Here is a 72,089-nt window from a genome sequence, read left to right on the forward strand (position 1 = left end):
TCAAAATGAACTCTTACTTTTCAGAATAAGCGCATGTCCATATGAAAATATTGTATGATAATATATTATTGGCCATTATGAGATTCTACAATGTGAAAAAGTACATTAGGATCAAATTAAACTTCCTCTAACAATTCAAAATTAGCACATGTCAATATGGAATTATTGCATTAAAATGGGTCTATGGTCTAACATGAGATTTTGAAATATGAAAAGTACAATAACATCAATATTACATTTCAGAATAAGCACATATGTGTCTATGGATGGTCCAATATGAGATTCTGAAATATGTCAAAGTGCAGTCAGATGACCGTGAACTCCTTCCTGGACATGAAGTCCCAGTTTGAACAGTGCGGGGCTCCAGTGGGAGTGATGCTGGGCGCTCTTACCGTCCACGGCCATACTCGGTCTCAGCGTGTATCTCTCCGTGGTGTCAGCAGGACTCTCCCATGCTTCTGTGAGAAATAAGACGAACCGGGAAGAGGTGCGCGTCTCTCCGTCCTCTCGGAGCCGCTATGGGAGCATGGAGCCGGCTGCGGACTGCGGCCGTGCACCGGGAAGAGACAAGACAAAAACCTACATCACTCTCTCACGCACATTTGTTGTGCGGGACGTCGCGGGACCAGTCGGATTTAACAGCGGCTCCGCACCTGACCGCCGGGAGACAAAAGGTCATTACGCACCGAGCAGCTGCTCCTGGAGCCAGACTGGATCCTCCCGCTCTCTCTCTATATCTCTCTCCCGCTCTCTCTCTCTCTCTCCCTCGCCCTCTCTCTCGCATGCACACAACACACACGCCCCATTTTATTATGATGGCAACCATAGGCTACAAACGAGGCTGTCATTGTTTGGGATCTCAATTTAATACAAATAGCCCAGAGAAGTTGTGATGTGATATTTCCCAATATGATGGTTTTGATGGGGTTACACACGAGCGACAAATACACACATTGTCCTGTTCGAAGTGGTGAATATAGGTGGGATGAGATTTTTATTGTGTTTCATTAATTTTGTTGTTCAGATTTTTTTTTTAATGTATTTATATATTTCGAATCTGCACCATCAAAAATGGTGATGATCATTATTTTTTACAATCACCATGAGTTGATTTGGCCAGAGCCGCAGAGAGAATACAAATGAAGCTTTCCAAGAAGGTTATATACTGGGCATAACCTAGTATGATATACATATACTGGGTGTCAGTGTATCTGTCCCTCCAGTCCACATTTTCCTACTTTCAAAAAACAAACCCGAGTATTTGTGCTTGTGAAATGAACCTGGCTGTAATTGTTATAGTTTTGTTCTATATCACTGTTGGTCGTGAAATGCTAGATTTTCTTTTTTTTAATTTACCACTTTCTTTATAGAGATTCTTTGAGGTTGCAGTTGATCAGGGCACAAGCCTCCCAGATTAAACAAAGGGAAACTTCAATTCAGCAGAAATCCTCGAAAGCACGTTTGTTCTTTGGGTGCAGTAAATATTCCCCCCCCTGGGAATGAGCTCCCTTTATTGTAGCCTATTGTGGGAGCTGTGAAAACTGCACAGTGTGTGCCTTGTCTTTTTATTTTTGCATCTCTATAACTTGCAGACACAAACCATCGTCTTGTATTCGACCCTTCTCCTCTTTAATAACAAGATAAATCAAAAGCAGGCCCCGTGCATGTCAGACTAACATAAACAAAACCTGCACACACAACTAAAAAAGTATAAGTTGTAAGGATTCATCAGCGATATGCAACTTCCCCTGTTTACTCATGATGATACTTTCTGTTATTATTTTGCACTTGCCCCTCCAATTCTCTGAATACTCTTATGAGTAAAATATTATGATAAGTCAGAATACCCGAAAATATGGAAGTAAGATCTGTGATGTAAAGTACGGGGATGAACTATAGCACTTCCATTAAGACAAACAAATACGACTAAATCACACACGCAGCAGAGGCAGAGATATGCTTTTAGTTTCCTCTATAAATCAAGCTTCAAATCACTGTATACAATTCCTGCAGTGCAAGTAAAGAAAAGTTTTCCTGCCTGTAAAAGTTATTGTTATCGCCTAATTTTTCTCACCGGACACATTCAGTTTATAACACAAACTTTCTGGCGATAGGATAAAAGTCTCAAGCCCAACCTGAATTATGCCTGAGGGTATCATGAAGGTGACACTTTATAAAGTTGCCAGAACTACAGAGGCTATTATATTGGTGCTTTTTTAGGTTTGTATAATCTGTGGATTGGCCCTTTTAAGGTGATGTGCTTTATCAAAACACTGATTTGTGAGCATGTGTGGGATAACACCTGAGCAAACATGTGATCTTTGCTCACACCCAGAAAAGGTCCTCTGGAATATTACAGAATCTTGCATAAAATCCTAAAAAACAGTCGTCCCTCGATAGACACCCTCAGCCTCTATTTGCCCATCAGACGGTCGAGCTTTACTTCAAAGCCGAGAATGTGAGAGCAGGTTGCGAACGGGTCGTCGTCAATCTGCTGTTACAACATGCCTGGCTAATTGTTTCTGATTTTATTCAGACTGCTCAGCGCCCAAGCCTCTTTTTTCTTTTCCTCGTAGAACGCTGCAGAGCTATGTCCCTAGAAGACTCCGAGACGGTCCATCAGACTGTGCTGGAAGATGTGGGCCCTCCCTGAAGCTCGTGCAGACACTGGATCATCAAAGCCTGAAAGACCATGAACAAAGGACTCTCTGGTCCATCAGGGCTTCACCAGGACACACGCTGGCAAGAGCTAAAAGCACACACTCACTCGCCCAGACACACACACACCCATTCAGATTCATACTTGATGTTGCACTCATTGTTATTCCCACGGACGCAGTCACGCACACATGGAGAGCTTAATTTAGAAAGGTGCCAGCGAATTCTTTCTGCAAGAATAAAACGGAGTAGTCGAGGCGCCTAGCTTTAATTCAGAGGACGGTCAGTGCCGTGAATAATGAACAGATCCTGCAGAGATCAAGAAGCAAGATTTGCTGATACCAGCTCGCCGGGAGTCAGGTGGCAGAAACACAGCAGCAACAACATGAGCTGCTGTTGGGAAAAGATATGTTTGTCCTGTGTTTTGTGGCAGAGCAGCAGCAGCAGGAACGTGAGGGACCAGGAGAATGAAAATGTTATTGTCTGTAGTTGTTCATTCCTCACGCTGCAGCCAAGAGTTTCCACCGGGAGTTAAGTTGAAGCATATTTTCTGGGTGTTGAGGAATGTTGTTCTCTCCGAGCAGCATCTGCATTACATCATGCGACAAACAGATTATGCTATTAAACTTTTATTGTCTGTGTTAAACCATTACACAAGGCCTGTCCTGCTCACGCCAGGAGACTTTGTTGTATTGCGACAGTGCAAGACATATGCATGGTGCAAATACAGCTGCAATAAAAAACGTGCGTTTGTGCTGCAAATTGCACACATACTCCAGCTGTAATGAAAACAGATGTATTGGAGAAAAACAAGTATGTTTGTCCTGCAAACAGCCAGATTGTGGCTGATAACATGAAGTGAAAGGAACATCTTGAGCCGGTGCTAGAGATCTCCTCAAAAAAAGAAAGAAAGAAAGATAGAGAAGCTGAGAACACTTCCTCAAGAGACATAGAGAGGCCATTGATTTACTGGAGTGTGGCATCCTTGCCAAAGCTGGCGTCACGGTGAATGGCTGTCCCTTGAGTTGGCAGAGCCCACATACAAGCGCCAAAGGTGCCAAATAGACTAGAGGAATGGAGAGAGAAGAACAGCCCAGGAGAGAGAAGACCAACCTTTGGTGCAACTGAATGTTTTAGAGACAGAAAAGATTCAAAGCGGTTGGATTTCAATAGAACATAAGAGTTCTCCTCCGCCTGCACTTAATCTGATCTGAAAGGGAGGGCTCTTTCAGGTGGAAGTGAAAGCAATCTAATGAATTCCAACAGGAAGCTATTTACTCCAGCGAGATGAGTGCAGATGACAGAGGAGAATCCACTTTATGGTGTTAAGTTTGGGGCCTGAGCTGTTTTCCTAATCAGAGACCTGGGGGAGTTTTCTGGGATTCTAAGTGCATATTGTATAGAGGGGCCATCCTTTGAAAGATGTCCCCCCCGCTCCGAGTGAATTCAGACAGGGGAGCAAAGGATGACAGAACCTATTTGAGAGATATATTCCCTTTGCCTGATCATCACCCCCTGTCTCCTGTTCTGCACCCTGTATGTGTGTGCGTGTGTGTGTGTGTGTGTGTGTGTGTGTGTGTGTGTGTGTGTGTGTGTGTGTGTGTGTGTGTGTGTGTGTGTGTGTGTGTGTGTGTGTGTGTGTGTGTGTGTGAGTGTGTGCGCGCACATACCATATGAAGAGAGGTTAGGGTGGGAAGTGATTCTCATTCCACTCACTCTCTGATGGTGACCTCACTCTTATGCAAATAACCACAGTGTAACAGACAGTGTGAGTTTGACCTACACAACCCCCTGTCTCTCTCACACGCGTGTGCACGCACACACACACAAACACACAAACACACAAACACATCGCTCTCCGTCATCATCATCAAATCACGAAGGCTACTCACCATGTACTGTGTTCCTTTTGTTCCTCACATGCTGTAGCTCTCTGTCTGTCATCAAATCTCTTTCAGTTTTGGATGTTCGACATGATCACACTTTGCAGTAGGTGATGAAACAGACAAAGCACTTATTGTTTTTTCTAAGTGGACACTGACACCAACTTGATAATAAAATGGCGACCTCAGCGAGTGAAAAAAGAAAAGAACAGCAATATTATCAAGAATCATCCCTTCTTATATGATAGGTTGTTTTCTTTGAAAGTTCCACTCACTCTAGTGGTCAGTCTGAGATGGTTCCTAGTGTACATGATTACAATATTATGGGAGAATTATCTGGGACTTTTTCTTGGAACTATGGAAGCAATAAAAGATGAATAATGCGTATTACTGTTAAAAAATGTTGGCATCAAAAGTAACTCAAAACTCATTTCAATACATTCCAGAAATTCCTATACACATATATTACAATCAAAGTACACAACCTGAGTAATTTCACAAACAGCTTCTATGCCATTGTAAAATCTGTACTTAGGTAAAGAATTGATTATGTTTCACTGGAATCAATCTGTTTCAATAATTTCTGCTGTTACCCACAGCCTTCATAGTCCAAGGAAATAATAAACTCTCTATTTTACTGTATTATGAATTGTCCTCTTCACAACGTGTTCAAATCTTCAACAAATTAAAATGTCTCTGAATGCAGAGAACTAAATATTTGACAATTATGCAAAAATACGTGGTACTCTGGCTGAGTTAAGACAACACAAAGACAGAATCTGGCATGAAACGACACATATAGAGGACACTGATATTTGTGTCATCTTTATATATTTAAAAAAAACCTCTTGGTGTTGGGTTCTCAGGGATGTTTCGGATGGGAAGGAATCCACATTTATTCAAGGGCCATAATTTTGAGGAAGACAGGATGCTTGGTCTATCTCTCTAAATGTTGAAACTCAGGGATTTGTATCTCTCTCCTCTCCTCAAAATAACCCATCAGCTAAATACCAGCCTCAGTCAAACAACAGGTCATATAACAGCTTCAGTCAATAACCTCATTTATCTCCTCAGCCGTCTGGGAAACAAATCAACTCGGGCATCGTGAGCTGTCAGAAGTTTAATGTGAGAAATATGAAAACCTCTCACCAAAACCATTGTGCATGTCATTCACTTGCCTTCCTTTCGTCTCCATCATTGAATCAAATTGGAAGCTCATACAGATGTATTGTGGCGGCAGGTTGCTGCTGTGACGTTAAGTGAATAATAAGGCACATGCTATTAGCAGTGTTACTGTATGAGCTTCTGTTAAGTCTCTGTCATACAAGTCTCCTCCCAAGGTGACCCCACTCTTGAAGGAGAGGAGGGTAAGAGGTCCTTTTCTTTACATGGCAATTAGTCTAACGAAGCATTTCCAATAGGATTGACCCGCAAATGCACATGTGTCACGTTTGTCACTGCATTAGTATTCACGACACAAAATCCATCGTCTTTTTCTCCTTCTGTACGCGGGCTCAGATCCTCGGCTTGGGCTAATTACTGGAATGCCCATATTCAAAGCTTTGTTGTCACACTAAGCTCAGTGGATCAATGAAATTCCATTTGAGCATCTGTTGCCCGAAAACGGCTCTGGCTGGCCTCCTCTGAAGGAAGGCCCTAATAACAATTTACTGTTGTCCTTTCACAAGGACACTTTGCTTTGTTTCCGAATGATACACACTCGGTAATTTGTGCGAAATAAATCATTAATCCTCCCCTGACTTTCACATACGAATGAAGTCAGGCTTTGTGCGTGCAGGCTGCTTTCAACTCAGAGACGCTGATGGAGTTTAACATGAGTGTGTAATAGTGAAAAATTATGTCCATGTCCTATTTTGTGTCGTCCCCTCCCCCCCATTTCTTTCTTCACCCACATTGTACTGTTGAAATATAATGAGCTAGAATTAACTGGCATTGCAGCTCAGGCAGTGAGAATTATGTGTCTGCATGTGTGTGTGTGTGTGTGTGTGTGTGTGTGTGCGTGTAGGTGTGTGTGTAGGTGTGTGTTTGTGTGCGATGCCTGAAAGCGTATCAATAAACCTGTCATCTCAACAAATCTCCTCCTGTGCATCTTTCTGGCAAACCTCTCAGTCTGTGGACCATAAATGGGGCGTAATGTTATTTGCTGGGATATTTCATCTTGTACTTCTTGGTGTCTTCCTATATATTTCTGCAGCATCCATAAAGCCGCAGCTACATTCTACGTATTAGATGTCTCTTAGGACAGATAGACCAGTGGTCCACCCCTCCACCCCGTGTCATATGCACTGCTTAAACAGATTAATTTCAGTCATGCATCCGTACAAACTAGCACGCACACTAATGCATAAACATGTAGAAACATGCAGATTACAGAATGCTTCCATGGAAATACACACAACACGGTATAACACAAAATACTTCTGCTTTTTTTAAATGCATTTCAAGTCACCGGGTACACATTCATTTTGTATTTTTTTATTAGCTTTTTTTGTGACTCTCCCTCATCAAAAATGCAATTACATCCAAATGAGGCGATTAGTCTTTGTTAAAAAACAAACTGAGCTATTCCATTTTTTATTTCAGCTTTGCTCACGTTGACAAATTGCACTAATGGGTTATTCCAAACTGAGAAAGTTATTGTTTTTTTGTGTTCAGCATAATACAAATCTGCAAATGAATTGTCAAACACAACAGTCACAATTTCTCTTAAGATCACAAGCATTTACTTTGAAAAATAAAAACACGTAATTTCAGTTCAAATCAAATGTAACTGACACACTCTATAAATTAGTCAACGCTCAATGACACAGTCGCTTAGAACTCTGTGTCACGATCCAAGTTTTCTATAAAACATGCAGATAAACTATTTTCTCACTTGCTCATTTCATAAAACTTTTATTTTATTTATAAATCCAGAGAAGCTGAATGCATCACAGTGAAATACTTGTGTAAAATACATGTGTCCCTCTCGAACAACAGTTGTTCCACAATCCTCAGTGAGTTTGGGTTATTTCGGAGGGACAGGAGGCTGTCGTCCTACTTAGGCTATACTCATTGTTATTTCAATGATTCGGTGTTTCATTTTCATCGTGTAAAACTGCAACTATTGAAGAAACGTTTGAAGCTGAATCAACTTCAACCGCATGGCAACTTTTCATGTTGAATTAACAAACATTTCTGTCTGTGAACACAGGGAATTACAATATAAAATGATCACAAAAGAAAAAATTTCTGTCAGGTAAATATGAATTATATTTAGCAACAAAAAGAAAACCAGAGTCCAGAGATTAACAACCAAACAAGAAATTAACACACGTTTCATGGAAAAACAACAAACAGACAAATCAGTTCAAATGATTCAGTGTCTCCCCAGGATGAGCGCTCCATCTAAAAACAGAACCATAGAGGATCTCTGCTAATGTTTCTATTCCTCTTCAGTTCAGCTTCTCCTCCACTAGTGAAACATCTTCCCAAACAAACTCACAGAAGATCAGTGATGAGGAAGTAAAGTGAGAAGCTGTGACTCTGCTGGACTCAGCTCCAGAACCAGGCCTCATGTCTTCATGTTCACAGCGTGAGATCCAGAGTTTGTCTGGAGACAGAGCTGCAGGTGAAGCTGCTGCAGGAACAGATGCTCTGCGACAGACTCCTCTGCAGAGGGAGGCACCATCATGAGCTTTACTCTCCATATTTAAAGGTAGAAGGGTGGGCTCAGTCCAGAGCAGGACATAATCTCATCGGCTGAACAGGGTGTGGTTTAGTTTGGGGCTGAAACTTTTATTTTGAAAGAAGAAATTTTTACATTAGTTATCAGAAGGAGATCCTGTATCAACTGTCCTGTTTAGTATCTTTTGTTAGTTCATGTTAGCGTGTTTGAATTAATACCCCTTTGTGTATAATTGAGCCAATCACCTAGTTTAGTATAAATATCGTAGATTCAGTTCAGTGATTTTATGGGCCCAGAACTTTATAGCATGTTTCTTTTTTCCCTGTAGGTTGATTTTCCTATTTTTCAGGGTAAATTAAAATGGTATTTTCAGAATTCCCATGTGACTCCTTCCAACTCTGTCCCACACAAACCTGATATCTCCCACTGTCACAGTCACCATTAGCATTTTGTTATGCACTTCATACTGTATATGTGTGGTGGAGGTTGCAAATACCTGCTGAATGTGTTTATTCTAATGGAAACACACTGTCATTGTTCAAATACAGGCTGCTTCTTTATGTAGAATTCCTATTTTGGCAATTTGAATGTAACATTGTGGTTACCACTGGGGCATTAAAAATGAATAGAGGGCTACATGTGTGCTTCAACCAGGCATTGAGCGATTTTAACATTGTTAGTATTGGGCAGTATTATTAATAATTGAATTATAATAAAGAGACTGAGCGAATCATTCATCTATGGGTCAGTATTGTGATTTATTTTTTTACTGCCTGTGCTTTATTGCAAACATATTTAGTGTGAATTCAAGCTGCACATTGTACATGACCGTATAAATCCGCATAGAAATAATTGAAAGAAATTAAAAGCAATGCAATAACTGGGTGAAATCAAGGCTCGAGTAGCACTTCATGTTGAAATTGGCTCTCGGCTATGGGCGCCATATATCTTCTGATGTGTCTGACAGTCCATTTTCATCATAACATCTTCTCCCAGGAGAGAAATGATGTCTGCCCTCCAGGCAATGTAAATGAAGAGAAATGTGAGGGTCTGGGCTGAGGCTCAGATTATGGGTGGGTGAAGTTAAACGTGACTGAAGCTAATTGATGTATGGCCTCTCTTCGTCTCACAGGATGGAGCCCAGAAATGTCATGTTAGAGTGTAATTAACTCCATTGCCGCCTCCAGTCTCATGTTTGAATACAGACTCTCCTAAGTGAATATCTTTCACCCATAATGTAAGATAAGTTATCGCTGCGACACATTAACACATGTCTGTCAAGGCTGGACTGCAATCACTTAAAATATATGCCTCACATGTTAACATCCTCTTTAAGAAATGAAGTCAATTTCAGCTCTACTAATCTATTAATTCACAGTTATTTTCAGGGAGCCACAGTATATTAAGGCAAACTTGGTCTTACTGTGGAGCAGATGAGGATCCTTTCAAATAGGAGCCCTGATAAATCCCTGAGATTATGAATGGGAAGGTTTTTAATTCAGATAATATGCATGTCAGCTATGTCATATATATTCCATGGCTGGGGTCACGGGTCTACTTTTGATGCGGAGTCAAGGGAATAAATGAGGTTACATCATAAAATATACAAAAGGCATATTTTGCTGATTAGTTAATTGAATTACCGGTCTAATTATAAATAGGCCTTTGAAGTTTGCATTAATGCCTCCTACAAAACACTCATTATGCTTTAAATGCAAAGTAAAATCCTGAATAAATTTCACAAAACAAAGCATAAAAACGCACAAAATATTCGGTTAAAAGTTCTTTCAGTTCTTTCTGGGAGAGTTATACAATGTCATGTCTAGATGTTACTTCATGCTACAGGATTTACCCACTGGAAAAGTTGCATTAGGAAGAGTTCTCTACAAACCATTAAGTTTAAACTTTAAAATTCAGAGCAAAGGCCTCTTTTTGTTGGGTATTTGGTGCCCTCCTGTGGCTTCTGTGAACAAAGCGACATCACCGTGAGATCAAATAGATTCAAATATATATAATTCCCACCACAGTTAGGGGGGAGGTGGAAATTAAAACATTTATATGATTCATAGAAACAACTTCATGAGCTTAAAACATTCCATTAGAGACTCTTTTTTTTTATAAACAGCACCAAGACTCACCTGTGGGGGCGCTGATCTTTCCAGAAAGCTGTTCGCTGGTACCGGAAGTGCGACTGTTGTTTATCCGGCAGTGAGCCTCCTCGCCGTTACAGAAACGATGGCGAGTTCTGGTCCTAAACAGGCGCCCAAAATGTCGAACAAGGCATCGGCGGGAGGCGCCGGGGCCGCGGGGGCCAACGGTGCGGCCCCGGCCGTACCCCTCGCCTCTCCGCTCATGGGGAAAAAGAAGAAGCCATTCCTGGGGATGCCCGCTCCGCTCGGCTACGTCCCCGGTCTGGGCAGAGGGTGAGCTAACTCAGCTACCTAGCATGCTAACAGCTCTCTAGCTAACAAGCTAAGTTCGTTCTATTGAATGAAGGCTGTGGTTCAGCGAACTTTCCTGGTGGTATCACGCGTATACAGACACACATTAAGCATAAATAATAAAATAGTCGTGGTAACAACAGCAGCACATCAGCTTAATGAACTTATAATTAATGTTCAAAATACAAAGTAGCTACTTACAATAACTAAGGTATTAGCTCGGCATTATCTGTGACTGCATTGATTGAATAAATTAATTTATCAAAACGTCAGATAAAGGAAACAAATATTATTGGACGACCGTACAATTGTTTTTATGGTTTTTATTTATTAAAGGTTATTGGAGCCTGTTGTCGATGCAGTGTTCATAACTTCATTCATTACTTTCTCAAATCGACTCTGTTTTCTGATCAGCTCTCTGACAATAGTGACTGTTGTTTACTTGCTGGTAAACTCAATTTAACCTAGAGGCCAGCAAACTTGGTTCAATTAGTCAAATAGCAAAAATTGTAAGTTCACATTTGTCACATACAACGTTTTCAAAACGTTTATTGAATTTCTTATGCCACATTTTTATTTCTGTCATTTCTCCTCAGTGCAACTGGTTTCACCACCCGATCAGATATTGGTCCTGCTCGTGATGCCAATGATCCAGTGGATGATCGGCATGCACCCCCCGGGAAAAGGACGGTTGGGGACCAAATGAAAAAGAACGAGGAGGATGAAGAAGATCTCAATGATACCAACTATGATGAGGTGCCTGTGACTTGATTGTGTCTGGCTGTTACTTGATGTTTTTCTGATGTAAAATTGTGTATGAAGTTTAAAAACTCATAGCAGACCAGACCATTAATCTGTATGTCACAAGGATTCTATGATATTTTCTGCCATCCCCATAACATTAGGCTTTTTGTTTTTCTTGTAGTTCAATGGATATGCAGGTAGCTTGTTTTCCAGTGGACCCTATGAGAAGGACGACGAAGAAGCAGATGCTATATATGCTGCACTAGACAAGAGGATGGATGAAAGACGCAAAGAAAGAAGGTAGCAATACATTTCTCACACCTGGGTTTTTGGTTAAACTTTACTCCAGATTTCACACGGTGTCTTCATCTTGGACATCCTTTGCAATTTATAATGTATGTGAGGCTTGTTTTTAAAGTTTTCTTCTCTCTTTTTTAGGGAACTGAGAGAAAAGGAAGAAATTGAGAAATATCGTATGGAGCGACCCAAGATACAGCAGCAGTTCTCAGATCTAAAGGTACAAAGGTGCACATGTGCCAGACTGCTGCCTTTTCCAACCCAAATCACCCAGTTTTTTCTCGGCTGTCCTCATCCTACACCTGTCTCTCCACATCTTAGTGACTCTGTCGCTGTCAAGCAAAAAATATATTTTCCTATTTTAAACTGTAAGAATAGTTACAACATCATAATTTGTAACCTTGTCCACCAAGACCTTTTGAGATGATCCAGCTGGTGTCATTAGGGCTACATTAAATCAAGCTGTTAGAGCTTTTTCACAAGATATAAAGCGATACACGGCACTATATTTGTTACACCGATGCCACATCACTGACTTTCCATTTATAAATCTCTTTATGGAATGTCATCCTTAATTATTTTCTCTCTTATCACAGAGAAAGTTGGCCGAGGTGTCAGAAGAAGAGTGGCTGAGCATCCCTGAGGTGGGAGATGCAAGGAACAAGCGACAGAGGAATCCCCGCTATGAGAAACTCACCCCTGTCCCCGACAGCTTCTTCTCCAAACACCTGCAGACCGGAGACAAGCACACCAGTGTTGACCCTCTGCAAGGGGTCAGTATACACACAAAGACAATTTGCTTTACTGTGGATATCTACATTAAGACAGATACACATCAGTGAGCACTGTGTAGTTTCATCTTGTACCAGCAGGAGTCATGATATCTCACTGCAAAGAAACAAATTACTTCAACTGTGCAATCTCAGTGGACATTTACTTTGTAACCGGATGGAATCACCAGCTTGTGCCAATCTGATTGGTTAGATTGACCATTTATGCAAATATAACCAATTACCACACACAAATGGAAAAATGGCATGTTAACAACTGATTAAATTGTTTTCATTCTGATCTTACATTATTACTATGAATATACTGCACTGTATGTGTCATTCTGCAGCATTGGAAAGCTATTGCTTCGACTTTTTTGTGTCTATCAGTCACATGATCCAGGCCTATTTTTCACTACCCTTTTTCAAGATTAAATGCTCTTCTCTTTGACGATTATTTATTTTCTTCCCTAGCTGGCAGGTCTGAACACCCCTTACCCTGGAAGCATGACCCCCGGTCTGATGACGCCAGGGACAGGAGAGCTGGACATGAGGAAAATTGGTCAGGCCAGGAACACACTCATGGATATGAGGCTCAGTCAGGTAACTGATGGAACATCCTCAGTCAACTTCACTTTTACCTTGTTCTACAACTCTCACTGTACTTGATATCCCAATGCACAGTATTTATTCATTCTATCTCCAGTAATTACATGTTATCTGTCTTCAGGTCTCTGACTCAGTGAGTGGACAGACAGTGGTGGATCCTAAGGGTTACCTGACAGATCTCAACTCAATGATCCCCACACATGGAGGAGACATTAGGTAGAAACACTGAAGGAACACCAAGATCCTTATGTGTCTAAAGTAAAATGTTGTTGGTCTAATGATTTATTTTTGCCTCCTTATGAACAGTGACATCAAGAAGGCTCGTCTGCTGCTGAAATCAGTGAGGGAGACCAATCCCCATCACCCACCTGCCTGGATTGCCTCTGCCAGGCTGGAGGAGGTGACTGGCAAACTACAGGTGGCGAGGAACCTGATCATGAAAGGCACCGAGATGTGTCCTAAGGTAAGGACCGACAGAATTTGTAAATATGTTAAGCTCATTCATCTATGTCTATAAACTTTAATGCATGTAATACAATTTTTATGTTTCTTTAATACTTGTACAAAGAAAGTTATTACTGTTTACTTTTTATGGCTTTCTATCCTTGTTTCTGATGTTCAACCTATGTAAGTTTTCATAGAAGCACATGCATGTAATTTTTTCATTGTAAATTGAAATTGTGCTTATTCTACTTTTCTTGTACGAAATAGATAAAGTTCATTATCATCAGTGTTATTATTATTTAATTTTGCATCGCCAGCTATTTTATGTAATGACACTGTAATGCTGCTTGGCTGATGGGTTATTTATTTCTCGCCCTCCTGATGCTATAAATATTTTTCTCTGCTCACCAGAGTGAGGATGTGTGGCTGGAGGCAGCCCGGCTCCAGCCTGGGGACACGGCTAAAGCCGTGGTAGCCCAGGCCGTCCGTCACATGCCGCAGTCCGTCCGCATCTACATCAGAGCTGCAGAGCTGGAGACAGATGTCAGGGCCAAGAAGCGAGTCCTCAGGAAGGGTAAGGCAGTCATACAATGTTATAAAAGATCTAAATGACCATAGGAATGCTTTTAAATCATTCTCCACTGGGTGTAAAAGAAATTGAAAGTTTTAAAACGAACTGTTGCTGTCATGTTGCTATGACGAGAGGCTTGTGTGTGTTCCCAGCAGCGCTCTGTATTCATTTATATTTGATGGTTTCCTTGCCAAAAGGAAGTCACTACTGTCTGCAGGGCAAAATTTCACAACCAGTCTCAATCTGTCCATTGTGTCACAAGAGGCAACCACACAGATCTACTCACTCCCTCCAGTCATACGATTGCATAAAATGTTTTATTAGGGTTACATTTGGCAGCTGTGGTTCTGGCTTTTCATCAAGGCCAAGCACCCGATTAGAGCCACGGTGTCAGTGACCTCATGCACACACATACGCACACTAATATTTCCCAGCAGCATACCGCAGTGACAGAGATGGATCTTCCTCTGTGGAAGAGGTCTCTCCGCCTCTACATGTTCAGTTGCCTCTGCGTTTTTCCCCAGACACGATTGAACTTTGTATTGCAGGATTTGCTGTTGTATAATGTTTGTTTTTATTATGTTCTTTGCCCTGGTTCTACATTCACTCCAGCGAGTAGTGTCTCTATTTCTTTTTTGCCACTGCACACAATGTGTTGCTAGTGTAAATAAAGGCCTGTTTATTCTGTAAAAAAAAAAAGTAATGTTCTTTTAAACCGTATGGCATGGTCTGAGGATTTGAATATTTTCGAGTTAGTTTTTTTCCTTGAGCAACACACAGTCCTGCTCACTGGTTGTAAATCTCTTGGAACAAAAGACTCAATGAAATGATTGAACTCTTATGTAACTCTTACTCATGCAGCCCTGGAGAACGTGTCCAAGTCAGTTCGACTGTGGAAGACGGCTGTTGAGCTGGAGGAGCCAGAGGATGCCAGGATCATGCTCAGCCGAGCGGTTGAGTGTTGCCCTACGAGTGTGGAGGTACAGTTAACACATGTAGATTTCTATCCACCAACACGATACATCGCATGAATCCACATCAATACAATGCAACAAACTAAGCTTTGCACCTACCTCTATATTAAATTATTGTTGCCTGTCCTTCTCTAGCTATGGCTGGCACTGGCCCGGTTAGAGACGTACGAGAACGCCCGTCGTGTCCTGAACAAAGCTCGAGAGAACATTCCCACTGATCGCCACATCTGGATCACCGCTGCTAAGTTGGAGGAGGCCAATGGCAACGTTCAGATGGTAGAGAAGATCATCGACAGAGCCATCACCTCTCTGCACGCCAACGGTGTAGAGATCAACAGAGAGCAGTGGATAACGGTGGGTTGCTGTGGCTTCGTTATTTCTTTGACATCACTGGGAGTGAAAAAGACACGGCAGCAATTACTGCAGCTGTTTAAAGACCAATAAGGAATTGCACTTGTAAAGATCAGCTCAAAGTGTGAGGAGCAGAATCTCTTGTTGAACAGCGGAGTCATGCGATACAGTTATAGACCAACTGTTGTGGTCCGATTTTTGAATAGAAAATCTTATATAGTAAATTACCCTTGTAATAATAGAAATTGTCTAAAATATGTTTTATATGTTTTTACTCTGTCTTTGTGCACCACTAAAAAAGGAATGGAGCTTTGATTAAGTCATAATGCTCAGTCTACTGTCACTTCAAAATTGAAAGAAACAGTAAACAAATGGTAACAAAGTTGTTGGTGTTTTTCTGCCATAACAAAAACATCAGTAATGTGCACGAACACTGGAGTAAATCCAGCCTGTTGTTTCTTTTCTGTCTACACCGTTGGATTTGTTCACCCGTGTCTCTACCATTAGAGCATAATAAACCTGTAAATTATAAGGTGAACAAATGAATGTTTTCACTTTTTAAATGTTGAGTGAGTAGAGACTGCGTTATGGGTTTGACCGCATGCCAGTATACTTTGGCAAAGCTACCTTCTGCCTTTTCATCTGGGTGCAAAAGAATAGAAGCCAGCTCTGTGTCTTGACATTTTTAGTGCCGCTCACGCTTGTTTTGCAATCACAGAATAACTTTCTCACACTTGCTCTTTTCCTGACTATCTTGTCTGGAGCTGTGTGTTGCACTCATTGAAACCCCGACGACAGATGGACTTATTTCTTATCAATCAGAAATCCAGGTTCATTTCCAGGTTTCTGGTTCCAGCTCAATCATTCCTCTCAAATTGGTGTCACTAACTTATGCTTTAACTTTTTGCATTGTCCTCCTGTTTACATCCAGATTCGCTTCCCTCCTCAATGTTTCCTCTTTTCTTGCAGGATGCAGAGGAGTGTGACAAAGCATCCAGTGTGGCTACCTGCCAGGCTGTGATAAGGGCCGTCATCGGGATTGGTATTGAAGAGGAGGACCGCAAACACACCTGGATGGAGGATTCGGACAGTGTGAGTAATGCGATATGTTTTGTTTTTTTTACACATGCCACGCTTAGACCCCAACTCCTTGAGAGAAACCTCACATACTTATTTACCTGCAGAGTTTTATAGATGCTTATCTGTTATGTTTCAGTGTGTGTCCCATGGAGCGCTGGAGTGTGCCAGGGCCATCTACGCCCACTCTCTGCAGGTGTTCCCCAGTAAAAAAAGTGTCTGGCTCAGAGCTGCCTACTTTGAGAAGAACCACGGCACCAGGTGACCAGCTCTTCTTTTTTAAATGTGTTTCCTATTAACTATATATAACATCTGCTTTTTTCTCCTTTACTCTGCTTCATCAATTTGCTCTGTGCTCCTCTCACCCATTACTCTATCATTGCATCTTTCAGAGAGTCTTTGGAGGCTCTGCTCCAGAGAGCTGTGGCTCACTGTCCCAAGGCCGAGGTGCTGTGGCTGATGGGTGCCAAGTCCAAGTGGCTGGCTGAGGATGTGCCTGCAGCCAGAAGTATCCTAGCTCTGGCCTTCCAGGTGATGATGCAGTCAATACAATATTTTGACCTGTTCATGTAGTGTCCACGTGACCATGTGTTTTATCTATAGCTGCTTTCAGGCATGCACTGAACTACAGAGATTCTCCGTAGTTTCTCCAGAGGAGTTGTATGTGTGACTACAAATTAATTCCTAGGTTTCTGCAGAGTTCCTTCAGACTCAGTCGGAGAAAGTTGATCCTGCAGACGATTTTTTTGCATTTATGGACGTGTCTGAGCAGAGAACCTCCAGCTGCATTTTTCTTGTGTGAAAGTTGAACAGCGGAGAAAGTCCGGACCCAATTCTCCGGAAATCCTCAGCAGGACATGTCTGAACTGGATTATGTGTGACCCTTTCTTCTGTTTCTCTGTCTCACCAATTTGTTTGACCTCTGACCCAAATAATTTTTTTAGGCTAACCCTAACAGTGAAGAGATCTGGCTGGCTGCTGTCAAACTGGAGTCTGAGAATAATGAGTATGAAAGAGCCCGTCGACTGCTGGCCAAGGCCCGCAGCAGCGCCCCAACAGCCAGGGTGAGTGAGAAGACAAAAATAACGTTTTCCCCTGTTTCAAACTCTCACCAGGTTTATCTGAAGAAACTCCACTTCTCTGCTTGAAAAAAAGTAGAAAAAGTTATATTATAAAATATACTGAAGAGAGAAAAATAAGGAATGTGCATATTGTTTTGTTGTCGAGATTGAAGCCATAAGGACACCATGTTCTTGGGCTATTAATTTGTACAGAGAAATACTGTCCTTTCATGACCCCCTGTATCAGGACATTGAGTTTGTTTTTCTAAGTAATGCTGGTACTGGTGGCTTGATTATCAGATTTGATTTCTCTCAGCTTTACAGCCTTTGTTTAAATGTCAGTCACTAGTGCATTGAAATAGAGAGTTTCTACAAACATGCTGTTTTCTCAAGTTCAGGCTTGCCAGGATCCTTTATCTCAAAAGAGTTGTTCAAAACAAACTACCACTCTGTCTATCAGGTGACCTCTCCACCACTCTTTTAATGATCTGTAATGTATTCATTGACAGATATAAGTGTGTAAACCTGCTTTAACGTAGGCTGATTGTCCGGTCAGATAAGACAAATACATGGTGTCGATGAAGCAGTATTGAGATTTTGCCTGGGAAAGTTTGTATAGTAAGTTTGCATTCGCATGATGGTAGTGTATTTACAAAAGACATTTATTTACAGATACAGATAATTTTATACAATACTATTATAAGTATATTTCAAGTAGTAGTTCACAGGGTCCGATACGCTGTCTAAACATTTTGTGTATATTTGTAATCTCTTCAGGTATTTATGAAATCAGTGAAGTTGGAGTGGGTGCTGGGAAACATAGAAGCTGCCCAGGAGCTGTGCACTGAGGCCCTGAAGCACTACGAGGACTTCCCCAAACTTTGGATGATGAGAGGCCAGATCGAGGAGCAGGGTGAAAACATGGACAAGGCCAGAGAAGCATACAACCAAGGGGTGAGGATAGGGATCTAAAGAATGCATTCAAATTTTAACATCGATTTATGTGAATGTCCGTATTTGTCTCACAAATAATCATAAGAGTGAACTGCATTAAGCAAAAGAAGTACGGTCGGGCCAGGCGCCTCGCACAAGCTCCACTGGCTGAGTCAGAGTGCCTCCAGCCCAGCTACTCCAGGGATACAGTAGATGGGCAGACCGGGAAATTTCATTATGTGGGGGGGAACAATCTGGGAAATTTAAACTCCAGGTGAACAGCAGGGAAATCAAAAGTAGCGGATTCCTATTTGATCATTTAGATAGATAGATAGATAGATGGATACTTTATTAATCCCGTGGGAAATTCAGATCATATATAGGTTTTCTGGCCCATATAATAGAACAGACTTTTTTTAACCTACTCGTTCCTGACAGAGAACCACGTAGTTAACTACTCCCCAACACAAAAAAGAACCTAAAAACCACAATTTACTACCTAACATCTCTATCTCTTATTGATCTGTATACATTAAATGGAAATAACTGTTAATTTAAGCATAATAGCACAGGTCATGATCAGATGGTATATTACTATGTTTTTTTTCCACTTCGGATAGCTCTCTTATTTCACCATATGTATTTGTACAGGAATTCTGACTCGCACATGTTTTTGATGAAAATTGGCGTTTCTCTAATAAATGGCATATGTCTCGTTTGTTGCTTCAGTTGAAGAAGTGTCCCCACTCGACGTCCCTGTGGTTGTTGCTGTCTCATCTTGAAGAGCGAGTGGGACAGCTGACCAGAGCCAGAGCGATCCTGGAGAAGGCACGACTCAAGAACCCCCAGAGCCCCGAGCTATGGTGAGAAAACACACAACAAACTCAGTGTGAATAAGCCACTTGAATGCAAAGGCAGGAAGCACTTAAGTTTGAAATGTGTCTCCTGTGTAGTATATTAGTGAATTAATTATAATAATGTGAATGTTTAAAGTGATTATTATGAAATGGGCAATTAAAAATTCAAGGGGCTTCCCTCTCTTTACTCATTTTGTGTTTTGGGCTTTTTTATGGCATTTTTATTTCACTGCACGGAGGAGAAAGAGCTTGCACCAACACCCACAGACAGATTGTATTCATTTCTGTAGAAGTAGAAACTTGAATCAGAGAATATGAGACAACATGGGCTCGTACCACATTTATTGAGATGCAGCACAGAAACACAAACTGAGATTCATGTCATATTAAAAACTAAAAATACCTCGAACTCTGACAGCTCTGTGTCTAAAATGATGTGTTCATGATCATATTAACCAGGCTGGACTCGGTTCGACTGGAGTTCAGGGCCGGACTGAAGAACATCTCCAACACACTCATGGCCAAAGCCCTGCAGGAGTGCCCCAATTCAGGTGAGAGCATATGGATGCTGTTGTGTGAAGTCTCAGGACATTTGTTTGATTTTGTTCTAAAATCATTGTCAAAAAAACCATACTAGAGAACAAAAACAACAATTATGAAAATACTTTTGGTATTTCTTTTTTTCCTGTCTATTATCTTTAATTCTCCATTTCCTCCCACTCCCTGTTGCTTCATACAAAGGTATCCTGTGGGCTGAGGCTGTGTTTCTGGAGGCCAGGCCCCAAAGGAAAACTAAGAGTGTGGACGCTTTGAAGAAGTGTGAACACGATCCCCACGTGTTGCTCGCTGTAGCCAAGTATGACCGCGTCTTCTCCCTTGTTTCATTCTCAATAATAAGCCCTGCTGTCTTTGCTGGTTTACATTCCATTTAGCTTTTAACATTTCTGCATGACAATGTTTTGGTTCAACTGATCTTGTGTGTACGTTTCAGGTTGTTTTGGAGTGAACGTAAGATCACCAAAGCCAGAGAGTGGTTCCTCAGGACGGTGAAGATTGACCCAGACCTCGGAGATGCTTGGGGTCTCTTCTACAAGTTTGAGCAGCAACATGGAACCGAGGTGAGAGTCTAACTATTGACGGTCTTTCTCCGGGGGAGAGTCTCTGTGAGACTTCGGGGTAAAAATTGCAGTTAAACATCAGCAAGATTGGAATCCCTGAATCCTATAAAGATCTAAAATCAGTCAGTGCAAATTTACAACTTAAAACTGTGCATCCTTAAGATACAAAACATGCTTTTGCCAAAAACTATGTCCAACCCCACTGTTGTTTGTTCCATCAGGAACAACAGGAAGAGGTGCGGAAGCGCTGTGAGAACACGGAGCCCCGCCACGGAGAGCTATGGTGTGCCGAGTCCAAACACGTCCTGAACTGGCAGAAGAAGACGGGAGAGATCTTAGAGCTGGTGGCCAGCAAGATCAAGAATACATTCTGAGACTAAGGGAGGACATTTGGACTCTATACAGGTTGAGGACTCTGGCAGTCACGAGTCTAGCAGGGAACCGCAATGGACAAGCTCAACCTGTCCGTCTCCAGAACATACAAAGTACTGAGATCGACCCCCTTTACATGTTTTGTTGTTGGTCTGCTTTTTCTGATGATCGGCGTCAAAATCCAAATGTCAGCATCTGTGGTTTGTTGAAGACTGTGAAAGATTAAAAATAAACTTGCAGAAATGAAAATGAATAATTTCAGTACCCTGTTTTAGACAAATGTACGAACACACACAGTTTATTTCCTCCTTCAACAGTTTATTTTGGCATGTAGGAATCAAATGATCTGTAGTTGCCCTGTAAAAAATGTGTTTGGTTAAAACATCTAAACACCACATTTTAGAGGATTTTTTTATTTTCACTCCTCGCTGTGTGGGTGTGTTGGAAGTGTAGGTTTGGCTCTGTCTGTTCAACAAGTTGTGAGTGTATACAAACTGTCAGGGGCTAATAACTGATCTCTCATGTTGTAGTGATCTGCTATTTTTTAATACACTGCTTGCTTGAAATGAGTTTGAAAAAAATACTTTCCAGGATTCCAATAAACAAAGTTTGTTGCACCAGTCGCTGTTGAGCTTTGTTGTTAAACACTCTGTTATGACTTGATGGGCATCACTTGTTTCTAAATGTGGTTTATTGCTGAGAGTTTGACCTGCACTCATCCTCCATGCTCCGTCGTTATAAGAGACTCTGGGGATTTCATCCAGTTAAACCACCCACTGTGAAAATGTGGGCTTTTAAGTATTAAATATCTTTCAGAGAAGTGTTCCACCGCATCCACTGCCGCTCCTCCTCGGTCTTGCATCTCCCTGCAACGAAATCGAAAGAGTGGAGAACAAAGTGATTGATTGCAGAAGTTTTCCTCGACTTGATCGGACTGGAGTTTGGTGAAATCCTAAACCCAGCGTCAGCGATCCATGACGGGGGAAGGAAACTGGAGTGTGCCGTTGTTAATGTTGGAGAAACCCACTGGGCACTTTATTGGAAGTCTATCCGCCACCGTGTTAACCTATCCACCGGAGGAAGCGTGAGAAAGTCCTGGGGTGGAGGGGTTTCGGGTGCGATGATCCCCGCCGGATCAGGGGCTGATTCCTCGGGTCTCCGTGGCGCTGACTGAGATGCGTTTGCTCGTGTGAGGATCCTGCAGCAGGACATGATAAATGGTGAGTGGGAACTTTTAAAAACATGTGGTGGCTGACGGGGAACTTGACAGATGTTGGTCTGCGGACACGGCGACTGTCAGCGTGATCTCCAAACATCTGGAGAGGGACAGATGCTGGTGCGCATCCGAGCAGGGGCCGAATGAACAATTACCCATCATCCTTTATTCCTTCCTGTAATGATTTGTAGTGGTTTCTTTCATAATAACACACACCTCTGTGTTTTGCAGTGTCTGACCGGATCTTCCCTCCGCAGTGTCCTGGCGCTTCTGTTGTTGGCCAATTGTCATTGTGGTAAACGCAGATGTAACTATAAAGAAATCCTGGACTCCTACAGAGTTGTCATCTTCGTTGAGCTGCAGAGTCTGGTAGGAGAATGTCTGCTTTTAAACAGATGTACATCTAATCATCAAACTCCATTAACCAGCATGCTCTTTGTGAGTGTATTCATGTGTGTGTGTGTGGGGGGGGGGGGGGGGGGGGGGGGATGTGTGAACACCTCTGTGATGAGAGGCTGCCCTCCAGTGTCTGCTGCAGTTTTCTCTGAACAGACTCTACTTCTACTGTCTCATATTTTGAATGACAGACAATTTTTTTAATCTATGTTGATAAATCCACATTTGGTTTCTCTTGTAGAATTTGACAGGCTCAACTCACACCTCCAGAGACAGGGACCCCTGTCCCCAAGCAAAGGTAAACAGAATGTACACTTTCAGCACCATGGACAGTGGAATGTCAACAGCATGTCACATAATCCGTCTCGTTGGCTGCTAAACATCGAGAATAAAAAAATGCAAAAAGGAAGAGGGAATTATGAGCTATAACCGCAATTTCCCCACGGCAGGCACGTCGCATCCTGGTTTCAATATATGGTATGACACAGCAGGTCCGGTGTCACAGGAGCGGCGAGCAGCGGTCTGATCTGGAGAAGCCAGTGGAGAGCATGGAGCAGCTCGTCGTCCACAACTGCAGCCCTGATTATCTGGTGAGGAGACTCAACATAACTTGTAATTTTAAGTTTTACCACAATCAACAGAGGAAGCAAAGAAAGAGATGTGCCACTCACCACCGCATCAAGATAGTTACAGGTTCTTTTATTCTTCAGCTTCAATCCAAGGTTGGTTTTGGAGAAATGGTTTAGAGAGAATCTATATTCTATATATATATTCTCAATAATGCACATATGATCATTTTAGAAGATAGGACAAGATGGTGGATGTCCCTTGTATGTTTGAAGATCTTCTATTTATTTAATTTAAGTTTGACCAACTTACTTCTTTTTTTCACTGCTGAACAATTATCTATTCTGGTTATACTCTTTCAGGGGCGGAGAACCTCTTGTTCCACTGTCAAGAAAATACGAGGAAAGAAGAGAAAGAGGAACAAAGTGATCCAAGTTATCAAGGCGTTGATCACTTGCTGGCAGAAACTTCAGAGTGTCTACAAGCTCTCAAAGTAGCAAGTGTTGTCTCGGCCTGATTCCTGTGAACCTGCAGCTTTCTCATGAAGACATCAGGTGGATTTCCACTATAGGTTCTCCACATCTAACTGTGGACATGACGTGACTTCTCCTCTAACACAATGTCATGAATGTTCACTGTTGTCAAGTTCTCACTGTTTTGTGTAGTAAAACTATTCCAGACTTTGCATTTCCTTGTTTTTTTCCGGAATAGTTTTACAGAAAGCACAGATAAAGCTAAACTAAATATCCACAATGCATTAAGATCATTTCTGAACTCTCTTCCTGTTGTAGCCACTATCATGTTTGTGATTGTATTCATATGCATGAAATGTGCCTCTGTCACTATATAATAAAAATGTTAATTCTTAAGTTCTTCTTCTTTATTATTATTGTTGTTGTTGTTGACACTATTATTACTCTCCCTATTTGTCAAACAGTAAAAGCAGCAATACAGTATGTACAACTATCATACAGCTTAGTTTTAAATAGAGGAAAAAAGAAAGTAAATAATTAGGCCTAAATATTTAATAGAAATATACTATACATTATAGTTTTATTGTTAAGTGTTTTTCACAGACACACTGAAATAAAATAAAAATAAGACATTCGGTAGATGTAACATTTATATAATTAATCCAACAGTAGTAGGTTAAATAAATTGAGATGCTTTATTGATCCAGAGGTAAATGTATGCCTCCAGCGTCACACAAAACAGTCTAACACAAAAGCATAATAATGATTGACAAATAATAAATAAATCTTGCCACCAGAACTACTAAGCTGTCACTGTAAAGAAGTATGTGCTTATGGAGATATTCAATAGAAATATCTTCAGTATAAGGGGATTGAAAGACTATTGAAGTCAAATATAAATACAGATTTAAAGATAAATTATAGATTTATATTATATTAATTAATAACTTTCAGGAAATTTTGGGAAGAATTTGAGCATGTTAAAGCCCTGAAAAAGTCAATTAATTTGCCTTAATAATAATAATATCCTTACAATTTCAATAGGGCCTCACTGTCTGTCGTTGCCTGTCAGTGCTCGGGCCCTAATAACCGAAGCTGTAAAAAGTTGTGCATCAGACTAACACAGTTATGGTACAGCACATGTAAGTGTTTTTCAAAAAGGGGAAAACAGTGCAAGACTAAATCTTAAAATACAAAATGTAAATACATAAAATCAACTAAAGATAGACACGGACAGTAATGGTGATAATCTATAACTTGAAGAGTGATAATTAAAATAAAATAGAGAAGCGGAACCTTTCGACTACAGCGCAGTTTCCGCCCGGAAACTTATTATATGCTGCACAGCCTCGACTAAACGATCTCACAACGATGCGAAACATCAACAAGTCTTCATCCAAGGTAAAAATAGATTCCTCTATCACTTCTTAAACAGATTTACGGTTTAAATAAGGTTCGATTAAATGTTTCTGTTTCCTGTTTAGTTTTTCAGCGACACACTGAGTCCTTCCATCTCCTCTGGACATGAGACGCTGTCATTTCTCAGCTGAAAGAGGTTAGTTGTTGTTCAGCCCGGTTCGGTTTCACTAGCAGCTCGAAGTGAAGAGGTCCTGGACACGACAGAGAGAGAGAGACATGGCCAGTGGCGACAGCAGCAGCAGCATGGACATGGATCCAGATGTTGCCCTGAGGCGGTTTGAGGAGGGGGCCACCCTGGTGCTGCTGGGGGTCCCACAGGGCACAGAGCTGGGCATCGACTGCAAGAGCTGGCAGGTGGGCCCTCGCTTCCGGGGGGTGAAGATGATCCCCCCGGGCATGCACTTCCTCCACTACAGCTCTGTGAACGCACCGAGCTGCGGGAGTGAAATCGGCCCCAAGAAGGGCCTCTTCCTGTCCCTCAAACCCAGAGAGATCCTGCTGGCGAACTGGGACCCCCAGGAGGAAGACCTGGACTTCTCCGCCTCCAAGGACGAGGAGCAGGTGAGCCGCACCCGGGCCACCTTGCAGGAGCTGGACCCCCACCTGGGCCCCTATCCGTACGAGGTGATCAGGAAGTGGGTGTCCCTCACCGACCGCCTGAGCGAGGAGCTGACCAAAAAGCTGCAGCCCTTGTCCGGTAGAATCTGCGCCTTCAGCGACGTGGTCCCAGAGGTTGAGTTCAAACACACCAAGGACCGGGCCGAGCAGCCGAGGAACGACACGGCCTGTCAGAGCATGAAGGAGGGACTGGACAGGCTCCCCCGGATGAAGCCGAGGGAGGGGACGGAGCTGCGCTTCTCCGAAATCCCCCAGAAGACCTACCCGCCTGGGGCCACGCCAGCAGAGATCACCCGGTGCAGCCTGGACCTGAGCTATGCCCTGGAGACTGTGCTGGAGAAGAACTACGAGCTGCAGCCTCTCCACCTCCTCGGTATTTGTCTAAAGCCTCAACATCAAGTCAGTAAAAGAACCCACACTTTGATTTGTCTTTACTAACTTTCCCTCTCTCTCTCAGGTGAGCTGCAGTTCGCCTTCGTGTGCTTCATTCTCGGCAACGTGTACGAGGGCTTCGAGCACTGGAAGCGTCTGCTGAATCTGCTGTGTCGCTCCGAGGACTCCATGCGGAAGAGGAAGGATCTCTACCTGGGACTCATCGCCGTGCTCTACCACCAGCTCGGAGAGATCCCGCCCGACTTCTTCGTCGACATTGTGTCACACAGCAACTTCCTCACCTCCACACTGCAGGTACGTGTTCCACACTCAGAACAGCAGAGATGGAGGGGCGGAAATAATTCAAAGTTAATTCGAATGAAGAAAAAGACTGAGACGCTCGTCTGGAAAATCCTTTATCGTCACATTTTAACATGTTGAAACAAATAAAATACATATGATCACCAGCACATAAACGATCTAGATAATTAATCATTATACATTTATTATTTACACGTGTTTACTGTGACGTAACTTTTAAAATTGCCAACTGACTATTGTAGCTTCAAACTCACTGATGTGTCAAATAATTAGAGTATTTATAATTCAGAGGGATCTTAGTTATCATGAGAGGTAGATGCTATTGTTTAACTCTCTTAACAGGAAAAAAATGTTTTAACTTGTTAGGAATTTTTAGTAGGAGATAGAAAATCATATGACAAATATAATCACACATTCCAGTCGGTATGGAAATATAGAAGATTTTATTTATCTTTCGAGGATTTGGAAGAGGAACAAATAAAAAGTGGATCCTTCACTATTATTTTCTTAGATTTTGGACAAACAGGTTGTTCGTGTCATTAACATTGTTATAACAGGCGGAGTGGATGACGGCATTTTTCGCTTAAATCCCCACATGCAGTGTCAGAGCCCGACCTAAATGTCAAAGGAGGTTTTACATTTATAATGAACCAATCGTTTGACTTTATCTCCTCGCAGGACTTTTTCCAGTTTGCCGTTGGCCCCGGTGTCGACGGCACGCTCCGCAAGAGGGCGGAGAAGTTCAAAGCCCACGTGACCAAGAAGTTTCGCTGGGACTTCGATGCGGACTCGGACGACTGCGCCCCCGTGGTGGTGGAGCTGCCTGAAGGTGTGACAGCGGACTGAAGCTGCTCTGGACTGAGATGTTGATACTGGAATCATTAGCATGGGACAGGACTGGGTGTGATCTGAAACTGAGGGAGAGCAGAGAAGCTCTGACACCACACAGAGGTTCTCACATGACTTTAACAGGGGGTTGCAACTCAGCCTTATTTCAGTTACAGTGGAGATGCAGCTTACTGAATATCAACAGTGCCCTCTGGTGGTCATTTCTCTCATGCTCAACAAGCATGCTTGGAAGTTTTATAGCCCCAGTCTCATCACATTTATTCCCAAAACCAACACCCTAGTATTTTAAAAAGTTAAATAAGAATGGTTGTAGACTTGATTAATGGTAAGAATTATAATTAATAGTCTGTTTTCTGCATCCACACTTGGCAGTTGCGGTAAGTTGGTCAAATATAAAGATCACATTTATTTTTCAAATGTTCCGAATTTTTTTTTACCCTTTCTATGATTTATTGGATCCAAGGTTTACTCTAATAAAAACAACACTTTTGATACAAAGAAAGTTGTGAAGTGTTTGTCAATTCATGTTTCCCAGCTGGAGTCATTTCTTTTTCCTCCACTAGATGGCAGTCATAGGCTTTTTGGAAAGATTTACAACTCCACGTATCTTCATTTGAACTTTCACTGTAAATTTATGAATTCAGTTTTCACGCAGAATGAAAAGCTTTTGTTTTTGTCGCTGCAGAGATTTAAGTTTTAGTTGGAACTGGCAGCACGATGGAAACGATCAAAGCTTCGTCTGATCTCAAGGACGATGTGAGGAGCAACAGGTGGAAGGAATGAGGCTGCACAGATAAAAACGGGATCAACTGGATGAGATAATTACATGCAATCTATTGTGTGTGTGTGTGTGTGTGTGTGTGTGTGTGTGTGTGTGTGTGTGTGTGTGTGTGTGTGTGTGTGTGTGTGTGTGTGTGTGTGTGTGTGTGTGTGTGTGTGTGTGTGTGTGTGTGTGTGTGTGTGTGTGTGTGTGTGTGTGCAGGATTGGACAGGCCCCGTATTATCCTGTTGCTCCATCAATCCATTCACTCATGAGTTTCTCCCCCTGCCCCTCCTGAACCCTCTGTCTCTCCAGCTGGACGTCTCTGCTTTGACGTGCCCCGGCTCTGTGAACCCATCTGTAACCATGAAGCTGCTGTGAAAGGGACCAAAGCCATCTGATGTAATTATCTGAATCAATAGAGTCTGGGGCTTGTTGATGGAGATCCAAATACCAATGGAGGGATTCCATCCTCCTCCCAGACGACAGATGCTCTTGTGAAATCAATGTTAAGGGTCGGCTTTAAGATGAAAAACCCTCCTTTGATACATTTGCACACATCTTAAAATGAGCTCCGTGTTCGTGGTCCACTCAGAGACAACTGGGGCCCTGCGCCGGTTTGTTATTTTCCTTTTGAATGCAATTAAATGGAGAAAAAGGGCTTGGAACACACGGTGGAAACATCTCAGCAGCGCAACATGGGAAGGAAATGTACCCCAATTATTTGCAGATCCATTTTCCTCTCCGGGGATTGAAATACTGTACATTGTCAATGAGGCAATGACACCACAGGGACATCCCTGGCACACCAGCCCCTCCATTAAAGCTGGAAATACATCAAGTCAGCAAATAGCCTCACGCAGTGTCCAAGCGTCTCTGTGCCGCACGCATCCTCTTCCCCCTCGGGGAACGGCCTCCTGCCATCTTCCTGGTATGGCAACCATTTTCCTTTTAATCTCCCCTTATTTATTTCATTTGGTGCGGCCGCCCCGAGGAAGGAAGCGGGCTGGGAAGCTGGTTTCATTGATTGTGCAGCGGAACCTCAAACCTCACCAGCAGGCCCCTGGCAGTCACGGTGAAGCTCTCTCTCCGTCAGATGCGAGCTGGTCATTCTCACTGCTCAGCCCCTCGTTTTCCCTTCTCCTTCCTTCCAGCTCCCTGCATGGAGGAGAATGGGTGTTGGTGTTGGTGTGTGTGCAGCTTCTTGACCAAGCACTGACTCTCCCTTTTTTTTTAATGTTAATGTGATGATATTCTGCAGTGTTTGATTATGTGTGTAGGGGAATAATTCAATTTTTCTGTTCACCCAAGCATCTGCTATGTAACATTACTGCTGCCAGGGAAGTTGTGTTTTTACTTCTATCTGTTGTTTGTTTATTAGTTTGTTTGTTAATTTGCAGGATTATTGAAAAACCACAAAATGTATTTCCATGTAACCTGGTGGAACGATGGGAAATGGACAAAGACAGAATCCATTACATTTTCTCATGGATCTGGACAAACGGGCAGATCCAGGAATTGTTTTACTTTATTGTGGGTAAGTCTTCCCAGGGAATAATTCATGGATCTTGATGAAAGAAATCAAACATTTATTCTCAGATAACTTCTATGATTCTCTGAGTGTGTGTGGCTTGGTTGAATTTGAAGGGGACTGTTGGTCCTTGATAGATCTGTGCATTCTATTGAGAGTCACTCTATTCATTCTTGAGTCTTTGTCTGTTAGTTTGCAGGATTACGTAAAAACTACAGGATGGATTACAACAAAATGTAGTGAAGGGATATGGTAGGGATTAAGAAAGAGCCAGTTATATTCTAATGTGGATCCAGATCAGGGAAAATCCATGAAATAACATTTTTTTTTACCAGTTTTTAAATTGCAAGTGAATTTAAATGTGGTTTCATACGGAGACTGTTGGGTTTTGGCGGAGGTATGTGCTCTACTACTTAGTGCCAGTGGTTAATGCTGCCAGTATCATTTGGGCCTTTCTTCAGGATTCGTTGCTGTTGTGAACGCGTCTGTGTAGAAAACCTCCCGCTGTGTTGTGCGTGTGTGAAAGGAACAGACTCTGGGAAAACTCCGTAGACAATTCTCTGGATTTTACCCGGAGGTCATGTCTGAAAGCGGCTTTACTGTGACAGGTCGAAATATCTTCTGTGAAAAGAGACTATTGTCCGCGAGCGGTGTAAATTCAGAAATACACGAGCAGGATTATCAGCACAGAGAGATTCAGTGCTTTCAGCTGTTTCCTGTTTTCCTGATCCTTCACACGTCTCTAAACACAACATTTTTGTAGAAGTTTCAGATGCAAGTTTAAGTTTCTCACGTTTTTCTGTTACGATTGATGATTGCCATTTCTCTGCCTGTAGTCTGTCTTTCACCCACTGATGTGAAATCTGTTTCTTTCTACGACCTCTTTGATGTAGGGCATGAGGCATAATTAGAACGAATAGCTTGTCAAAAAAAACTGGTCTTTTTGGTAATTGCCCGTGTCGTAAGATTACATGTGGGAAAAGATGTTGGTGCAGAAGTGGAAAGAGTTTACTGCGTGAATGCAAAAAAAAAGTGTATTTACAAACCTCAGCAGGGAAGTGAACAGTTGGGTGAAAACGAAAAAACTCAGTTGAATGACTTGCAACTGTGCAAATGAAAAGTGTGTATGAACAAAACACACACACACACACACACACACACACACACACACACACACACACACACACTCACACAGCTGCGGCTCTCTCTCACTTTTTTTGTCAACCTCAAAATTGTGTGTGTGTGTGAGATGACCAGGCTGTGATTCCCCCTTCTTCACATATCTGACTCGCATGACCCAAATTGTGAGCCAGGCACGTGTACATTTTCCCAGGACATGTATATGAGTGTGCGTTATGGGAGGGCGCGTGCACGCTTGGAGCTCTGGTGCCCAGACATATGGACGGGGGGGAGGGGGGGGCACTGAAAGCGAGGATGGACGAAGTTAAAAAATCTCCTCCTGGAAATTTCATACCCACCAGGGAAGAGGGAGAGAGAGAGAGAGTGTGAACAATATGCTCTGTTATGGTGATCTGCTGAAGTGATTAAATCCAGGAGCTGAAAACAGAGCGGTGGACCTTTGAGGTCTGGTCCGCACACGTGTGTTAGTGTCTGCCTTTCTGATCATCCACAGCACAAGGACGCGACAGATGGCCGAGACATTTCCCAGGCTGACTAATTAAAGTTGTAGAGGGGAAACAAGTACACGCTGTGATTAGCACACTTGCAGACACACTCACCTCTCAGGGTTGTCACAGGACACGTTGAGGTTTCTGCTCCTTTATCGTCCCGGAGTTTAACTAAACACCGGACGAGCCGCTTTGAACGAAGCACAGTAAAGAGCCTGAATGGACCCGAGTCCCAGCCAGAGTCCATCAGATAACTCTCATCCCCCCCCCCCCCCCCCCCCCCACCTGCCCATCAGATGACTGATCTCTGACTTCCATTTTTAGTGTGTGTGTGTGTGTGTAAGTGTTGTATTTGGCTGTGGCACTCAGAGAATGAACTCTGGCAGACCTTGTCACAGCAGAAAGGATTTGAATACCCCTGCACCACCAAACACGCACAGGAGGGCTCTGCTTTCACACACACGCGCAAGCACGCAACACACACCGGCACAAAACTGCTCAAGAACAACATGGGTATAGAGAACATGAGCCATAGACAGTGATTGTGTGTGTGTGTGTGTGTGTGTGTGTGTGTGTGTGTGTGTGTGTGTGTTTTGAGGCCAAAGCAGAGCCCTGCTGGTAGCCCCACACCCAGGGGAGAATTCCCTGCTGAAAGGCTACAGGACGGAGAGGAAGGGCAGGAAGGGAAACCCTTGAGTGGACCAGGTCTTTTCAAACGGTGCTCTGAAAAGGATGAAAACACTCATTCTTGTACTTGTTTTGACCTCCTATCGTTAGTTAGCTTCATTCCTCCTCACCCACTCTGCCGCCTGCAGCAGCACCGTCCCTCGATTGTGAATAATTCAGACGTTTCTGATGTATAATTCAGACTTCACACACACACGCACACACACTCACACACACACACACACACACACACACACACACACACACACACACACACATACACACAAGTCTCCTCTCCTGCTCCCAACATGTCAGGTATGAACGATTATTTATTAGCAGGTGGGAAGAAAAGATTCAGACATTTATTAAACAGTGGAATTTTCTTAAATATACAATAACCTGCCTATTTCGTAGCTTTCTCTCTTAGTAAATATAAGTAATTCAGGAGATGCAACTGTGCACAGGAGTCTCGGTTCTTTCTAGATTGTGGATCCATGCAGGGCTGCTGCTGCTGCTCAGGTAGAAGAGCCCCCCCACTGAGGTTGATGGTATCTCCCCCTGTCCACGTGTCATTGAGAAAGACACTTAACCCGTCGTTAACCTTACAAATCCCTGATGTGCAGGTAAATGGAAAAGAAAATTGCTTTGTACAGCTTCTGAAAAATATTTGGAAACTTTGGATTTTGCATTCAATTTGTAGCTCTCTGTGGCAGAACTTGAAATTTGACAAAATGTTCAGATGCTAACACATGATTCGAGCGGCACAGTGGTTCAGTGGTTGAGGTTTCCGGTTCGATCCTCTGGTTGGCCGGGGTCTTTCTCTGTGGGTGTTCTCCGGGTTCCTCCCCCAGTCACACAGACATGCAGCTGACGTTAATTGAAGAAGCTAAATGATCTGTAGGTGTGAATGTGAGTTGGTCTTTATATGCTGCGACACCCTGGTGATTTGTGTGGTCAGTGGGGATTGGCTCCTGCTCCCTGTGAACCTGATGGATGGATGGAGCATTCCATTACTCTTCTTTGAAGGGAAAGAAAAAAAATGTGTCAGTTTTTGAGAAACCCTTTGGAAAAATGAGTTTAACATTGAGCGTCTTTCCCTAGGACACTTCGACATGAGGACAGAAGGAGTCAAGGATCAAACCCCTGACCCTCTGATCACTGGATGATCCGCTCTACGTCCTGAGCCACAGATTAACTTGATTGTGGAGAAACTGGCTTTTTGTGGAGCTTTCAGTCACATTTCAGTCTTCCATTATTGACATTAATCTCACATGATAGATCCCATTCATCTCTTCTTAGTCTCATTTGTTAATTTTCTCGTCTTCCTCTTTTTCTTGTTACCTCCTCATCTCTCTCAGAAGGTTTGTGTAGTCCTCGCTCACTGATCACACTGTAGCTCAGTCTGAAAAACCCCAGGATTTGTTTTTGGACACATGGAGCTTTTAAAAAGCCACTGGAAGGAGAAAACCCCACCTCCCCTTTTATATTCCCATTTGTCTTTAATACAACAGTAAATCTCTCTCTTCCTGTCTCCTCTATGCACTCTTTCCTTCATCCCAATCTTTCCTACAGTTTTCCACTTCCTCCATCACTCGGCCTCTCCCTCGTCCAGGCTCGGGCTGAGATACAAGTCCATCTTTCAGAGGAGAAGAGCAGTGAGATCTGTTTTCAGTATTTTTATATAGTCCGCAGTCACGCTCCCACTCTATTCTGTGTTCTTTAAAGTCTTTGCTCCCTTCTTGATCATGAACAGAACACAAAGGAACATCAATCCTCATCAGGGGGAGTTTATTAGGATAGTTAAGTAAATAACTCTTAATTACCACTTCCTCTAAAGTCTTTCCCTGCTTCTAACCAGCTCCAACTCTCCTCCAGTGCTGCTGGCCAGAGTCCCAGTCTCGTCTCAGCTGATTGTCCCTAATCTGAGCCCATAGCTGTCTCCTGTCCTCTCCTGCTGCTGTCACCACTGCAATTAAGTCTGTCTAATTGGACAAGCTTCTGTCAGTGTGCATGAGCGCATGTGTGGATTCTCCCATGTTGTGGCCAGGATCACTGGAGCCAGGTGGCCACGTGTTTGGCTCACAAGAGGCCATTTTTCTATCGATGTTAAACCGCAGGCAATAAACGCAGCCATGTGATACACACGGCGCAAAGGTTTGGTTCAAAGCCAAAGACTTGGCAACAGACGCATGGATACAGACATTAGATACCAGGAACGGGACATTTCGCATCAAGTTTTGCAACTGGGATAAATTTTCTATTCACAAATGAGCAGAGTGGTTTGAACCCAGTCCAAGATGTTAATCTGTGAGGAGGAGATAATGGCCCTGGTTCTGAGATATGTGGCCTGTAATGGATGAGCACAGCAGCTTGTAACTGCAGTGGAGAATTCAATGGGTCTCTGCTGAGTAGGTTTTGACACGGGAGAGGTTTGAAGGAGACAAGGTCAGAAAGCGAAAAGCTGCAACCAACAGACAACTGAACATGTCCAATCATCTGCATTCAAAAACAAAACAAAACAAAAAGTCTTCTGGCTTCGTGATCAACCAAACAACTTGTTAGGTGTGGTTTCACTGTGGTATGTTGGCTGACAGACAATTAAGGGGCTTAAATTACTAACAACTTGCAGGAGCTGCTCGTCTGCCATGATGTCACTAGGAGCTGCAACAGAGCATCAACACTTTGGCGACAAACAGAGGCAGCCAGAAAGAGGATCGCTCACATGTTCCCACAAACACTCTTCATTCCATCTCCTCACCGTCTTCTCTCCATTCTCCCCGTTTCACCTTCTCTCTGCTTCGTGGCTGGTGTTGTTTACCTCTCCGACCCACGGTGTCTGGCCAGTAAACAGACGTTGGCCTCTCTCCTGGGCCGCAACCGGCTCCACATGTCTGCTCTGGGCCTTCTCCATATCCGCATTACCACTGAACCACAGCTGGCTAATGAAAGTCAGGCCCACTGCCCACATGAGCGCCAGGCAGCACACAAGCTACTGGAGAGTCCTGAGAGGAGGAGAGGACTTAACGGCTGTAGACGTGCCAGTGACTCTGGAGACGGTTGTATAAATATTTGAGGCTGGATGGGATACAGTAACATCAGGGCAGGATTCCGTCAGTGTCATGGCCGATTCCAATCCATGCAAAAATACTGTACTTATGCAGAAAAAACATTAGTGTTACATTAGTATTCACTTTTGGCTTAGTCCACTTCTTCGAGCTCAGTTCTTCTCCTCTGGTGACATTGAACCGCTGTTCTCTTAACCTGCTTAGCCCACAGCAGATATTATATTGCTTTCACAACTCTGTATGCATATGTATGTGTGTGTGTGTGTGTGTGTGTGTGTGTGTGTGTGTGTGTGTTTTCATGCATGGGTGCCCAGGACACACAGACACACTAAAACCATTTCCTCTGTTTTACCAGGTGGGGTGTCAGAACCCGACAGCGGTATCCACCTCCCTGTTCAGATTCAGGGTGTCTTGTTCGTGTAGTTTCTTGAGGAAAGGCGTCCGGTCCAAAGTAAACATTTTGATCTGAGAACTCACTTAGCCACATGCAGCTGGCGCTCCAGTAAAAGACGGCACTCGCCATGTGTTGAGCTATACGCGAGGATGCGGAGTGAGGATCTGCCTTGAGGCTAATCATATTCTACTCTCACAGCTTCCAGTCTGCATCCCTTCCTGCACCCACCCTGCACCAGGGGCTGCCAGGATTCATGGGTAGACAAACAAAGACCCGCAAAGACGAATGCACGTGTGGTGACCTGGTTGCTCATAATGGTCAGAGAGGGGGAAAGAGGAACTCACTTTTGTCTTTATAAAGGTGACGTCGTATCTCTTGCATTGGTTTGTTTGAATGGTTGTAAGACTTTGATTAGTATAAAAAAAAGTATCTAAGTTAAGACTTGAAAAAAAATCATACTGCCTTTCAAAAAAATGCAAAGTTAAAACCAAGAGTATTTACACTTTTCAATGCTCAATGGGTTTTGCAGCTATTTGCTAGCTTGGCCATCCAGGAGAGATGTAGCTCAAGGCGGCTAATGTTAGCAAACCTTAGATATGAACTGCCAAATTAGTTTAGTAAATGTTGAATATTCAAAAACAGTTCAATAGTACATTTATAATAAACATTTTATTTGGGCAAATGAAGAGTACACATTTTTCCATATTTGCTTTTACCTTGCAAGAGAGAGAACAATGTAAGAAAGAAAGAAAGATCCTCGCTGAGATGCTGTTTCATATACTTTTGTGTCAGAGGTGTGTAGGTGGACCCAAAAATACACAAGCAAAGTTCAGTAGCAAAAAACACTGGAAAGTAGAAAGGACTCAAACAAGGTTAAACTGAACGAACATAAGAAACACTGGGAAGCAGCAACAAGAAGACACTGGAAACATGACAGCGAACGATAGCTTTCCAGTCAGAACCTCAGATAAGTAGAAGTGTTTTATAGTTTTCTTTATTTTTTGTACATGTGCATAAACAGGAAAAGAAACTTCTCACATCCACTCACAATAACAGGGATTACATATAGAAACATTTCACATAAGCTTTGGAGATTCATCTGCTGATGTTGGCTTCTATAAAACAGATATTTATTGTCCATTATTATGAGCGAATGAAAGACACTTTCACACAGCTGTTGGCACTATTACACTTGGGGAATTTGGGAGTATGTTCAAAGTATTGGCGAATGTTAAGTTTATTGATTTTTAAAAACAGGTCTCTTTATCTTTGTTTGCATGTGATTGTTTATTTCACTATTTTCCTTTCATTTGAAATGGACTGCTTCACTCTCCTTTTCTTTTTTGGCAGCGCTGTCCCTCTCATAAAAGCAGAGGAATGACGGGCAAATCGGTGGCGGTCACACCCGGCCAATTTGGAGTCCAGCTTTTCACACAATCATTTCACACGCCCGAGAGAGACCTCGGTCTGCAGCGAGGACATGGGAGCGTATCATAAACGTGCTTGTTTGGGTTTTAATGCTAAGTGGAAAAGATCCCAGCTTTTGTAAGTCGAGTGGGTTTGTGGCTGGGACATGAGTAGTGTGACGCCGTATATAAAATGTATACAAACCACACAGAGCTATGGAACCTCCTTTTCCCTTTGGGATGTACTGACGCCTCCATGCTTTAGGGGGATTTGTGGGGGCTTATCTGACAGAATTCCTGACTGGTCCACTTGGGAATAGCTTCAGTTGAAGCCAGTTTCAGCAGGAGAGCCTTAACTTCGATATCTGGGGTCACCAGCGCACAAAATCTTACCTTAATAACGAAAAGGCTCAGAAAACTCAATGCAGGCTCTAGATCAGCACATCAGGGTTTCCTAATCCAAACCACACAAACGTACTTACTTGAGCAGCCATGCACTCGCTCTCTCGTTCCCACACCACACACACATACACACACACACACACTCACACACGTGTTTGACTGGCACATGGTCTGTGATTGCTGTGGCAGATATCCTTCATATCCTGTCCGGTTTTTTGTTAGCCTTTGAGATCAGAGGGTTAAAGCCATCACCGCCATTGCTCAGGGAGGCTGAGGATTTTCCTTCCACCCCCCCCCATTAAATAAAAACAACCTCGAAATCTCCAGGGACAGGATTGACCCTTCAAGTTAAACACTCATCTTCTGTCACAAATATGTGCGTGTCCGAGATGATGAGAACTAGCAGCGGAGGATCACAGGCGTAAATTGAGAGTATTAATTACTTATTCATGCAAACAAATTACCCAGAATCGACCCTTGACACCTGCCAGGCTTTGTACCTGATGGTCGCTGAGGAGGAGAAACAGTGAATTGGAATTAACTGAGAAGGAAGTTCATTAGTACAGCATGCCTCTTGTGAAAAGCTTGAGATCCCATGTAATAGGCATGAAGGTATTTTTGTATGATTAATGGCCTTGGTAGATAGGGGGGGGGGGGGGGGCTTCGGGTCATGGGATCTGGGCTGGGGTCAAGGCCAAGGTTACGGGGATCATGGAAAGCTTGTGTACGGGCTGCTCTGTTCTGATGGATTGTTGGTGATGCAGAAAAGCACGATCTCGGATGTTAAAGCCCAGGATGTGAACAGGCAAATATTCCTTTTATACTGAGGGAAGCTTTGATCTCAGGAAAAAAGGGCAGTCTATCGGTATTTTATTTTGAAATCCCATCAACAACACAACCATGATCTGACGGTAAACCTCCCCACTTGAATCACATCCACTTCTGATCTTTGCGATGATCTGGCTGAGATGGTCCCAAGCTGTGAACGAGACACTGACTCACCAGAATCTATCGCAGGTTGTCAGTCAGAGTGGACCCCCCGGTGACAAAGAGGGGGGGGGGGGGGGGGGGGGGTGAGGATGGGGTTGATCAGAACTAATGTATTTGATCGTTTTATCCACTACTTGTTGAACTTTTACACACTGGCCTGGCTTCCCTCTGCAGGAAAGAAGTTAAGCTTTTAACCCAAAGTGTGTCTCCTTGGACCGACGGGATAGGCGCACAATTAGGGTGAAGTGGGAACAATTATGCTGCAACCCCCCCCTTCTCTGGATCCATTTCCAATCCACTCATTAGTCGTTCCCTCCAGCATCACACCCAATCCGGGCTCGGTTCTCTTGCAGTCTGGACAAAAATTCCTGTCTTTATTAAAATGTGAGATTTGTTTGGCAAGCACTGTGTCGTATGAAGGATTACACTGCCAGACAGAGGAGTCTGTCTAAACCTCCCTGGGCCTATACCTTTAAACCAACATGTTCCAGCTCCCATACTGAAACTGGGCACTTCATAATTGATTTATTGACACTGATCCACCTATCGGCCGCGATTACATTCCACACTGAAGACATTTCGCAGTCTGTAAAATCAAGTTGTGAGACTTGAGAGACCCCCCCCCCTACTGAAAGTATGAACATATGAGGGCTTTGGACTTTTCAAGGGTATGTTGAAGTGCACATACAAGAGGGTATGTAGAGGCGCTGGCAGCAGCTGTTGTGTGTTTATTATGTGTCCTATGCATTATAATAGAATTTACAGCCTTTAGCTGGCTCATAAAAGGAAGAAGGTCCACGAAAGATCACGAAAGATTCTAGGGCAGGGGTGACATTTTTGGTGATTTATACAATTCCATATCTACCCACAAGAATCAAACCCCAACCGGAGCCTGTGTGTACGCCTGTGTACACATTGTGTCACACTGTAAAGCTATTGTTAGTTGTGCAGTTGTTGCCCTTTGGGGCCTCACAACCTTTCCTGCAAACCTCAAAGCAGTCATGAGGTTTTGAGTAAAGGTGGATTTAGTGTCTGGCCCTCACCACCAAAACACTAATCATGTGCGTCCTACTGGGGCAAAGTCCCCTTGGTGCCACTATGGGCCTCCCAACATCAGTCAGACGAAAGCTGCTCCCCAGTGTCATCATTTTTATTTTCCAAATTCAATACAACAGACATAAAGTCAATAATCCAACATAAATCTCCTGACACACAACCTCTCTGCAGTGATGGCTCAGCTTCTCTCTATCTGTGTCAGTCTCATCTCTCTGTGCCTCGTTTTAACCAGTGAGAGAGATCAGACAACTGGACTCTGCAGCACTAATCGCAGCTGGAGGTGCTCTGATGAGCGATTGCCACCCCAACAACACAAACATGCAAACAACACACCACAATTGTATTATAAAGCTATTGAGTTTGAATATATACATACATTTATCACAAGTGTGCTGAGGTTGTCACATCAACTCATGCATTCAGTAACACAGAAGAAAACATTCCACCTTTGAGCTTCACAGTGAAGGGGAAGTTCAACTTACAACTTCTCTACATCATTTATTTTTTCATAAAGTCAGTCTAACATGTTATTGTGCGGTCGGTATTCATTTGCCACAGTAGGAACAGTGGTTGGATCCGAAACGAGCCACAACTTAAGTGCACGTGTGCATGCATGCGGCATTGGTACGCTCCAGTACTTATATTCAAAAAGTACACCTCTTTGCAGATGTGTGTGTGTGTGTGAGCCAGAGAGAGAGGAGACAAACTGTGTGTGAGTGTTTCAGGAATGTGTCGGTGCACAGTTGGTACCCGGAGCTCCACTCTGATCTTCGACTGCTACAATTGACCCTGAGAGCGTCTCATTTGTCCAAGTCCACCAATCAATTGACGTCCGCAAGTTTTCCTGCCCTGAGGAAACACTCTCACTGCACTGGCTGAACGCTGGCAGTGGACTTAAATCGTGAGCTGCAGAATTATTCAATAGGGCTGTAATTCTTTGGCATACTGCACATACTGATTAACTGGTTTTGAATGCACACACACACACACACACACACACACACACACACACACACACACACACACACACACACACACACACACACACACACAGACACATACACACACGTCCATTAACCTCAACCGAAACCTAACCTTAAAACATGTCTTCGCTTCAACATCAAATTATTTAAATTATGGGGAATTGTTTTTTTGGCCTCCATCAGGAAGACAAGTCCCCATAAGGTGATTGAGGTCCCCACACTATGAGTAATACCTGGACCCCACAGTCATATACTCACACACTGCACCATGTGATTGGACCTCCAGCTTTCACAGCTCTCTGTGCTTCTCCTCTGTTCTGAGCTTGTGCCAGAGGCTGTGAAATGAGATTATTAAGTGTGAAATGAGGAGCTCTCCCTTTTTCATACGATCCAGGCAGCGGACAAATCAGGGTTAAAGACAGTCCACGGACAGCGCTGAGAGATAGCTGCAGGCTAATGCTATATAATGAAGGGGTGGTGGTGGGGGGGACTATCTTCCACATCACTGCATACAACTTTCTTTGTATTCAAGAAAGGTTTATCCAGTCAGAGGAGAAGATGATGGAGGCCTGAACTATCTCCTCCAGCATGAGGTCCCTTCATAAATGATCCCAGGTTGAGCAAACATCCATCTGGGCGTGAAGTGCAGTCCTCACCTCCTAACCTGCGCCTCCTCTCGCTCGCAGCCCTCAGCAGCGTCTGCCTGACTCTGCTGCCATGGCATTCCCTGCATACCTGAGCTCTCAACTGACAGGGGCACATGCACAGGTCACAGGGCCACAACGGGGAGCGGACGTACGCGTATTAACTCGAGTCTCCAATGACAGGCCCATTTTCCCATTATTTCAGATGAATCTTTCCCAGGCTATTGGGATACAGGGGATAGGGATACCATATGGGTCAAGCGGCTGAGTAAAGTGAGGGTGACGGGTTGAGGCACGCTGAAGGTGAAGGTGCGAGAGGTTTCAACCCTGGTCGACTGTGACCTCTGACCTCCTGATGTGACCCTGGGGCGAGCTTAGCAGAGGCCTACCTCTTCTGATGGGGTAATTAGCGTGAACAATAACGTACAATTGGTTACAGTTGGATTAGCTTGAACCCATCTAATAAGGTATGCAATGCACCAAGTGGCTCAGTGAAGTGCTCAAGTTGGGAATGATACACACTCTTTGATGTCTTAATGAAAGACATGGCTCAGTTTGCAGCTCACTGGCTGCTTGATCGCCATACGTGCTGCAGATAATAATAGAGGCATGAAGTTCCTGCATCAACAAAGCAACAATGAATGACATGATACCTACTAAATGACTTTCACAATATATTCACTCACCCACTGCGGATTTCCTTCCTGACTTATTCATTTAATTCCTTGTTTTCCTGTAGCGGAATCTTCAAAAATGCCCTCTCTGCCTTCTCGTGAGCACGGAACACTGTGTTTACATAAGCTTCTCCATCTGTAAGTCCTTTATTTTTAATTTCAGTGAGGTTGATCCCTCCTTCAGATGATGCAACACAACTCATGGTGCCCATTGTAGGCCTACAAAGCATTTCATTGTGATGCTCTTTTTGGATTTCTTTTTTTTAAGTGTTAACGTCTAGAGAACCGGTGGGAAAACACATTATTCCACAGATTGTGGTGAAATGTAATCCATTGGACTCTCACCTGATTAGGTTTGATTGTGAGTCCCATTTTATTTGGGGAGTTTAATCCTTATACTAAACTTCCAAACAATGTTATTTACTTACAGAGTAGCAGCTAATACAGTTTACGAATCAAATCCATTAACTTAATGTGAGCAAATAACTTGGAGCACAATCTGATTCTGACAGTAATTGCACCAACAAGCCAAATGGACAATGATCTAATCCCCTAATGTTTCTATTCAAATGGGATTCATCTGCAACAATCAGCTTTTTAGGGTTACTCCCAAGAATGTGTTGAGGTTAAATAAGGTAAAAAAGTTTCAAAGTAAATAAAAAAACGTCCATGTGAAAAGTGAAAATCAAAAGACTCTTTCTAAACTACTATTTTACAGCAAAAATAATCTGGCACAATCAACTATAATCTAGGAGCTGATAGTTCTAGAGTTTGTTTATTTCACCAAACAATTGCTGCCATACAATATGTCTTACATATTGCTAACTCAAGTATGGGTCATAAAAACTGCCTCCTCCATGTTAGCAGATGGGACATGGACCAAACTAAAAAGTAGAAGTACATATTAAATAAGTTTTGTCCAAAAATAGGTTCTGTATTCTAGATAGTGTAACTCACAATGATGTGTTTTCTAGTGTAAATTTAATAAGTTTTGTCTTAATTATTTGATGCTACAAAAATGTGGTGAAACTGATCTAGATTAAGTTGTCTTTAGAAAAGTCAACATGGTTTTATTCAGTCTGTACTTAAATATCTCGACTTGTATATTTTCACATTCTTCTCATCACAACTTACTGGCTTGGGGAGGGTGTGTCTTCCCCAGGAGTGACGCCACCCGCTTCTTTTCACGGCTTCAGCAGGAGGGCGTATAGCATGCTAGACATCAGTGATGTTCCCCCCAAACCCCTAATCCCATCCCCACAGGCGCCTTCTAGTACAGTAAACTGTTGCGTTCGATTAGACCCAAAACAAAAGCGGTTACTGCCCTCAACTGAACCCGGGTCTCTGCAGTGGTACTCAAGTCTGTGTCTCCCAGCACCCACCAGGCGCCCCGGCTATTTATGCAGTTTAACAGAGGAGGGGTCCTGCCAGACTGCAAGCGAATGGAATAATATCTCACTACTCCCCACAAGACCACTGGATCCTGATTTGGAAATTCTTTAACAATAAACTGTACCATATTTGATTTAGTCGCTGTCATACATATAAATTACTGCTCACACACACCACCAAGAATTTGATTGTGGCCGGGACACAAATGATGAGGTGGCAGTTCACTCACAGTGACTTCCACAAAGGCCCCAGTAGCAATTTGTTGTGTTTAGTGCCTGGAGTGCTGATTGCTTCCAGTATTATTAACAGAACCGAGCGTTTCTGTCTCCGGTTCCTGAAAAGCATCCAACAATCTGAAGCCGCCTTCCCTTCTTCTCTCTGCAGTCCCCCTCTGCGGGCACAAAGATTGCCTGAACGGAATGCACTTGATTCATTTAGAATGTTTTCTATTTCCATCTTTCCCTGTTTTTCCCTCACAGCATCATATTAGCATGTAAAGCAGAAAGGCCTCAGAACCGGACGGCTGTGAGATGTCTTGAACAGGTTACATGTGATTAACAGTTTGCAAAAATAAGGCTCAAGAAGACATTCAATAGAAAAGATTGAATCCCTGTTGAATGTGCAGAGGTTTAATCTGTTCCAGTGGAGGAATGTGAAGTGGGGAATCATGCCAGCTTTGTCCAAGCAGTCTGTTTCCTGGGGAAATGACCAGGCCTTCTGGCTCCGTGTCTGTGTGGATCAGGAGCATATCACTATTAACACATGCTGCCTTCATCCTTCCACTCGGCCTCAGGTTTACATTTACGGTCCTGCTCATTAACATACAGGTTAAAAAGTGAATGGCACACGGGATTGAGAGCGATCATTACCGAGTCCTACACCGATGATAAAGAGGGACTGAGATCTCGCTGATAATGAGAAAAGTGTAGCCACTTATCTTGATTGGTTTGCCCCCAGTGGAAAATCGCACACAATAATTTAATGTAAAATTATAACAAGGTCACGACGCGGAGGAAAGTCAGAGTTGAAAAGTCTCGGCTCACATTGGAATCAACCAACCGAGAATTTATAGTATAGACCCCCAGTGCTATTTAATTAGAACAGGGGTGTCAGGGGAGGACTGGCCTCCATTACCCCTGATTGGAGAGGCTGAAATTATTTCCATTCCTCCATCAACTGTGTTCAGTGTTAGAGGACCCATTTATTTGCAATTACCATGCCTGGCTCTGAAATATACTCTACCTTCTGCTATTATTTTATTTTAATGCTGAACGGGCTTCAGTTTGATTGGAGAATTTTGCTGAGTTACACAACGCCGTCAGTACAGTGAGCATGAGAGTAGAAGTCCGTACATTTGGCAGCGTGAATGGAAACATATCCAGCAGCAACGTTGTTTACCATGCACATTTAAAACTATCCCATAAATCAGGTTTATGAAAGCAGCATTATATTAGTAGGAGAGCTGTCGTGGTTTTACTGTGGGAAAGAAAGTCATGGTATTAATGTTTTAATTTAAATGTGTTTTGGGTGATGACACAGACACAAAGCAACTTGTAAAGTTGGACCGATGGTGTCTAGACTGGAAGAAGAATCGTGTGACTCGTCGTTCGATGCTGTGGGTGTGTCCCTGGTCGCCAGCCAGCGAGCAACTTGCTTGTCTTGAGACATTGTGTGAATATGCAACACAACTGAATCCAGCAATGGGACTTTACTAAACGTCATCCCACAAACTAGAATGGCTCTCTAGCTGTACCTCCACCAACAGTCCCCTTAAACAAAGTCAAGCACAAATTACACACAGTAGATTAATTGGTCTGATTTTCTTTCATCAAAATCCATGAATTATTCCCTGGGAAATTTGGGATTCAAATCACTACAAACCAACTCACTTGATGTTTGGTTTCATCCTTCATCATAAAAAGGAACTGGTCCATCCAGCATTAGCTCTTTCTTTCATGACACTGTGGTACCAGACACTGTCCGTATACTGTATACTGTCAAATCTAACCTCACCCCCACATGTTACCTATTGATCAATAAATTATCTACAGAGTCAAGAAGTAAGAAAGGCATTACCACAGTCGGTGCTTAAGAAGAAGTAAGAAATGTTACAAAACTCAAAAGATAAACTATTTTAAGTGTTTTCCAGAATGATTCATGTGGCCCAGCATGCCATCGAAAGCTCGTATACATCTCATAGTTTTAGAAAAATGCTCTGGAGCTTTCGATTTTATGATCACAACCATATAAGTTATTGTCATGTGTCATCAAGTTGGCCCACAGAGGCACTTGCTCTGAAACTGGGATTAATTTGTTGTTTTCGTCCCAGAGGTCTCGCTTATTGAGGTTGAATTTCAACAATGCAACAACACATTCCCACTATTGTGTGTGCCACAGTATGTTCACGATTTATGTGTATTACTTCATCTGCAAAGGCACAATACAATAAAATAGTTATTTCGAGGCTATTTTAAAAAGATCTAAACCTGCGCAGCACTTCACATGGGGCATTTGGGTGCACACACACACACACACACACACACACACACACACACACGCACATATACTCTCAGGTTAATACAGTATGTTAACAATTTGAACACGCACATATCCCTACAGCTGTTGATTTGTGGTTCCTCCATATGGCAGTCATAGAGAGAGAGGGCTGGTGCAGAGCTGTGATCATGTGCTTGGCCGGTAGCCTGTGATAGGAGGGGTTGCACGGTTCTGTGAAAGGGACCAGAGAGATTTTTAGTGATTTTCGTTTCCAAGTTGGGTTTTTCATGTGGCTCCAGGGGTTATGTAACAGCCTGGCCAGCGGCGGCTGTTGCATCAGCAGCAACAGGACAGCGATGTCCTTGGAGTTGCGAGCACAGCTGAAGTCAACAGCACATGTGAGGGAGTTAAGGAGGCTTGATGGCACTCGACTGGTTTCTAGGACCATTGGGGCCCATCTTTGATAAGTGGGATTAGCTTCAACGGGCTCCAATTCCATCAGATAGGCTCATGGTTCAAAAGCCTAAAATGCTCTCTTGGCTAGATGGCGTCTGGCTGATGATGAACTGGAGGCAACCCACTGGTGGAAAGTAAAATTTCTGGAAATCCTTTGTATGGACCACGAGTCAGGTTAATAAATAATATGGGAAATAACAGGAAGCCAGGAGAGCATCTGGCTTTTGTTTGACCAGCAGGCCACAAACCCAATTATCTGTGTTTATCTGCTCAGTTTACCTCTCTGTTGCCCTCATAAACAGCCAGCTGTGTCAATGGATGTTTGGCTATCCAGGCAATGTGTCACTCAGACCAGGGCGAGGCCTGATTCAATTTTGAGTAAAATACACTGAATTTTGAGAGAAAGGAAGTCAAACTACGAAGGTACATTTGTACATTGTTCAGTTTGGGATGGCAGATTCAAATATGCTTAAATAAAGATGGATGTATGTCAACCTTGATTAAATGATTGAACCCTGTTGTTTCAAATTTCCAAGCATTTCATGAAGCTCAAGATGTGATTCTAATTTGGATTTTAACATTAATAGTGGTCATCTCTTGCCACTGATGACTGATTTAAAAGCGTGAATCATAAATCAGTTAATAGATAAATTGATCCTGAAACTTAATCAGAAGATTGACAGAGAGAGGGAAAGAGAGAAGTGCTCGGTGCATGATGTGAGTTCCCCCAGGTGTCTATAACTAAGGGATGGTTCAGGACTCACCTAATCCATCCCTGACTATAATATATGATGTGACATATCTTCCTGTGTCTCTATTAGATTACACATGAGCCTTTGTCTTTGTTTTCTCCTTCAAATAGCAGAATTTGTTTATGTCTCTGATGTCATTTCCTGGACAGGGTCCCATTGTGAAATACAGGCTGCTAGAATAAGGCTCTCTGTCAGCATTGCCCTCACACCCTTTTAAGAACGTAGTTCCATGATTGATCCTCTCATTAGACAGAGGTCGGCCATTTCTGTCATATTAACCGATGATGAACTGCGGCTAAACCAAGCAAAAGAGGCCCCAGTGACTGTTAATTGTTCCTCATATATATCTGACTCCATGTCGAAGCTGCTCTCTTATACAGTATAACAATGAAACAAAACACCTGCATTGATGCAGAGGCTAACCAGATGTATGACCAGCATTTGTCATGCAACCTTGCCAAAATATTCAAATCCTCCGCTGTGACATAGGATTTACAGTGTGTGTGTGTGTGTGTGTGTGTGTGTGTGTGTGTGTGTGCACTCAGCAAGACCTCCATTATGCTACTCTAGTGACTACGACCCCGCAGCCTCTCCATCCACTCTCATGTACACACGGAGGCTCCCGTCATCTCGCACACATGCCGAAGCTGTTCCCAATCACACCGAGATCTTGGGAATTCCTTCTCGGATGATTAGAAATTCCTCTTACAAGCGGCAGCACAGAGGTAGAAATATTGGATTATTATCAGCTTAACCTCCGACTTCAAAAGGAGATGGCAGAGGGCCGTGTTGACCCAGATGGTCACCGTTTAACATAGCATCTCCAGGAGCTGCGGAGAAGAACATGACAGAGGAGGGGCACTCAGTTGTCCATCGGTGGGGCTGATACAAAAGATGACCTCTTTAAAAAAGAAGGTGGATAAAAGAGATAAAGTAAAATGGAAAACACAGAAAGAGAAAATGTGCAAAATGCAATAGGAGTGTCAAAAGGGAGATATAACAGGAATATGATGTAGCATCGAAGCTAAATGAGAAAACAAAGGATAAACGTTTCTTGAAGAGTGAGAAGGAATGATGCTGACAGATGTAGAGGCCCAAGGTACCGATAGACAAAGAGAGAGAGAGAAAGAGAGAGAGCAGTGGCTAAACTAACAGTCAACAATCTGGTCAGAGGTCAAAACAGCAACAGGACCCTGGTGGTCCAAAACACAATTTGGGGGGGGTTCTGGTGTCTTGAGAGGTCAACTTAAATTGTGGAGGAATCCAGCCTGTCATTTAGTATTAGTGAATAATTAGAAAAATTGGCTCTGCGTGTGTTTGGTCTCTTTGACAAAGAAATGAGTGTGTGGCAGGTGAAGGAAATTAGCTGAGCAGGTCACGAGTTGTTTGTGAGTCAGTGAGCTGTGTGACAGTGAGTCTAACAGCCGCTCTGCAGGGCAGCTCTCCACCTGTGACTTTGATATTGGAGTAATAACCCTGAGACCGACAGATTCTAAAAGACTTGTCTGGTCTGTGAGACACAAAGAGAAGGGGTAGGTTAGAAAACACAGAAGATGAGATGTTTCCTGGAAGGAAAAAGGAAGTGAATTTGGAATTCTGGAATTCCAAGATTCCAAAGCCCCCCCACAGTGACTGGGTCGCTGCAGGAATCAGATCATCTTGAAGTGACAGGAAGGTGCAAATTCGGCTTCCTGACAGGATGTGCATCTATAAGGAAAAAAGGGGGAATGTGATTTGTGTCTTGAAAGTCCAATGACTGAGCCGATTTTTCCCCCGAAGAGTTTACATCTCTCTTTCATCTCCAATCACGTTAAAGGTTTATTTGAACACTCGATTCTTTGCTGATGGAAGAATGAACTGCAACTAAAACTGAAATCATTTCTAAAACATGAGTTTATTTGTGGATACAGCTTCTAAGTTTTGTTTGACATTTGAGGGACAATGAAAAGAGATACAGGACATTGTCTTCTACTTTTTATCAATTACATAAAAAGTTAGCTATTCAACAGCATCGTGGGTGGAACTGTTTGAATTCCACTCAGAAAGAAGTTTTAATCTAGTTAGCCTGACTCTCCAACCTAAGCTTTTTTAACTGGTAGGCAGTGGCTCAGGAGCAAAGCGGGTTGTCCAATAAACAGAAGATCGGTGTTTGGATCCCCAGCTCCTCCAGTTTGAATTCTGAAGGGTCCGGAGGCAATAAACTGAACCCCAGGTTTCACCTGATGGCTCTGCCGACCTATGAGAGGTGTATGAACCTGTGGGTGAATAGATAATATTACGTTTATAAAACTCGAAAAAAGAATACAGTCCATATATCACTGGTGCTGATTCTCACTATGAATGTTTTAAGGCAGCTCCTGAACACTCGGTCACATGCTATACAAAGGAGGAGTCTAGCTAGTGCTAGCTGCCTTTCTTTCATGGGGTCAACAAGTGCTAACAGCAAATGACCCACAGCAGTGGGTAGCCCCACGGCTTCAACACTCATGACACTGAGTCCCTGTGCAAGTGAGTAGCTCGGTTAGAGGTAAGATCACAGATTGTAAGTAGATGTATCTATTAGAATAGAGGTGTTATAATAAAATGTTATAACAATCATCAAAATTCACATCCATATTTATGGGAAAATTAATGTGTTTATTAATCTATTTAATAGATTGTAACAGTAGAAAAAGTGTAATGTACCTTCAAGACATTTTGTGTTGCCCAGATACCAGAGACCATTGTGTCCCTTCAGTAATTTGTAAAGCATGGACAGTGCAGGACTTTCTCCAAACTCATGAGGGACTGATTTAGTTTTTGACATCACAGAGGAATAAACGCAGCCTCATACCATTTACACTTTTGACCAAAAAAAGTCAAAACATCACAATTGATATGGTTCTTTGCTGGGAAACATGGACTTTTAATGTGTTTTCAGTGTGAAGCATTCAGTGTTGAAAGACGTTAAAAGAATTGTTTCTGTCCCCTCTTACATCAAACCGAGTGTTTGATCTCTGTCTGTCAAGTCACTCAGGCTTTCTCAGTGGCGCGGACATTGTGTTGGGTGGTCTTGTTATGACACTTACACATACAAAGGCCTGCTGCAAAAATATACAAAGGGATTGCATTGCCTCAGCTTCGTCATTGTCACAAGTGATTAATACATGCTTCTTGAGTGCATGTTTACACTCCGAAAAACAATGAGTCACTGTATTGGGCAACATTTTGCCTGAGTGATTTTTGATTATTTGAAAAACATGCCGAAACAAAAACTGCAATGTGAGGATGACATAACATATTAATGTACTGGGACTAGGTGAAAACCAGAGAACTGGACGATGGGTCAGAACACAAATCAGTGTGGGAACCAAAGGAGCAGAACAATACGGGGTCACACAAAGGAAACAAAGACAACTGTTTCCTAATTCTGCTGTTGTGTTATTCTAATTTTGGGTCCGTGGCACGGTGGTGCAGGGGTTAGCACTGTCTCCCCACAGCAAGAAGGTTCTGGGTCAGGCGGCCTGGGCATTTCTGTGAGGAGCTGAATGTTCTCCCAGTGTCTGTGGGGTTTCTCAGTGGGCTCTGGCTTCTTCCCACGGGCAGCTTAGGCTCATTGGAGTGTGAATGATTGTCTCTATAGTTGTGTCCCCCTCGGAGGCTGCATTTTAAGACATATTGCGTCCCAGTGCACAACTAGGTTGTCTCCTTCAAACGTAACCGACGTTCTTCCATTCCCGAGCAAAGAGGATTCCACCGGATGGCGCCTTCTTTCCTTCTTAGGCCGATCTTTCCCAGGATTCATTGCGCTACCGTTATGAAGAAAACGAGCTAGCTATGCATGTGGCTGTAAGTGCAGCTGCTCAGAGTAGCTAATGATGCAGTGACAAGCTGGTGAAGCAAATATGAAATCCTCTGTAGACCAGACCGTCTCGTTTGAGTTCAGCCTTCACGGTTGGCTCAGTCAATGGAGGCCACTCCTTCATAGACTGTGTAGACAGAATCCTCCAATCATGTGATACGCCGATGACCGGACCTTTGGCCAAATATCAAGTAGCTCCGTGGCACCTGTGACCCTCAAAGAATAAGTAGAATGGATAATGAACAGATGGATGGATGAGTCTGTGTTCTCACTCACTACATTCTTCTAATCTGGAAACAACTACATTAGCAGCCAATTATAAATTTAACGGATAGTTACAGATCTGCTCTGTATGCGGTGGCCTGCAGAATAAACTACCTGTGTGTGCAATGCAGCTTGATTTCAGTCAGTGTTACCGATAGCTCAGGTCCCTTATCGAGCATATGGAAGCAGTATGTGAATAAAAAAGCTCTTGTGTGTTGGACGGACATGAGAGAAAACACAATGGGAGGGATGAAATCCGAAACACTAATCGAGCTGTAAATTCCGAGCGCTGGTTGTGAAGGGTCACGTAGCTGAGAACCTTCCACTCAAGCTGTTATGTCATATTTCACACGTGGCTTTAGTGCTGTGCACCAGCAAGTGTTTTTACAATTGAGATTTGTGAGAACATATAACATTTCATAATACAGAACAAAACGAGGAATTAAATGGCCAGAAGCTGGGTTGTGTGTGTGTGTGTGTGTGGATTTAGAAGGCGTGTCTCTGTGATATTGCATGTGTGTAAGAGAGAGTGAACTTGGGAATGATTGTGTTATTCTCCATTATCTCTGGGTGGACCCTGATTTCTGGCAAGGATGATGAACATATTTCCTTCGAAAAACACTGAAAGCCAATCTGTGACTGCCCCCAACTCAAACCCCAGAAGATGAGCCCTGTCCACAAGAAATCTACCTCTTTTTGTTGTCCTCCGTTTTTTGATAGAGAGCTATGCCTACGTGGAATTCTCTTTTCAGGTGCCAGAGAAAAATCCTCTTCTCTTCAGATCCAGAAACACTAATCCAACAATGGCTATAGTGAGCATCATTTAAAATCACTCTAATGTCCATTGACATGTCCTAACAACCACCCCATCCACTTTGACATGTGGTGTCAGTCTGATGCTTCAGTACCAGCAGGTGCCTCATGCCACGTGGCAGGTGTGTTTGGAGTCTCACAGCAAAAAGCAGCCAGAGGGCAGAGATACAAAAAAAAGAAGCCTGTCAGGGGATTCTATTTTTTTACACATTTCATTTTCACTCATTTCACTTTCCAGCTGAAAAAGGCCAAAGCGTGGAGGGATTACAGGGTACAGACATGTCCAAATATCCTCATCACCACCATAGGCTGCAGGTGTCAGGCCGTGTTAGAATCAGAGCCAACCCCCCTCCCAACTAAACACATCTGTCCCCCTGCATTAAGCTTCAAATCTAACCTCGGGCTGTCCAGGCCCCGGACAAACCACACCTGGTTTAACCTGTCCACAGAGGTTCTCTCTGTTTGAGCGAGGGAGCCGGGCAGAGCCGCTGAAAAGTGGGATTGGTCTGATTCATTGGCTGCGTCCCGATGTTTGACTCCGCAATCTAAGTATCCTCGAGCTACTGTCTGAAGGAATTCAACTGTTTCGTGGCTGTTCGTTAGACTGTTGTTACAAACAAATTGGAATTAACTTCTGAAGCACGAGACTTCAAAACAGTACTCGTTTTTTTACTGCTCCAGACTTTACGCTGGAACCCAAACTTCCTATTTATAACGAAGAGTGAAGTTTATTGCCCTCTGTCCATATATAATATATCACCTGCCCTGCAAACAGCCAGAGGCAGAGCTTTCTGTATTCCAACAAAGTATTGCTCTGCAAACCCATCTGCTTCCACAAGACTTCGCAGGATTACACAAAAACTACAGGATGGATTATGACAAAACTTGATGAAGGATGTGGTAAGGGCAAAAAAAAGAACCAGTGCATGTGGATCAGATCAGGGGCAGATCCAAGATGTTTCTTTATCTTTCTGTAACATTCAAAGGCCGTCTTCCACATTTTTGTTTGCTCAGGTAATTATTTATGGACGTCGTGAATATCCGACATGTTAAGGGGACCAATGTTTATGAGTGTGTGCAATTCCGAGCAGATCTAAATGAAAATCTGGATCTAGTGAATTCAAATGTGGTTTCATAAGGGGACTGAAGGGCCTTGGCAGAGGCATGTGCCATTCTAGTTTTGTATTTTTCTTAATAGTGACGACCCCTGCTGTTACTGGGGGACCTCATATTATGGGATGGGATTAGTAATTGATGCCTTCTGGTGACACCTCAGCTCCCAGATTAAAAATCTAGGCCTTTTTCTTTCACTCCGTCTCTTCCTCTTCTGTTTAATTTTTGTATACATTTTGCACTCTTAACAACTTTCATACCCCACACATGTGTATCACTGATATACATATACTCATCACATAACTAACAACTGTCAATAATATGACACTTGAAACTGTGTTAACTGTGCTAATTCATTTTCATAGAAATCTCTCTCTCTCTCTCTCTCTCTCTCTCTCTCTCTCTCTCTCTCTCTCTCTCTCTCTCTCTCTCTCTCTCTCTCTCTCTCTCTCTCTCTCTCTCTCTCTCTCTCTCTCTCTCTCTCTCTCTCACAGGGTCCAATGGATCCCAGATGTCTCACGCTGACTGGCTAGACAGACTCACAGTTGGCTAGAAGCGCAGGGGCGAGAGAAATGGAGAGTGAGAGAAAAGCAAAAGAGGATTGACGGTACTTGCCAAACCTGGATAGCTCTGCTGCTCTGTCACACTGTAAACCTTTTGGTTTATCTGTAAAGATTCAAATACAAAAACACAATATTTCGATTAGCAGCAGTCATTGTTGTATGATTCCCTTCACTGCCAGACATCTTTCATGACCACAGAATATACCATGCAGATTGTGTTTTTGTAAGTACGCTGTATTTTGAGATAAGAATCTGTCACGGACTTTACCACACACATAGAGGCCCATGTGCACACAAGACCGAGCAAAAAACACAAACCGACTCTTGTTTTCCCTTCTGTCCATCACAGATGCTTTCCCATGTATTTAATTAACTATAAATTGCTTTTGTGTTTCACATTGGCTCCGCGACCCGGAGAGTGCAGCTAATGGTGTTTTAGGACTCGCTATCATTGTCCTTGGGAAACCATTTCATTAGCTGTAACTGCCACGGTGTCTCCAAGCAAGCAGAACAGAGACGGACCCGAGAGACGAGAGACGAGAGACCGCCTGCGTCCACACAGCCACTCCCTCCCTGTAACCCAGATCTGCCTCTCCTCTGTGCCGCATAAAACCCCTGCATATGCTGCACAACCTGCACACTCACATGCAGTATACACAACCTCACACACACACACACACACACAAACACACACACACTTTCAGACAGCTTCTCTCCCAAGTGGTCTTGCCTGGAACAATCTAGTAAATTGTGTAACACACCTTTAAGTTGGTCTTCTGGGGAGGATACCTAATGCACGTTTCATTAAATGTTTTGACATGCTGTTGTTTTATTTATTGTGGCTGTCACATGAACGTGTTCGTCCAACAGCTTTTTCCATTACAGAAGGTGTATGCCTGTTCAAGCATGCATACAGTGTGTGTGTGTGTGCGTGTGTGTGTGTGTGTGTGTGTATAGGAGAACGGGGTATATAGTGTCAAATTGAGGAGAAAGGCCCTAAAAAGCATCTGTGGTTGTCTATTTTTTTTAGGATTCGAGTAAATAGCTGCTCACAGATGTTCACATCTTTCAGAGGGAAGAATTTAGTGGATTGTGCAGGGCTCCAAAATTTGCCTATCAAACACAAGATGTTCCCTCTTTCCTGACGTTTGTGATCTTAAAAGCTGAAGTATTTGATGGAGCCGGGAAAGGGTGAGCAGTGAGCTTCAGGGACTTGTAAAAACTTGAATCCAGTGGTTGTGAAGAAAACTTGCTCAAAGTAGTTCACCCTGGAAGTGTTTAGGTTCTCTGTGGCTTTCTGATCATTATGTTGCTTTACAACAAGACACACCTCCTTCATTGAATCATTTGTTTATACTCGGACTTGCAGGTATTTACGTGAGTTTGACCATGTGGGTCCTCCAAGGGATCTCTTGTGGTCTTTTAACTGAAGACATTTGATGTCAGAGGCCCTGTCAGACCAGATGGCCCTTCCATTACTCTCCCCCAAATCAGCTTCAGGACCAGAGATGGCAACACATGGAAGCTGCTAATGACATGTTGACATTAAAGTAACAAGGGGGAATGTATTTCTGCTGAGTCGATTTCACATCTAAAACAGATTTGTTTATGGCCCCGTTCTAAAACTGCAGGCCGAGACTCTGCTGGCTTTCAGATGTGAGTTTTTACATCACAGTTTTCCTTTACTGTCAGAATACGTTACAGCTAAGTTAAACAAAAATGCATTAATTTGTTGCTTTCAACAAACTTCTAACACCAATCGGTGTTTTATTAGTTTTCATTTGACTCCTGACGGAGACCTCTATGCAACCTTGTCAGCAGGCCTGTCAAAGTTTGGATTCAGGAGGCTGGTATTTGGTTTTGGCCTTTTAATAGCTGCTAAACGTAGCACATCAGGCTAACTAGCTTAGCCACAAATGCTACACTCGGAGGAACAGAGTTTGAAAGAAATAGTTTGTGTCCCAAATCACTCCTTCCGTCACTCCTCAGACTTTTTAGAATAATTTCGTCTTTACCAGTTAGAACAACATTGTTGTCGCACAATTAAAAATCTATATCAACATTGATCAGTCTTTAATTCCACGTGAATAAATACTGTATATGCTACAACATCCAGTTCCTTCCAATAAAGGCTTTGTCTCCTAACCACTTCCTCATATTAAGTCACATGTGAGGTTCTATATTTAATTAGTTTTTATTCATACATGACACCATTTTTATTCCGCATCGTTACGTACTCTCTATTCTTGTCTGTTAACTGTTCTTCTATCATTTAGCACAAGTGCAATGCATGATGGTACACATTGCTTGATGCACTATACAGGGAATAAACATTCAGAAAACACTACAACATTGACTGAATCAATTGGGAGATTTTAGATTGCTGTTCAGCAGGCAGGGAATGAAGATTGTATTACAGGAAGTAACTGATCCAATATTTGTGGGGGATTTGACTGCAAGACAGAGGAGATCCTGTCGAGTCATGTTTCTTTCTAAGAATGGGTAATGGTTTTGCAGAAACGCTTAAAGAAAAATAACCAAACATCGTTACTAAGCTTGAAATCTTCAAAGTCCAGGGAAAAAAAACACGATGATCGACGCTGATACATCATAATAAGGCCGACACGCTGAAGCTGGAGTATCAGCTGAGGCAACACAGGGAAACACAAACAGCAAGAGACAGACAGAGAGGAGGTGGAATTCAGGAGAAGGTTTTGTGATGCACAGATTCCTGAGATCACATGTAGCTGTAATAGGCGGCCGCATGTGTGAAAGGAGCTCTTTGTCCGCAGACCAGGTTCTTGGGTCCAGCTAATCAAATGGATTAGAGACGGCTTTGAAAGTCTGCCCATCGGGAATTGGCCGTCCACACAAAAAACACTGACGCTGTGGTGGCTGCAGCCGTCCACTTTCACTAAGGTGCCTGTTTGTGTTTGTGCATGTGTGTGTCTGCATACCAGTGCACTGGACTGTGTTTGACTCTTTGTGCTCTGGTGTGTGTGTGTGAGCTGTAAACCGGGGTCCACTTGTGCACATGTCCCATTTAATGAAGGAAAATACAGCAAATGTGTGCCTCAAATGCTGATTAGCAGCTGTATGATTCTTTTTTTCATGAGAAAGAAGACAGCGTAAACAGAGAGTTGCATTATACTGATCCTGTTCTGACCCGACACACCAGCACTGCTGTCCAACGTGTTGTCTCTATCGCTTTCTGGTGTTTTAATAAGAGCCAGATCTCATTATTCTCCGTTCCCTCTGATGCTTTCAAGTGCAGCATCTGTACTGTGATGTCCAACCCAATCAGTGGATATTACCCAGAGCCGATGTAGATTCAAATATTTTGGGATGTTTTAGGAAAAAACTTTGGCTTCACGCTGATTTATTCATATTACAAACAAAACACCTGGGGCTTTTGTACCGTCTCCAAACAAACAGTCTTCAAACAGAATGGATCTTGTGCAGGTTCAAGCAAAAATGTCTCACTTGTGGGAGAATTTTATGAGAGAAAAACTGGACAAGACCTTTGACAGCTTTGTGAACCTGTCGTTCGGAGTACGACAGAAGAAGGCGTCTGAGCTTATCAGTGAGGATACAGACGCGTAACACTGCTCCTGATCCCGAGGCTGGATTACTCAGCTCTCCCGAACTGGGGAGCACTTGGACTTTCCACCCCATCCACTCCACGTGCTCGCATGAGTGTGTTTGTATTTTCTTTCCACTGCGTTGAGGAGTTTCCACTTAGCGTTTGCTTAAGAGAAGAAAAGGTCAAATTGTGCAGGAATCAACTCGCTCTCGTGTTTCCGGGAACTGCAGATGTCCTTGTCTGTTTTCTGCTCGCATTGAACTCCCTTCAGTTTTTTTTACATGCTGGACACCCACAAACGTGCATGCAGGCAAACACACATGTAAAAACACACATAACGCCCTGAGCTCCCAGGTGGCCAGCTAAGTGGAAGTGATAAAGTCGGGAGGCCCCTTGAGACACAGAGAAGAGGAAAAATACGCTCTTTGGTCCAATAGATGAAGTGATACAGCACCACGCCGATGAGGCCTCAGCAGAGATCGCACACAAACACAGACAGATCGGCCCAGTGGGAGGTGACGAGCGGCTCTGTTTACTAACACAGCACTCACATGGCTACAAGCTTCATAGATGTATACAAAGACAACCAAGAAACCAAGTATAGGGTATGCCGGTGTGGTTTAAAGATTATACACTAATAGCAAATTATTCACTATTGTCATCACCACCGCTGAGAGAATTCTGCCTTTCCATTCAGTTTTTTTTCTTTTGGAAAAGTCACTGACTACTGTGTCTGTGTCTAATCAACCACAATGTTGATGCTGGGGAGTTTTGCGCAATGGGATGATTAATGCTTGATTAGAATTCAGTGTTTTTTTCCCGCATGTTTATTTCCAGTATATGATGCAGCTTGCTGTAATGAAACCCTGCAGTCAGGCACCACATGATACATGTTCTCACTTTCACTTTCTCTCTCTCCTTCCTTATTATTGGATTAGGATATGTAAACGTGTCTCTCCTGACATTTTTCTGTGTTTACTTCTATGCATCTTTGGTTTGCAGATGTGAAAATCTGCTGCCGAGGATTCATCGACACCGCTTTTCTGATGCCTCTCAACCTTTGAGGAATGCGGAGCTGAGGCGGGGCTAACGAGAGAACTGGATCCAAAACCGTGGTCTCGTCTGGTTCTGTGTCCTTGTTTGACCACGATGACCTTTTGGGAGATAATGCAATGTGAATCCTCTGGATGAACGCTGCTGTGCCTTATGATTATGTAAGAGATATCAAGGAGAGGAGACTCATTATGTAAAAATAAAAAGGAGACAATGAGGGAATATGTCGTCTGAAGCCCTTTAATTTGGAAAATGTTTTCGAATGTCTCTAATGACGCACAAACTAAATGGTAAATAGCGGATAAGGCATCTGGTGTCTCCTGGTTCAGCTCTGTTCTTTCTGAGGCAGCACAATGTCTGATGACTTAAGCTCCTGCTCTTGGCTTGAATGGACCCTTCAGAGATAATACTCCAGTTGTTCTAATAGACACACATGTTGAGAACAGATAAGCAGAAGAAAGATGTGCAACAGCGCGACCGCTCTCAGTGGACACGCAGAACCTGGCACACACAACGGTATGCGTGAACACAACTCATACAAGCGTTCATCCATAAACGCACACACACACACACACACACACACACACTCACGATGCACTCAATGACAGACAGTCAGTGATGGGCTTTGGGGGCCTTTGGAGGCGCCAGATGGGACAATCTGCTGTAATTGAGGTAATCTGTGGAGTCATTCAGAGACACTGACGCAGCGCTGTGGGTAACAAGTCAAAACGAGAGCAACGAAGTATTATAAGGGCTGTCGCTCTCGAGCCAACTCTGGATGAATCTCCATGGATTTCCACTGAGCTTCGGATCGTTTTCTCATTCATCTCACGCTGCCTTGTCTCGCTTTGTTGTTGTTCCCTGCGAGAAAATAGTGCCAACGTCTTGGGTTACCACTGGCTTTGTCTTCAGTTGCTGCCATCAAAGATGCCACTAATCCCGAGGATGTTTTTGAGCTAAGAATCTTGTGCTGCTAATTCTACCAACTGTACCAGGAAATCTGTCCAGTCTCTCTCTCTCTCTCTCTCTCTCTCTCTCTCTCTCTCTCTCTCTCTCTCTCTCTCTCTCTCTCTCTCTCTCTCTCTCTGGCTCATGTCCCTGTGGTCCCGGGGCCTTGCTTGCGTCCAGCTGGCGTGGTTGAGGTAACTGGGACAGCTGGGATCCTTGACCACCACGGATTACAGCAACCCACTCACCATCATGAACAGCCCATCAAGACAAAGACTTTTCCACTTCAAACCCCACAAAAATCTCGCCAACTTCCCATCCCTCACTCCATCCATTCATTGTTTCAAACTTGGACATACAACAGAACTTTTCTCAAATAAAATCCTTCTAAGCCCACTTCCTGCATTAAGTGAGTGGTTTGGCTGCACCACTGACTTTCTTGGTGTTAAATCTCGTACCTGGCCAGTAGGAGTTGAGAGAAGTGTTCCCCTTGACATCCACTGTGAGAATGTTTGGACTCGGAGCAGGTTTTTGGCACACAGGCTTTGTTTCCTCTGTGGATACAGCTCTCTCAACGTGTAGCAAGATCACAATATGGCTGTGGATCTGAGAGTCAAAACCAGGAAAGGGCTTTCAGCAGTAACCACCATTCCAAATCAGAGATGCATGCGGTATGAACAAAAATGTCATCGGATTTTGTAACGTGTGGGACCCTTCTCAGACAGTGATGGCTTCATCTATCTGTTCGAGTTAAAACACAGTGTAAACTTTATAAATCTTATAATAAGATTATAATACTTGTCCCATTTGTCACGTCTGGATGCTCTGAAAGTTTTTTTAAAATTTTGATTGGAAATTGTGTGTAAGCTTTCCTTTCATCCAATGATCATCATACCATACATCTATAGAATATACCTTGTGTTGTGGTTGTTTTGTCCACCACATTTTCCCGCCCCCCTCAAACTTTCAGTCTCAGCTTCTAAGTCAACATTTACATTCTTGGTGCTTCCACAACAGTGACATCCGGTGACCGGAGGCCTTGTTTTCAGGTTTTCTGTCCATCTGTGTGTTCTTCTTCACACAATATCTCACGAACGCCTCAACTCGGACTCAAGATTTAATTTATTACATTTGGTGGCCAAACGTTGAGATCACTGTGAACTCACAAGAGAAGCAATGTGTCATGGCTCTGGACTCTTAGATAAAGAGTTTTTGTTTTTTGTTGGACACTTCTTTGTGGACCTTTTGTTGGTGTTTGTGTTGGGTTGTTTTTTCCTGAGTTCACAGTTTCCTGTTTTATTTTGAAGGGTTTACTCCTTGTGTGTCTCTGGCTTAATTTCCTGTCATTGTCCTGTCTCCTGCCACTGTGATTGTACCTGTCCCTAATGTGTTTCACCTGTGTTCAATTCCCCCCCCCGCCCCCCTTGTGTATATAAGTATCTGTGCTTCCCTTTGTCAGTTTGTTGTTGGTTTGTCACTGTCTTGTTTCCAGTGTCTTCTTGTTCCTACTGTTTTCTGTTCTTTCAGTTTAATTTAAACACTTATGGATCCATAACAAACTCCATCTGCTTTAGAGTATGTGCATTTAGTGGGTGAAATTATTCTAAAAAACATAATTGAATAACACATTTATGTTAAAAAGGAAGCAAAACCAGATTTAACCTTGAGCTGTTCCCGTGGGACTTTAATGGAGAAGTGGCTCAGGGGGCTTATCCTTAACATCTACAACTGAGACGGGTTAGAGGTCAGGACTAACAGGTTCTTAAAAGGAGATCTTCTAAATGTGTTTATCCATCAAACAGCTGAATGGTCACATCATCAGATGATGCTTCAGGCGAAGAATGTTCATGTATGTTGTTCCTACTTCAGAATGTCCTTAATTGTCCTTCCACCAACACACACACACAAGGTTGTCTCGTACACGGCATCCAATCATGTATGCACTAATTCATGAGGTTTTTCCTCGATGATCAAACATAGGCAGAGGGCATAGATGAAGTGACCCCAGGCCCCTGTTGGGCATGGCCAGGGGCCTCCCTGTGCAGACTAGCAGTCTCCTGCCTTTGTATGGTGCTGTCCTGGGAGAAAGCCTAACGGCCGGGGTCTGAATGTTGACCCTACGTGCTGATGGTAAACACCAGCCAAATGCCAAACAAACAACAGCAAAACAAGCAAGCTGTCCTGCTCTGTAATGAGCCTCTGTCTCTTTAGCTCCCTATTTTCCTTCCCTGCGTCTCCTCGTGTCCCCTGGAAAGCCTCTGTGGTTAGTGTGCTAATTTGACATCGGAACATTAAATGAAAGGCCAGCACCAGCTGCGACCTGGAGTTCATTCAGGAGTCTGATGGAAATCCAACTCAGATTTGTTTATATATTCATTCAGATTCATTTGGCTCGAAACCATTTGATTCTTTTGTCCATGTGATTTTTTTTTCTCTGCCCTTCCCCTCCATTGACTCATAGATTCAGGAGCCATTTCAAAGTTCTTGCACGTTTATACCCTCCCAAGATTTGCATGCACACACTTGCACGCAAGTGTACAGAGGCAAAATTTAAAAGTCACATGGTGATTAATGTGTGGTTCCACAGGCACCAGCACAGCTGCTATGGCGGTTAATAGTCCCTGGCTTTCGTATCCTTGCTCTCTCTTTCCCCTCCTTATACACACAACTAATCCACTGCTAGTGTAACCAAGCCAAATCCTAGTTATGAGGTAGTTCATGGAAGGACTCCCATTAGTTTTGGCCCAACCGGTGCCACTGTGTTCCAGCATTGACCAGCAACACTGGTTCACCAACTTCTGGATCTGCAAGCAGACCGAGGCCATGTGGATTTGGACTGATTCACCACGCTCTCCCTGCATTCCAGTGTTCGCCTGTAACCGAGACTAATCCCGTAAGCCCTAATAGATATTATCACTTTACTCCAAAAACCACACGCCATTTAATTAAACCCGGCTGCTGTGATCCTGCAGCTAAGTGGTGTGTGTAAGAGCTGCACCAGAAAGTTTACGTGTATTAGTTTTCATGGTGCAGTAAATTATGAGCGTGGAGAACCGTGCAGGTGTCATCGGAGCGATACCTCATTATTAATGACAACTGGATAACACGATGTTATGTTCTGTCTCTCGGCGGGTTTCTCTTCCTCTGATTGTTTATGTCCATTCAGAACTTTCACTGGCTCTTGACTCTCCTCCGCTCAGTGTTTCCCCTCAGATGACTGTGCCTGCTGTTTCAGAGCTCTGCTTTTCATTGGCTTTATGAGACCAACTGTAAATTCCTGAGTGTGTCGTGTCTCACAGTCGACTCTGTCCAGTTTTTTTTTTTCTGGCTGGCAGGCACTTGCCCCGGCACACCTTCCACACTTTGGCTCCTGAAAACCCGGACCAATTATTATGAGGTGACAATTATTGAACACAGCTGATGACGGGTCAAGGTCAAGGAAGCAGAACACCCCCGCTGTCCATTTCCCTCGGAAGGTGTGCGGCTTAATGAGCTCCGGCAGACTTAATGTGGTTCACAGATACAAGGGGAGAAAAACAACAAAAACATGTGTGGCTACATTTCATAAACATCTTTTAGTCCCGAAAAAATAAGAGAAAAAGGGAATTGACAAAAAGTATTGTTTGCCATTGTGGTGTCCCTACCCCTTCAGTGTATAATGCAGATATTAAAGTTTGCAATAAGATATGTGTCCGGTTTTTAAAAACGACAGAAAACTTGAGAATATCACATTTCAGGAGATTATGATACTATTTAAACAGAATACACTTTAGGCTGACACAAGGAAGACTCTGGGAACAAATTCATTGTATTCATGAGAGAAAGTACTTACTTTTCTCTGTGAGTATTTGTAAGTGTTACTGGCCTGATTGCACCGGCGCTCAACCAGCGGTGATGCAACAGAGGAAATGCAGAGGAACGGAGCCAGTCAGTGACTGAGAAAATGGAATATTGCAGCAAGCTAGAAAAGTGTGTGTTTGTGATACCCTGGCCCGATGGAGGCTCTTAAGACATCTGTTAATGATTTTGCAGATGTGTTTTGGGGACAGAGCGGGCCGACTTTCACTGTAACAACAGAAGCTTCATTGTGCTTTGTCTAATGAGGTGCATTATGTTCTCTTTTTGTGACCCGGGAGCTCTGAGTATTGGCTCCCGGTTCGTACTGACTGGTTACACTTAGGAGGAAATGCCTGGAAATTAATATAGCCAGTGCTCATGGGTGCATAGATATGCACTCACACACAAACAAAAAGTAATCCCTCATATAGGAGTAATGCCAGTAATGCCTCTGGTATGTCCTGTAACCCTTTGAAACTGCTGCTATGGATTCTGTCTTATAGAAAGAAGTCAAAGGTCAGTGTTAAAGTCCCTTAAGATGAGGATATGGCCTTTGACCTTGGAAGTTTGATCATAAGTAACCACAGTCTGGGACAGACGTGGGACATATTTGGCTTAGGAAGCTACAAACAGTGTATCAGCCTGGGCTTTATTGGGAGAAAAACACTGCCCTCAAACCATAGAAAGAGGCTGTGAATGGCATTCCACAATGAACTGAGATCTTAGCCCGCTCTTTACCGTACGTCGCAGAGAGGATGACAAAGTAGGAGGCGTGAATGAAAGAAGTGAAGAGAGAAGCAAAGATTGGGTTGGAAAGAGAAAAGGAGAATGTCATAGACGAGAGGAGGGAGGTGGGAGTGGGTGAGAGGCTTTCAAGAGCAATGGAGACTGAGCGGTTGAAGGGTTGTTGGGTTTGGGTCTGATAGCTCGATGTGCATCACTGATCCCAGGCCACTCTCAGTCCATACACACTCATCCCCCTATTCTAACTCTGGCATTCAGAGGCACTTTCCCCCTGGGAAGGTCAAAGCCCCATTACGAGAGCATTTTGTTGCTATTTTGTGTTTGTTGTGGGGAGAGTGAGTGGAAAGGGCGGCGTGGCAATAGAAGGAATTTGCTTCTGCCGCCCCTCTCTCCTCCAACTTAGACTCCAGTAGTTCCCACCTAGGTAGACGCTGCTCTCACACATTCAGGCTTTGATACTTGTCTAGACAGAAGCAGTGTGTTTGTGTGTGTCGCCCTGTTTTCATCCTATACTCAGTGAGCTATCAAGCAAAGTTAGCATTTTCCTAAATCGATTGTTTCAGATGTTTTACTGTCTATTTTTTTAAGAGTGTGTTTGTGCCTGTGTAAGTGTGTGTCTGAATATGTGCTGCCGTGCTTTTACACATATCCCGGTGTTGTGCTTTTATGTTTATTGCACAGGTGCATGCTGCTTCACAGTCCACGACTTTGAAGGTGCCAGATACCAGATGAAATCCACAAAGTATTCACGCTTATACAGAACCTATTCCAACGAGGGCAAATTTAAATACAAGCACATGACTGCGCACGTTTCAATGAACATTTATGTGGAAGGGTTGCTTTAAAGCTCTTGGTACCACAGGCCTGACATGTGTCCTGCTCTGTCTACAGTCATTAGTGTGTCTAATGGTGTTTCTGTCAGGAAGGTAGCTCTGCTGTTTGACCCCCCCCGACACTTGGAAACCACCTAATTGCGGTTAAATTGTGAGGGGAAACAGATGCGGCAATTAGCCTCCTGTTTGGTAAAGGTAAAGAGGAAGAGTTGGGAAGTCTGGGGAATGCAATCGGGAATATATGTCCTGTTTGAAAAGCTCTGTCAGAATATGCAGCGACTCAGCTGGGCTGTAATCAAAATCACATCACAGTCCTTCTCCCCGACGGCGTGTCGGTATTCATAGCACGCAGACTGTGTTCTTTACGGATCTTGAAATGTTGCCCGAAACCTCTTAACTTCGGGTAGGTCTGCAGCAGTATGGTGACTGGCACCAGGAAGTGATTGGGCGTACCACAGGAAGTCCTATTTTAGTTTTGGGTTTGTGCTGATTGGCGCTTTTTGAATAAGGGGACACAAATACATTAAGTTCCAAGGACCAGAGTCAGGAAGTGCTGCACAATGACAGTACAGACAAGACATTTTTATCCCTAAGTGTCTAACATGGTATTGAATACTCACGAAACAGCCACATGATGTGACATATTGATTCTGGCTTAAAAGGTCTATGATTGATGGTGTCAGTGTGACAGCGGTGGCATTCATACATGGGTGTGTGTGTGTCTGCCTGTATTTAGTGTTTGTTTGAGGTTAACAAGCCCAGATTAGGAGAGTTGAGGACTTTGATTGCAATCTGTGCCGAGCCTGAGACGCTTGTTATCCTGTGGTGTGCATAAACATGAAGCCTGTAACTTAAGTCACATCACTCACTGGCAAACAGTGATGTCATTTCCAGATCCAATACATCATTTTTCTCTTTCTCTCGTATCCACTGAAGTCTCTGGATCACGGTCTCCTTGTGGTGAAGTTTAACATGGTAATGGCTGCTGGCACCAGCCAGTGCGGCCTCTGCTGGGTTTCCTGGTTTTCTTTTATACCTAATTGCTCACCACATATGTGATGAATGACGCCAGATGCCACAATGGAGAGAAATACGGCCCTCTCAGATTTATGAGCTCCAGAGAAACAGTTGGCCTTATTTATAGAAGCATTTTTACTAGACCTGGCCCCAGGGAACGGAGAGTGACTGGACCTGGTGCACACACACAGAACGTGGCACGTGTGATCCATTAAATATACTGGAATCATTCAGTCAGGTGTGTGAAGCCTGCTGCAGGTTGTCCAACAGTATATGGCTTTGTTTTTGAGCAAGAATAGAAAGTGTAAGGTGGACAAGGCCACAGATTTGTGAGTCTGGACGTGTCCAGCAGTTACAGTGACAATGGTCAGAATTACAAGAGAAGTAGTGCAGTGCCCATTCTAAAGCTGCCTGTTGGGAATGAGCTGGTCGCATGGTCTGTGGTAATACTGGTGTGGCTATGTCCGGTGCCCCCGGGATCTCATCTTTCAGCATACTTTATTATTTAAACAGGTGAAAACATAAACTCAACACAATTCAAACTTGCCAGAACTTTCTGCTGGAGTCCGGCTTTTCAGCTCAACTCTTTCTCAGGAAGTCTCTCTCTCTCTCTCGTGTGGCAGCTCATTTGCTTCCTTTTGAATCCAGGGAGATTTGATTGGCCAACGAGACTAGACTAGACTCAGCTGTGACAATCACCTCTCCCTGGTTCTCTCCCTCTCCGAGCGACCTCCACAAGTGGTTTCAGCTTTCTGTCTGAAATCGTGAAAGTGACCTGCAGTAATTGAGTAATTCAATCTTTAGTGAAGCTCGACTCAGGACCCAGAATCCAGAAATTTAGGGATCAGTTGTTGTTGACTTTGTGGTGAACACTCTGTTGTCCCGATCAAAAAACTTCAGCTACGTCTGCAACAGAGATCTGCTCCTCTGTTTATTCAGATTTTATCAATGTTGAACATGTTGTGTGTTCTGACACTGCAGTGAAGGCTCTTAAAAATAAACAGGCAAAGTTTAAAGCCGATATAATTAATGTTTTCCAGATAATTGAGGCGCACTAAGATTTCTTGACCAATTAGACATGTATAAGAGGGAAAAGCAGTGGGAGGGGCATCATAATGTTTAACCACGTCCAATGATTTGTGTAACTTTCTAATTTTTATAAACATTGCATGGATCAGTTTTGAGGAGATGGGAAATGACCAGTATATGAACTCTTCTTCACCCAGCTACTAAAAATGTGAAACCGTTATCTCCTGTTGAAAACCTTGCCTTCGGGCCCTTTAACTTCTAGACCTGTTGAGAAGACATGTCATATAAACAGCTCTAAATGTCTGCTATCCCTTTTGATAGCAGACATTTTGACTTGTCATGGCTGATAAAGCACAAGTGTAACGTATAACCTGGAGCTTGTATTCCATTTATACATATGGTTCTGTACATACTGGGTTATGTATCATGCTCAGCGTGCAGTCAAGTGCAGCTGCTAGATTCAGAAAGTATCATTTGATGTAATTTGCTTTGTCTTTTTTTTTTATCTCAACCCTGTTTTTTAAATGTGGTGAACCAAATCCAAATATGTGTTACACTTTTGCCGTCACAAGTCGTCAAACCCAACCCTTAAAATTAGCTGAAACCTAATATTCTAACCTTAACCTCAAACCTTCAAACTGTCATGTCCAGGATCAGCTGAGGACCCAAATGCAGAAGCCAGACGAGGAAAGATCCAACGAACTGTCGTTTATTTGGACTTGCTGACAGGCATCAGTGTGGAAAATCTTCAAGAAAAACACAAGCAATCTCACAGAGGAACTGAGGAGAAACTGACCAGATGAACTGGCACAAAGACTAAACACACAGATGAGACTAATGAAGACGGGGCAGGTGATCAACAAAGGAGGGAAACCAGACACATAGGGAAAGATGTTTCAAAATAAAACTGGAATTAACGAACATGTGCAAAGACATAGATCCAAAAACTCAAGAAAAGGAAATCCACAAGTTGAAGGTCAAGTCCAACAAAAGATCGAAAAAGAAATCAAACAGTCCACACAGTGAGTTTGACGGAATGAGGACTGGAACAATTATCCAACACAATTTGTGGTTGTTTAAAATTGAGCCCTTGCATCACACATACAGCCCCATTTCATACGTGTAACCCCTCAACAGAAGTGTCAGTGACAGCTCCTTGATTGACACATTCAACAAGTGGGCAGCTTTATTGCTCCATGTGACTATTGTACTTCCATTTGTGCTCCTTACTGTAAACTGCCTGAAGTTGAGCCTCTTAGAGGAAAGGGTGGGAACACATGATCTGCGTTCACATGGAGCACAAAAGAACGATAAGATCAAGTGGGCTGATTATAGCTGGGAGACTGGTGAGGGGCCTCGGCCTGGCGCGGTGGTTGAGCTGCAGGGCAGTGCGTTTGATGCTGCTCCTCTCGGCTCCTCCATCCTGTCTCGGCTCCCTCAGGTATGCAGGCCAGGGGTTTCCTGGCATCCGCAGCTGGAGACTGCTGCACAGATGAGCCCCGCTTTACTACATGTCTGCTCCGCGCTGCTCACAGGAAATTGTGGAGGGAGAAAACGGGGATTTAACTCAAAGACACAAATTTGACCGTTTTATTTTGAGGGGTTTAAGTCCACTGGGCTGTCTGTGTCAGTTGAATAACAGAGGGGCGATGAAGTCTCACATTCTGCTTGATGAGGAGTCTATTGAGGCGATGACTTGCGGTAGGGAAAATAAACAGATTCAGCATCGCGTTCTTCTCCTGAATGCTCGGAGGGTCATTTATGAAACTCATAAAAGTCCCTGTCAGCAGGCCGCTGGGTTCTCTGCTAGCAAATGTTTGCACGTGCGTGTTCTGGGAGCTACGCGTGGGTGGTGAGGGTCAGAAAGAGAAACAGATTAAAAGCAGCGATGCCAATTCCACAGCAGTGATAAAAGCCTTCATTGCAGTCCCACGTCACGGAACGGTAAATCCTCCTCTCGGACCGCGGCTCCTGCCAAAGACTCTCCTTTTCTTCTTCTCTTCTCTGTCAGTGGTGTTTATAAATCATTAACTCAACGCACAGGCAGAGGCACGCGGCTGTGGAGCTCCACGGACACGTATCTCCCCGAGCGTCGGCATGTGGAAGCAACAAATTAAATGGAGCAAAATGCCCGGAGCATGATATAATGTGGTGAAAATGGCGTTTCGATTTAATCTTCCGATGAAATGTCTTCAGAGTGAAGACGATTCAAGTCTTTTCCTATACCTCATTAATGATGATGGTATTTATTGACCAAAACTTAATCCCAGTAAATCGTCCTCACCTGCTCTTTCATGTGAGCTGTTGATGTTGCAGAAGTTGGCAAAGCCACTAATGCGGCTGATTTAACAACTGCGTGTTTGACAGGCTCTGATACAGCAGTACGCCCGGTGGTCCTTCAAACGCAGAATCGTTTTTCACAGGGTTTCCTCTGTTTTCTTTCGTTCTCATTGAGCCTCTGTGTTTCGGGGGGTGTTGGTTTTATTTATTGTTTCATAATGTGGCTGCTGTGAAACCGATGGGGACTGCAACTTTGATGAAGGGCTGTGCAAATAAATGGAGCCTGACGTGGCTTAAGTCATGGACACTGGAGCGAGAAGACTGCCAAGAGCACATTTTCAGAATTCCTGTGGCAGCAAAGGACGGTGTGTATGGTTTTTGTTTAACCACAAATGTTGTCTTTCTTTTCTGTTATCAATTTGGGAACTTGTTTCTCTCACTCTTTGGAGTTTAATGGCTTTCTACACCCAAAAGGAGCTTTTTTCAGTTAGATACTTTTTTTGCATCTGCAGGTCGGGAGAAACCAGTTGGCACCAGTCACTGATGCTGTGGAAGAGGGGACTGTTATTAGGTGCATTTACATGGAGACTTACATTGTGATTTAAAAAAGTTTAAACTAAGGTTAGATTACAGCAGTGAAGTGTCTAAAGAGCAATGCATATACGTATAACTATAGAATAAACAATATAAAAAGATATTTCAGGTCTAATGCAGCTGCTCTGTGCTGAAGTGCTTTTCAAGGTCTTACTAACATAAAGTTTAACTGCAGAAATATGTGAACAGGTGGTGTGAAGGTGGGACTGGAGTCTGACGCATTATGGGCATGTTGGCCTGCCGTGTGTGTAGTGCCGCCCAGTATGGGTCAGACCAGTGCAGGCCAGCTGCAGTACAGCTGCACAGTGAAGGACACTGATCAGCTTCTCAGTGACGCCCTCTACTCTACGATAACTGAGATAAAGTCTCTGAAAAATGAAAGCAGTTCTGAAGGAGGAAGTTAACCTGGTTAAAAATGGATTGAGGAAAAGTGCTTGTGGATGCCAGTCTGTTCATTTTCAAGAATAAAACCTAACCGTTCTGTGAAAGAAGATGGCAGAACATGAGATACTCGTTTCACTCTAAAATGTGACACAACAGCATTTTCAATGAGGGAGAGTATAAAGTAAATGCAGACTGATTTACACGTCCAAATTCAAATGCCTCCACCGGCTGGCAAACAATTAGTTAAAATTGCTTATTTATATTTAATGCTTAATTCCATCATTACTGTGCATTTGTTTCAAGTATTTGACTTCTTTGTTCTCGAATCAAATCACCAAATAGTTCTGAAAGGTCTCGTGCCAAAGAGATAATGTATTCATCACTGCTGCACATGTCACACAGCTGCTCAGATTAAATGTGTCGGTGCCAACATCTTTAATCGGAACCATGTCAATCAGTGTGAAAACAAAATAAACATGCACATGTAACTGCAGCTATTGTAAATCCTGGTGCATGATGGTCTCATGGTAAAGGGTGGATCAGGGCAAGTGTCTGAGAGGCTGGTGACACCTGCACCGATTGCACTTGACGCACCAGGAAATAGAAGCTTGGGAATGCAGCCGAGCTGTTCATGAAATTCCTCGTGAGGGTTGAAAGAGGAAGGAGTCAGTGGGCATTTGGAGGCAGGAGCAAAGGGGATGATTGGCGTCGGTGTGAACCACGGACTATCGAGGGCGGAGGAGAGGAAGACGAGGAAACGGAGCCGACAGGTTGAGTGATACTCGTGGATATGGGCAAGGAAAAGGCAATGATGGCTTTACTCGTGTGAGTTTATGACCCCTTTCAAGGGCTGACCTCACATGAACCATTTAACAACCTCCCGGTGTGTGTGGGAAAAACGTACACACTTACACACATAGAATGAGGGCAGTTGCAAACGCGTATCTTCGCACACACACTGGACGTGGTTGTCGGATTGATTGGTCATTGCTGTTTTCACCACGAGCCACAGGAAGAGAACAAACACGAGAAAACAAGGCTCCTATTGTTTCCTCCAGCCTCCGACACAGATAAGGAAAGGATAACATGAGCGGTTACCAGAAGAAAACAACTAAAGCCCATTTATTTGATTGGTTTATTTCCCTTTCAGGCTGATTAATGACATGAGAGACTTAATCTAAAATAAAATAAAGACAGAGGGGGAAAAAAACAGGATGGCCAAGACTTCTTCGAACACATCGCCCACTAAAGCCACAGAGAAAAACCCTGAACCCACTGACCCTGACAGAGTGGAAGACTCTGAACCCTTTTTCAAGTCTCTCCAAATAACAATAATCCTCCTTCATCATGTGTGTCTATTTTGCCGTTGGAGAGGTTTCAGAGAGAGTGAGGAAGAAATGATAGAGACCACATCGTATGCACATGGAGAAACGTATGCCCGTTCACACACTCTGCAGTGCTATCATAAGAATCATTGGCCCAGTGTGTGGTGGTCTCTCTGTGAAAACACACAACCTTTACCATAGACGGCCGTCTGAGCCGTGGATCCCGGCCGCCTGAGAACTAATAATATTTAGCCATATAATAAACTATCACCCAGGGATTTGCTTTTGCTGTAACAGTGAGGACTGCTGAACCGGTTCTTGTTTGGGTAGAATGATTAAAAATGATCATCAGCGACTATTTAATTATTTATTTCTGGAATTGACACCAGCATTGAAGCGTTTTGTGGACTACGTGAAAGGGATAGTTTACAAAAGTTCACAGAGAAATACAAATTCACCCGTCATCTCCTCACTGCTGCACCGAGATAGTGATGAGTGAATTTTCCTTTTTCTATGAATTATCCCTTTAAAGAAAGGTACGATCAAGAGCAGTTTCTCACAGGGTAGAGAGACAGAACAATAACTTCATTCAGGAAACCTTGTGAAGAAAGTTGGAGAGTTTTCGACTTGGTCAGAGCAAACCCTTCTCTCTACTTTTTTATCTTGGTGAAAAAAGGGGAAAGTTTACATCACTTGCACTGACTCCACCCTCACATTTATATCTATTACTGCATAAATAAAAGGTGAACACAGGCCCCTGTGTTCGATAACTATGTGGAGTCAACACATTAATGTCTGTGACTTCACAGTTGCGTTTCTGTCCCTCATCTAAATTTATCGTTAGCGTAAGTTTGGCAAAGTCAGAGCGGCGTACAGGGCATCCCTTGTGCTGCAGTAACGCGTGTTTTCCTTCTGCCAGCTCCGGCTACGCTTAAATGAAGTGCGTATGCTGGTGCATGTGGATTCACACGCATGAGTGCATGTGCGCCTGTTTATGTCTCCCTCTGCGTGCATGTGCACATGTGCCTGTGTTTGAGCATGCCCGTCAGCCAGCCCTCAGCTGGGCAAACCTGGAGGATTGCATCACAGTGAAGAGAAAGGAGCAGGCCCGGCCAGTAAACTAGTCTTTAATTGCTCTGCAACTGAGAACACATTGCTGAGGAAACAAGGGGCTCATTGTGAGTGTGTGTGTTCATCTCAACACACCTCATACTTTCTGCAGGCTGCCCACCACCATCGGCTCTGCAGCGTTTTACAATGAAACACACAAGCCGCACAATTACGATATGAAGTGTTCGCATGCTGGCTCACATGCATACACCCTTGACACATGCATGCCGATGTGTTCCAGCAGCAGACCGAGTGGCTGCAGTGGTGCAGTGTCGAAGCCCAGAGGGACAACACAAAGTCGGTCTGCTCACTGGAGGATGAAAGACAACATGGTGCTTCTGTGTTTCACTCTGCATGATGAGGTATTAAAAATGAGTGAGGTTG

General features: G+C 43.3%; 2 protein-coding genes across 4 annotated transcripts; both read left to right on the forward strand.

Moving 5' to 3' along the window:
• The first annotated feature begins 10,464 nt into the window (after positions 1 to 10,464).
• On the forward strand, positions 10,465 to 23,896 carry prpf6 (PRP6 pre-mRNA processing factor 6 homolog (S. cerevisiae)). 3 transcript variants are annotated; one of them, XM_053425027.1, is made up of 25 exons: positions 10,465 to 10,652; positions 11,267 to 11,426; positions 11,596 to 11,714; positions 11,853 to 11,931; positions 12,308 to 12,484; positions 12,956 to 13,084; positions 13,212 to 13,306; positions 13,397 to 13,553; positions 13,946 to 14,108; positions 14,967 to 15,085; positions 15,215 to 15,433; positions 16,400 to 16,522; positions 16,647 to 16,768; positions 16,900 to 17,038; positions 17,452 to 17,571; positions 18,346 to 18,522; positions 19,231 to 19,364; positions 19,818 to 19,909; positions 20,100 to 20,214; positions 20,350 to 20,476; positions 20,698 to 22,068; positions 22,296 to 22,433; positions 22,702 to 22,758; positions 22,910 to 23,050; positions 23,390 to 23,896. In XM_053425027.1, the coding sequence occupies exons 1-21, from the start codon at positions 10,465 to 10,467 to the stop codon at positions 20,848 to 20,850; spliced, it is 2,907 nt and encodes a 968-aa protein (XP_053281002.1). In that variant the 3' UTR covers positions 20,851 to 22,068; positions 22,296 to 22,433; positions 22,702 to 22,758; positions 22,910 to 23,050; positions 23,390 to 23,896. The 3 variants fall into 3 exon arrangements, with proteins under 3 accessions (XP_053281002.1, XP_053281004.1, XP_053281003.1); XM_053425029.1 differs by having other exon boundaries at positions 22,949 to 23,050; XM_053425028.1 differs by having other exon boundaries at positions 22,322 to 22,433.
• A 925-nt stretch (positions 23,897 to 24,821) lies between these two features.
• Positions 24,822 to 27,581, forward strand: aar2 (AAR2 splicing factor). The gene is made up of 4 exons (XM_053424985.1): positions 24,822 to 24,901; positions 24,985 to 25,910; positions 25,995 to 26,224; positions 26,909 to 27,581. Exons 2-4 carry the CDS (start codon positions 25,136 to 25,138, stop codon positions 27,074 to 27,076), a joined length of 1,173 nt encoding a protein of 390 aa, XP_053280960.1. The 5' UTR covers positions 24,822 to 24,901; positions 24,985 to 25,135; the 3' UTR covers positions 27,077 to 27,581.
• The last annotated feature ends 44,508 nt before the right edge of the window (positions 27,582 to 72,089 follow it).

This window comes from Pleuronectes platessa, chromosome 6 (genome assembly GCF_947347685.1).
Source record: "Pleuronectes platessa chromosome 6, fPlePla1.1, whole genome shotgun sequence".
NCBI lineage: Eukaryota > Metazoa > Chordata > Actinopteri > Pleuronectiformes > Pleuronectidae > Pleuronectes > Pleuronectes platessa.

Bases quoted from the DNA above. Each gene is read 5' to 3' on its own strand.
- aar2 (XM_053424985.1), top strand. From the start codon at position 25,136: ATGGCCAGTGGCGACAGCAGCAGCAGCATGGACATGGATCCAGATGTT. The intron at 25,911-25,994 runs GTATTTGTCTAA...TCTCTCTCTCAG, and splicing joins GCAGCCTCTCCACCTCCTCG to GTGAGCTGCAGTTCGCCTTC. The intron at 26,225-26,908 runs GTACGTGTTCCA...ATCTCCTCGCAG, and splicing joins TCCTCACCTCCACACTGCAG to GACTTTTTCCAGTTTGCCGT.
- prpf6 (XM_053425027.1), top strand. From the start codon at position 10,465: ATGGCGAGTTCTGGTCCTAAACAGGCGCCCAAAATGTCGAACAAGGCA. The intron at 13,554-13,945 runs GTAAGGACCGAC...TCTGCTCACCAG, and splicing joins GCACCGAGATGTGTCCTAAG to AGTGAGGATGTGTGGCTGGA. The intron at 19,365-19,817 runs GTGAGAAAACAC...CATATTAACCAG, and splicing joins CCCCAGAGCCCCGAGCTATG to GCTGGACTCGGTTCGACTGG.